The following is a 72,089-nucleotide window of genomic DNA, read 5'->3' as shown; positions in this document are numbered from 1 at the left end:
GAGATTAAATCAGCTAATTAAGCAAAAGCAAGACAGAAACAATCGAGTAGTGTACAAGTTCAATTGCAATTTCGACAAAACGGAACCGAAACAAGTATCTATATCTAACCAAATTAAATAGGTAAGATAGGATGCAAGAGGTTCAGATTCACCAAACGCTTAACCGACGGAAACGAACCTTGAAAAGCACATCACGATCACCCAAGCCAGAAGCTGAAAACGACAACTGCAGCACAGCAAGAGATAATTGTAATGTAAAAGCTCTTCAAAGCTGAAAGCGAGTGAGAAGAGAACGTGAACAAAACACGCTGACAAACTCGATAAGAAGCAAAAGAAAGAACCTCGATCTGAGAAAAGAGACCGTGGTGGCCGCGAGACCTGAGGAAGTTCTCGACGGCGTCGTGTGGAGCGCCAGCAAGACTACGGAAATCGCCGGCGGTGCCGCCGATGGCGGCGCGGCCTGCGGTGACTTCGGAGAAGCAGTTTCCCATCGAAAAGTGCGCGTGCAGTGTAGTATTTGTGGCTTGACCTCAGTCTTTCCGTCAAACTCAGCAGTGACTGGGAATGAAATAAACAGAAAATTGAAAAGAACAAAACCATACGCACGCACAAACAGAAGAATATACAATTATATAATCTAATTTGCAATTTCCGAAATTTTCATCTTAATTTTCCTAGTTCATACAGTATGTGCTCATTTCATTGCTTTTTCTTTCTTTCTTCCAAAGAAACGCGTTTTGTCTCTCCCTTTGTTTAATTTTATATTTTCTTTCAAATCACTGAAATTTCAAACTTATGCATGCCTCTTATCAGTTGTATGTGTGACTCTGAAGGAGAAACAATATAAAAAAGTTTAAGATTACAAGTGATATTTTTTATATAAATTTAATTTAAAAAATTACATGTATTTTCATACAATTATGTATACGCGTGTATATATTTAAACTTATGAATTATAAATAATGTTGCATGCACATTATAATAGAATATGGGTGGAGCAAGAAGTTAGGATGATTTTACTAGAATTTGTTGAGTTGATTAGAAAAACTTGGTTGGACAATTCCTTTGGTGTTCGTGGTGTGGGAAGTGGCAGGTCTTAATCAGATAAGTTTCGAATGAAGCATCTTTAAAGAAAACCGTCAATATAAATGATTGCTGAGGTGGAAAACCATTAAGAAAACATTTTTTTATCAGCCACGTTAAGAAAACACATAGTTTTAGTAAGGTATCACGAAATATTTCATAAAGTTTGTGGAAAGAAAAATTATGTTGATTTGATAATCTTGGTTGGAAATGGTGGCATTACCGCAAAAAGTGGCTAACCAGAGATGAGTTGTATTGTCTGATCAACTTTCAGGAACAAAAGGGACGTCCTTCCATGCATGAGTCCTCTTTGGACCATGCTTTACGCTCAAATAATGCTCCCTTCACCTTCTTTTAACTATAAGTACAACACCACCTCCTTTATAGCTTCTTTTCTTTTTCATCTTCATCAACCTTTTACCGTACTCCAATTTGTTTAAATTAAAGGAAGTTATTATTTTTATTAAAAAAATTCATTTTCAAAAATCATCAAGCAAACCCTAAACTATGCTAACTAATTCTCATAAAATGAAGAATAAAAAATATTATTTTATTTTATTTTTACTCTATATGAAATAGGGAGAAGAAAAATAATAGATAATCTAGAGGTGAAGAAATTGAACACAAAGTAAACTTTTAGAAAAATGAAAATAATGTATGATTAAGGCATTCATGTATGTATGAATGATAGATAGATGAATCAAGAAATTAAACAAGTTATTAGAAATATCACATCCAATAGAGATAAAATAATTTTATGATATATAAGTGGGTACAATCATAACTTACAAATCGATTTTGTAATGTTGAACTAAACCTAAAAGTTTACTTCTTAAAATAATATCAGAGTCATCCAAATCATATCGAGATTTGTTGTTTTTTTATCTATTGTACCACCGGTTATCAAGATATTTGTTAGTTATTTACCTTATCATGTCACTCGTCATTGGAGTGCTATAGGACCATCTATTAATGTCTAGTTCTATTGTCAATATATACATCCCTCAACATGAGAGACATCTGTTGGAAATCCTCGTTGACTATAAATAAGACATAAAACAGTTTCAGAGTAATAAGTTAGTATAAACTTCATTTTACAAATCAATTTTGTAAAATTAAGTAAACTTAAAAGTTCACTTTCTAAAACAATGAAGGAAAAATGGCTAAATTAATTTATTAAATTATTTGTCAAATAATTTTTTAAGAAATATTTAACTTTGAAGTTATATAAATATATATATATATATATATATATATATATATATATATATATATATATATATATATATATTATAGGGAGTTAAATTCATATTTCTTAATAAAAGTTAAATTTTAGCTAGAGAAGTTGAAATTTTTTGCTGGAATTCTCAATTATCTAATATTCTTATCCCTATTTCATATAGAGTACAAATAAAATAAAATAATAATATATTGGTCCATTTTATTATATTATTAATCAATTTTTTTAAGTTGAATTAGATTTAAATTTATTTTGTAATAATTATAATTAGCTATACAAAATTATTCCTTTTATTGGTGATGCAACCAAAACTTGAGCCACTTGCATGCCAATCAGAAATCATGAGGACTTGTCATGCTTCCGTGTCTACCGGATGAAAGACCAATATTAATACCAAAAACTCAAGTTACATGCCCTTTTGATATCCTCTCTTTATGTCCTGCTCAAAAAATGATGTTTCACCAAAAAAATGTATCTCTCTTTTACTTGTTAATTTTACTGATTAATTATCCTTTACAGTAGTTATACGCAAGTACAGAAAGTGAAACAGCATGTAAAAGGAGATAATTAGAACTTGTTAGTTATTAATATAAGGAAACATTTCATGTAGATGATTCTGCACAAACTTACTTGCTTTGTATGTTTTAAGTATAAGCTCTTTTCTTTCCCTTGATATAGACTCTTGCCACCAAATGCAAATTGCACAAGCTAGAAACCTTCAACTTGGATTTGTCAAATGAGAGCACCTTTAGTACTTATGCAGAAAATATGATTTCATGCATGCAGCTGGTTGCATGTGTTTTTGTAGAGGGGTTCACACATTGATTATGGGAAAATATATATCTTATTATCGCATTAATATATTTTAAGATGTAACATCTCATTTAATAGATAAATATAATTAAATAAAACATCGCATACTTTATAATATCCAAAGAGTATGAGGCTTAAAGTATAAAGGATTTTACAGTCATCCAAATATATCAAAAGAAAGACAAAGGGCACTACATAATGTTAGGAACAAATTTAAAGTTCATAGTTATCCAAAAGAACTTGCTCATAAGCAAGGGATTACAAAACTACAAAAGTCCTCCAAATATGAGCTCAAGAGTGAGCTCAACGTCCACACACGACCACTACGCTGCAGCATTTCCATCATCACTACGATCATCAAGGGTTCCCATATCTGCTCACACCAAGGAATTGGTGATCATTGCAAAAAGGAAAAACCACACAAGAAGGCAGGCACAAACAAAAGGGTAAGCTAGAGTAAAAAAATATTTATCATACAATTTAGCATGCAATTTAAAAGCAAGTACACATCAATCATCCAAGCATGTGATAACAAACAAGCAAGACTCTAAGACTCAATTTATCCGGATACATATAATCGGTCAGATTCATCGGATACTTGTACTTATGGTGGTCTCTACTGCTCTACAGAGCCATTGTCAATGGGTTTCACCCTACCACTCACAAGGTTAGCCTTCAAACATCTAAGGTCATTATCCTACCAAAGGCTAGGGCCTCTTGCTACTCTCACCACTTGAGTCAGCCCGCTTTACGTGAGACTAACTGACTTTTTAGAGTTTCATGATGCAATCCTTACTTGAATCCTTACCTAATTATATATATTACGGCACCACCATAAATTATCACCAATAGATCATGGAATTACGTCCATCACATCCAACACCACCATGAAATCTCACCAAGAATTTCATGGAATTACGTTAATCTCATACCACAACCATGTCTCTCCAACCAACCATAGATTTATCAAGCATAACAATCTCATGCCAATATCCAACCAACCAACCAATCATGATTCATACACTTATTCATACCAAGCTCGTCAATTCCAGTCCCATTATATCATATAGAACATACAAGACATCATACTTAACTTTTTAAAGAAACAAACCATCCAATCATTAAAAACATACACGTATCCAACCAACTTTGTCAATCTCGCTTAGGAAAAGGAGCTCTCGCTCAAGCGAGAGGAACCCCTCGCTCAAGCTGCCAGCTCTCGCCTAGGCGAGACTGCAAATAGAGGGCACATCGAGGTCTCGCTCAAGCTAGCCCATCTCGCTCAAGCGAGATTTCTCTCGCTTAGGCGAGAGGCCTTCGCTAAGGTGAGCCCTCGAAATAGAGAGGGGTGAGTTGTTGTTATTCTCGCTTAGGCGAGAGCTTATCGTTTGGGCCGAAAACAACTCGCTTAGACAAGCATAGCAGATCGCACCTGCTCTCATGCATGCAAAATCAGATTCAACCAACTCCAGCAGTACAATCAACATATTAACACACAACCAACAACATATATCAAGCACTCATAACGTAAGACAGACCAAACATGCAAAATAACTTAAAAATAGTGAAACCCTAGCTTCCTTTACCTTGACAAAGGCTAGAAAAATACATAGGCACCCAACAGATGAGCACTACAGCTCCAAGAGCAAATTCGTGAGCTAGAAATACTGACACCAGACCGAAAACGAGGTTACCAAGATGAACCCTAGTTGGAATCACGAAAATAAAGCTAGAGAAGAGAAGGTATGGGCTGAGGACCAACTTACGTGGAATAAAAATGGAGTTTAACTAGCTTGACGAAGAACGAGACCAAACTCTAGCAGAGCTCTATTGAAAAAAAGAGAGAGTGAGAAAAGGAGTTGTCTTTGCAAAGTGAACAGAATGAAAGGAACAAGTGGTTGTAAGGGGGGGTCTTGGGGTACCTTATGGGCTGGCCTTTAGGCCCAACAGATAAGGCCAAGCCCTTAAACATTAAGAGCAAGAGGGATCTTCAAGAAATAGGTTCTTAGGATGAATACTACAATTTATGCAAGAGGAATGGAGTTCACAAGTTAGATTAAGTAGAAGTATCATCGTAGGCTTGTACAACAAAGATAAGAAATCAACTTGGTATTGCATCTTAACATAGGTTTGAGGTGGTGGAACATTTGAGACTAAGGCAAAAAGGGTAGAGACCATGTTGGATATAAGGAAGGGAAATCTCCTATGGAAGGTTAGTCTGATAGGGTGGTATGTCCTAAGAAAAAGGAGAAAGATAATTACGTGATGAAAATGAAGTGTACCGAGGGTGTAAGAAGTAGATGGAGGAGTTGTTAGAGATGTAGTGGTGTAGACTTAGTAAAATCGTCAGAATAATAACAAGATTGATAGATCTTGCAGGAGAGGTAATGATATATTAAACCATCCCAGGGTATGTGTTGGGTAAGGTAGGATTGCGAGGTTGAACAAGACGAAATGGACGGGAGAAGAAAGAGATTATGTGGGCTATGGGATCAAGGTGGTGAGTTGGTTACTAATGGACTCGAGTTATTACAGCAAACAACGGAGAAGGTCAGATTAATCCAGGATCAGATGAGTGCAACTCATAGCAGACAGAAGTCGTATACAGATAAGAGAAGGAAGCCATTTGATTTATGACTAAAGACCATGTGTTTCTCAGGATTACTCCAACTACTGGCATGAGAAGAGTAGTCAATCTAGAAAGTTGACTGAAAAGTTCATCGGGTGGTATTAGACTGATCGAAGGATTGGTTCTGTAGCATAGGAGATTGTTGTACCATCACACTAGGCGAACTTGCCAAAGTATTTCATGTTTCAAAAATAAGGAAATACATTGCAAGTCCCACTCATGTACTAGAGGGGGATGATGTTAAGGTCAGGATGACGTTCAAATCAGGGAAGATTTGACTTTAAATGTGAGGCCAGTGAAAATACTGTAATCTCAGATCATGAAAGTGAAGGGGAAGGGGATCTAGACAATGAAGATCCTTGGGATAGAGCTACGCATGAGAGGACGTGGGAAATGGAGGACCTCGCGAGGCAATCATAGTCACAGTTGTTTCTGGGTAAGTGCAATTTTCGTTTCGAGGACGAAAATCTTATAAGTTGGAGGGAATGTAAGACCCGAGGAATTTAAATAATTAAATAAATAATTATTTAATAAATGCAGGTAGTGGGAGCCTTTATGGCATTTAATGTTGGCTATTATGACGTGAAATAGTACTAGCTCAAATGGTTGAGAGTACAAAGTTATGTTGAAAGGACTTGGGTTCGAGTTTTGTGTATGACAAATTGTGTGTTATTTTAATTGTGAATTATTTTGATATTATGATTGATCATGATGAGTGATAATATAATCCTAGAATTTTAGGAATTATCACAAAATATGAATTTGTTGAATTGTTATGCATTGACTTAACATTTGTATGGTTGTGTGTTTGAACCTTAACTTAAGCAAAATAAGGTTTCTTTTTGCTAAAGTTGTTTTCTGCATGGATGGGAAGGGTTAGAGGAGTAGATGGAAGGGTTGGTGATGAAGGTGTGACCACCTCCTTAGAAGCTCCCTCAAGAAGGATCACTAGAAGCATGTCTAGAGGTGAGTCTTCTATTCCATCACCTTTATCTTTGTTTTGCATTACTTTAGTTTGAATTCCCTAAGTTGGTTTCTAGTTGACTTATTTTGGTTGACTTGCTGACTTTGATCCAAAGTTGACCTTTGACCAAGATTAGATTAACTTAAACCAACATGTTAATCCTTGTTTGTCTTGTTTTGTAGGTAATTAAGAGAAAGTAGAGCATGGCTAGGTGGCACTTGGTGATTGGAGCACTTGGATGAAGTGGAAGAAAGAGGAAAGCAAAAAGCATAAAGCAAAAGCAAAAGTAGACATGTACCTTGTCTCCTTTTGCCTTTGTGGTTTATGCCTTAGAAGGTCACTTGGTCTCCTTCCTCTTTTGGCCTAGAATCCTCATGGGAATGCCTCCACCAATCATCTCCCTTCACTTGGCCAAGACTCACTCTCACATTAGGTTTAGGGTTTGCTAGTTAATCATTTTTCATGTTTTTGTATTTGCTAAAGGACTCCTATGAACTCCTATTTAAAGGGTGCTCCTTGTCTTGTAAAAGGGTTGAACATTTTGAAGTAAAAACACTCTTGTGTCTCAACCATTTGTGAGAGTTTCCTCCCTTGGGAGTGAATACTTTTAAGCCTTATCTTGCATAGCAAGTGGCGGCACACATCCACTCATCTTCAAGGTTGTTATGGCTTCTAGCCTACCCTTGTAGTGGCGTGCTTCTCACATTTTTACCATTTCTTTCCTTTCCATTTTATGTTTTCTTCTTCCTTTAATTGTTCTTGGTTTTCTATGGTTTATGTTCTTTCCATTTCCTTTTTGTTTGAATCAATTCATCATCTTCTTCTCTTGAGCTTTGTGAAAGGAACCTTCACATCTAGATAGCATGCTATCTTAATGTCCAGTGGGGATTTCACTTAGCTTTCTTAATCAACTCACACCATATTCAATCATCTTAAAAAGGAACAAGATAATCCTTCATCATTTGGTATCTAGAGCCTAGGTTATCTTGAATATGGTGTTTTTCATATGCTAACCTTGTCTCGTTGTAGCTATCTTTGTATGGTTCAAATCCACTTCCATTGCACACAAAAATAATGCTGGCAAAAACTGTTCACAATTTTAAAAGATTAAACTGCACCTGCTCAGTGATCCAAAAATTACGTTCTTGATGTCAAAAGAAATCTCTGTTAGTCTAGTTTCTAACAAAAAAAGAACCAATGCATTTGAAGTTTTGTGGAGAGAGTTATGATTGAAATAGTGAGTAAAGGTCAGAGCTGCCGAGATCACCGCGAATCAACGTTTTTCAGGTTATGTTGGGCAGTTTTGGCTACTGTTTTTGTTACTCTTACTCCTTAATGTGGTTGGATAACATGTCTTTGGATGCTTAGTCTTTGAGCCTCAAATCTATGAGTTTAAATGCATGATAGCTACATGTTTGTGTCTTTGTGTATGTCATGTTGAGTCTTTAAACGTGTCTAACTTTTGGTTGAGTCATATGTCATACACTTCTTTGAGTTTTCTTATTCTTGTTTCTAAGTATTTGAGCTATTGCATGAGATCTATGCCTTTTGTTGTAGCATGCTCCTTGAAATTGATTTTGACCTAATTTTTAAGGAACTAAGTGTTCAAGACACCCTAAAATATCCTTCTCATCATCTTAAGTACCTAGTTTTGAAAAGAAAAATTATTTTCATGACCAAAAATAGTTTGGCCGAGAGATAATGTGTTGCTTGGTGAATCCATTTGACCATTTTTGCTAGGTGTTATGCTACCAAATTTTATACTTGGATTTTGGGTGATATTGACAAATTAGTTCCATGCTTTAACTTGAATATGATCTTTCTTGGTGTATGCATAATTTGAGGTATAATCTTGGCTTGTTCAAATGCTTTCCATAGAGTCTTTAAAAGTTTTTTTCATTGCTTTAGTCTTGTTCAAGTTTTGTCTTTAAAACAAAATTTCCTTAGAAGTTAAACTTTCTTGTTTTTGTGCTTTTCTTGCTTGTCACTAGGTGTTCTTTGTTGTGTCTTAGTAGTTTTCTTTTCTTGAAACTCTTGGGATGTTGTGGCCGAATCACTTGTCTTGCATTTGAAAGGTTTTGAACAAGTTTTTAAAAGTGTTTGCTTCACTCCTTTGGTGGATTTTGAGTGCTAGCCTTGCCTTGTTACTTTGGGAGTGTGATCAAAAACACTTGGGTGCTTGAGAAGACCACACTTGGTCTCGGGTTTGGAATTTTTTGTTAGCTAACCTCTTCCTTGTCTCGGTTTTTGGTGAGTTTTTGGTGTAGGAACATGAATATGGATCCAATCTTGGAGGTAGAAGAAGAGGAGGAGTCGGCCTCACCTTATTCCCCTCCCATGGTGACTCCTATGGCCCAAGAAAGTGGACAAATGACCCTTGCCAACATCTTACGTGAGATGGAAGTGAGTAAGAGAGAAACTTTTGACCAATTGAGGGAGGATAGGAGGCAAAGTGAGATCTTTCTACAAGAGCACATCCAAAGACTTGAGCTTAGGGAAGATGAGAGGAGAAGGAGGAGGTCCTCTTCCGAAGACTCTAGCCATGGTGGAAGAAGAAGAGACACGACTATGATGGTGATGGATGGAGCAATCAACTCCCACAAAGACAACCTCCACCAATCAAGATTCCAAAGTTCAAGGGGGAGAATGATCCAAACCTCTACATAGAGTGGGAGGAAAAAGTGGACCAAATCTTCAATATTCATTTAGTTAGTGATCAAGAACAAGTAGATTTAGTAGTTTTAGAATTTGAAGATTATGCCATGACATGGTGGCATCAATTGTGTATGGACAATATTAACCAAGAGCCACCCGCGGCCTCTTGGATGGACATTAAAACTTTGATGCGCGCTAGATTTGTTCCTTCCTACTATAGGAGGGAGACTCTTTTGAAGCTCCAAAGGCTTCAACAAGGGTCTATGTGTGTGAATGAATATTTTAAAATGATGGAGTCAATGCTTCTCAAAGTAGGACTCCAATTTGAAAGTGAAGAAGAAAAGGTAGCTAGATTTGTGAGTGGTCTTAGAAGAGAAGTTCAAGATGTAGTTGAGTTGTATGAGTATTCCACTCTTGACAAAATTTTACACTTGGCCTTAAAAGTTGAAAGTCAATTGAAAAAGAAACAAGAGGCCAAGAGGAATCCTTCATACAATGAATACTACTCTAGAACTTGGAAAGGAAAAGAAAGAAAGGATGAGAAACCTCCTTCCAAAGACCACCCACCTAAGACCAATTCGTCTAGAACCTCCTATGAAAATGCAAACTCTTCTCAAAGTTCAAGAACTAGTTCCATCAAATGTTTTAAGTGTTTGGGCTATGGTCACATTGCTTCAAATTGCCCAACAAAAAGGAACATGATCTTGAACCTTAAAGGAGAGGTTGAAAGTGAACATTCTTCTCCCCCCTCCCCTAAAGGTTATTCCTCCCACACTTCTTCCCAATCTTCAAGTGAAGATGAAATCAAACCTAATGAAGGAGGTTTGTTGGTGGTTAGGCGCATGCTAGGCCAAGTGCCTAAAGAATTTGAAAACCAAAGAGAAAATATTTTTCACTCAAGGTGCCAAATCAACAACAAAACTTGCTCCCTCATAATTGATAGTGGAAGTTGTGTTAATGTGGCTAGCACAAGGGTTGTGGACAAGCTTGGCTTGAAAACCATCACTCATGCCAAGCCCTATAAGCTTTCTTGGCTTAGTGAGGAAGGTGAGATTAAAGTGGACAAACAAGTCCTTATTAACTTCTCCATTGGAAACTACAAAGATGAGGTATTATGTGACTTAGTGCCCATGGAAGCAACCCACATTTTATTAGGAAGGCCATGGCAATTTGATAGGAAAGCTTTTCATGATGGCCATGCCAACAAATTTACATTTAGCTTCCAAGGCAAAAAGATCACATTACTACCTCTTTCACCAAGAGAAGTCAATGAGGACCAATTGCAAATGATAAAGAAAAGAAAAGAAGAGAAGATGCAAAAGAAGGCGCAAGGGCATGGCAATGAGTCCAAGAAGAGCATGATCACCCTCAAAGGGGTGAAGAAGGTAATGCTTGCCCAAAAATCCATCATCCTAGCTTATCCTAGTGAATCTTCCCCCTCCTTCCAAAACCCTCACTCTAGATGTCCCTTAGACTTGTCATTAGTCTTAAATGAGTTCAAAGATGTTTTTCAAAATCCTCCAAAGGGCCTCCCACCCCTAAGAGGTATAGAACACCAAATTGATTTCATACAAGGCTCATCTTTGCCTAATAGGCCAGCCTATAGGACTAGTCCCGAGGAGGCTAAGGAAATTCAAAAACAAGTGAATGAGTTGTTAGAAAAGGGGTGGGTGCAACATAGCATGAGTCCTTGTGCAATACCCGTGATTCTTGTCCCCAAAAAGGATGGAACATGGAGAATGTGTATAGATTGTAGAGCTATCAACAACATAACCATCAAGTATAGGCATCCTATTCCTAGATTAGATGATTTGATTGATGAGTTACATGGTGCAACCATATTTTCCAAAATAGACTTGAAGAGTGGGTACAATCAAATTAGAATCAAAGAAGGTGATGAATGGAACACCTCTTTCAAGACTAAGTTTGGATTATATGAGTGGTTAGTCATGCCTTTTGGCTTGACCAATGCACCTAGTACATTCATGAGACTCATGCACCATGTTCTTAGAGAGTTCTTAGGGAAGTTTGTTGTGGTGTACTTTGATGACATTCTCATTTATAGTATGTCTCAAGATGACCACTTGCATCATTTAAGGAGTGTGTTAGAGACCTTAAGGAAAGCATCTTTGTATGCTAACATGGAGAAATGTGTGTTTGGGATGGATCATGTGATCTTCCTAGGTTTCAAAATAAATCAACATGGGGTCCATGTGGACCAAGAAAAAGTGATGGCCATCAAGGGTTGGCCTCCCCCAAAGAATGGTTTAAGAATTCGTGGTCGAATTCTCTCCAAGAAGGGGAGGATGATGAAGGCGTGACCACCTCCTTAGAAGCTCCCTCAAGAAGGATCACTAGAAGCATGTCTAGAGGGGAGTCTTCTATTCCATCACCTTTATCTTTGTTTTGCATTACTTTAGTTTGAATTCCCTAAGTTAGTTTCTAGTTGATTTATTTTGGTTGACTTGTTGACTTTGATCCAAAGTTGACCTTTGACCAAGATTAGATTAACTTAAACCAACATGCTAATCCTTGTTTGTCTTGTTTTGTAGGTAATTAAGAGAAAGTAGAGCATGGCTAGGTGGCACTTGGTGATTGGAGCACTTGGATGAAGTGGAAGAGAGAGGAAAGCAAAAAGCATAAAGCAAAAGCAAAAGTAGGCATGTACCTTGTCTCCTTTTGCCTTTGTGGTTTATGCCTTAGAAGGTCACTTGGTCTCCTTCCTCTTTTGGCCTAGAATCCTCATGGGAATGCCTCCACCAATCATCTCCCTTCACTTGGCCAAGACTCACTCTCACATTAGGTTTAGGGTTTTCTAGTTAATCCTTTTTCATGTTTTTGTATTTGCTAAAGGACCCCTATGAACTCCTATTTAAAGGGTGCTCCTTGTCTTGTAAAAGGGTTGATCATTTTGTTTCTAAACTATTGTTTTTCAACCATTAAATTTTCGTGAGCTCTCCTTCCTAGAAGTGAACTCACATTTGCCTTATCTTGCTTGCAAGTGGCGGCACCATCACTCATCTCTAGGGCTTGGTTGGCTTAGATCCCCCCCATGAGTGGCGTGCTTCTTCCATGCTTCATCTTCTATGCTTTCCATTTTTAATGTTTCTTCTTTCATTTTGGTTCTTTAGGTGTTGTTAATGCCGTGTGAGTTTAAGCTTGAATCCAACTCTCTTCTTCCTTTCATAAGCTTGAGAAATGAACCTTCACATCTAGATAGCTTGCTATCTTAATGTCCAGTGGGAATTTTCAAAAAGCTTTCTTAAACAACTTTCCCATATTCATAACTCTAAAAGAAAACAAGATAATCCTTCATCAGTTAGGAAACTACCTATTAATGGCCCTTCAATGTCCATCAATCAAACTTTTATTAATTTGATAGGTGAGTTTTTGAGACTTTAAACTTGTAGGGGCTAGAGGAGAGTATTCTGCATACAAAGAGGCTGAAACAAGGACACATGGGGTCGTTTCTGCAAGGGTGAGGGAAGGAATACGAGTTTGATCAATTATGGTGCAAGAGGACTCTAGCATTTTTCATTTGAGTAAGGAGAACCGGGTAAGGGGAGCTGACTAGTTTAATCTCTTCCTATGAAAGAAGATTTTAAGTTTTGTTTGATTGAATTATTGTTTACAAGAAAAAAATATGTGATGCATTTGTTTTATATTTTAGAAATTTTGATTATAATGGTGATATAGTATCATCAAATTTTTGTTTGAATGTTAAGTATGTGATTGATGAATTTTAGTGATACGAAATCTAATATAGAATGAATGCATTGAGGTTTTCTTGATTTGTGGGTGAATGATACAAAGGAAAGGTTAGGGTTTATGTTTTTCTTTTACAGTAACGTGACTTGGGGTTGCATTCTAGAGCTTTCATTTTTTTAGTTATATGAAAAAGTAGATAAATGTGGTGTTATGGTATGTTATAATATTTTAGGAGGATATTTTATGACATTCATCATATAGTAATTTATATAATATTAAAGAAAAAAAAAGGAAACAAATTATTTGTTTTGGTGCAGAGCATCGATTACACTAAATAGTTTTTTGTAATATATTTAAAGAAGGTTAGAAGTGGGACTGACTTTCTTTCTTTTTTGTTGTATTTGATATTATATATGACTTGTAGCTTTCGGGCATTAAGCTTTGGTAGTGACTAAACTTTTCATATGTTGTAGTTAAGGTTTTAGAATAATTAGTAATTTTCTATGGTAGTGTTTTCTTATAGAAATTATGATGTGGTATAATTAGTAATTTTTAATATTAGTAACTTTTAAGAAGGGAAGGGAATAGTTATAGAAAGTGGTTTATAAATGGAGATTGTAGAGGTGATTTTATTAATTTGGGTTGGTATTTAATTAATTGGCTTTAGTTGTATTCGACTTCTAGGGTGTCTGTTTAGAGTTCTTCTTCTAAACACAACAAATTTATTCTTATTATTATTATTATTATTATTATTATTATTATTATTATTTTACTACTATTATTGTTATTATTATTCTTATCATTATTATTATTACTATTATTATTATCCTTAATATTATTATTATTGTTAATTTATTTTATTATTATTATTATTATTATTATTACTATTATCATTATAATTATAATTAGTAATCTTATTATTATTAATTTTATTTTATTATTATTATTATTATTATAATCTTATTTTATTATTATTAGTATTATAATAATAATTATTGTTATTTATATTATACTTATAATTACTTTTATATTTATTTTTATTTTTATTACTATTTTTATTTTTATTATTTTATTTTACTATTATTATTATTATTATTGTTGTTGTTGTTGTTGTTGTTGTTGTTGTTGTTGTTGTTGTTGTTGTTGTTGTTGTTGTTGTTGTTGTTGTTGTTGTTGTTGTTGTTGTTGTTGTTGTTGTTGTTGTTGTTGTTGGTGTTGGTGTTGTTGTTGTTGTTATTTTAATATCATTATTATTTTTATCATTGTTTTATTTTATTTATGCTTTTATTATCATTATTATTGTTTCATTATTAGTGCTTTATTTAATTATTATTATTATTTTATTTTATTAGTATTATTATTTTATTATTATTTTCATTAATTTTATTATTATTTTTATTGTTTCATTTTATTATTATGATTATTATTATCATTATTGTTGTTGTTGTTGTTATTTTTATTATTATAATTTAGGGCAATGATTATGTGTTCTTCCTGATTTGTTTGGTTGTCTATGATTGTGTGTTGGGTATAACACTTTTATTTTGATGGTTTTATATGAATTTAGAAAGGGATAGATGTGTGCTTATAATTGAATGATGCATATGAGCTATGATGTTGTAAATTTGAGTATATGAAGTATATGAATGCATATTTTAGTTCCTGGATGTTTGAGAATTGATTTGTTGGATGCTAGGAATTGAGTTAGAATACCTAAAACAAGTAGTGTCACATTACTGGTGTAGCTCCTAACGATGTAGAGTGAACCGCTAGACAATAACCAGAAATATGGAAGCTTTGTGTGTCGTGATACACAATAGTGTTGTGGAACTGCCAAGCAGTCTGCACTTCCATTTCGCCTAGTGGCGCTTAAGTTGTGCCAAGCGATGGTGCAATGGCAGGGTTCGTTTGTGATATGTTTTGCATGGCTTATTGTGTTAGTTCTAATCTGGATATGTTTGATATTGTCATGAGCGGGTAGGTTCATGACTAGTGATGAACACGTGATAATATGAGCGGGGAGGTTCATATTATGATGCTCTCGTGTGAGGATACGAGCGGGGAAGTTCATATGTTCTGTGCTCACAATTGAAGGCTGCTGCAAACGGGAAGGTTTGTAATTGTTGGATCACGTGTGTTGGACTACGAGCGGGGAGGTTCGACTACGAGCGGGGAGGTTCATAGAGTTGGACCACGAACGGACAGGTTTGTGGAAGCATTTAAATCCCTAAGACCAGCTTGAGTGTGTATCTTGTATAGGGCAATGTGTTTTTCTTACTTTCATTTTAGTGTGTTGCGATGTGAACTTGGACCAAGAGATGTTTAACTGTGTCATGAGCGGGTAGGTTCATGGCTGGTGGTGAACACGTGATAATATGAGCGGGGAGGTTCATATTATGATGCTCTCGTGTGAGGATACGAGCGGGGAGATTCGTATGTTTCGTGCTCACACTTGAGGGTTGCTGGAGTGGGGAGGTTCGTAGCTGTTGGATCACGTGTGTTGGACTACGGGTGGGGAGGTCCGTAGAGTTGGACTACGAGCGGGGAGGTTCGTAGAGAAAGGGCCATGAGCGGGCAGGTTCGTGGAAGCATATATATCTTGGGTCCATGGTCAAGAAATTTTGGGTGGGAAACCTTAGGGCAATAAGGTTTCTTGTTTAAGCATTGGCTGAAATAAAGTAGTTTGGGATGAACTTATATGTATTAAGTTATACGTTTATAGTGTTACATGAGCTCACCTTTTCTGTGTGTGTTTGGCGATGATCGTGTAATTCGTTACACGGGAGCAGACGTTGTTTTAGGTGGAGCTGGTGACACTTAGAGCTGGAGAGGGGATAACTTAGGAAGTTTTATAGACTATGTTTGACTATTTTGTAAACATTTAGTTGATCAGTTTTGAATTATGTAAACCTGAAGTTTAATTTATGGTTTTGAATTTTGGGACATTTTATTAGGGTTTTAATTATCCCGCATTTTGAAAAAGAACTTAGAAAAATAATGGCATATTTAATATTATTTTTACTTTATTTTATTTAAATTAGTAATATCCGATCGAAATGTTACACAAGCTCTTGAACATTAAGAGCAGAAAAGATGGGTCTTACACAAAACATCTATTTTACAACTGTTTCTCTTAATAAAATATTGTAACAGAATAAAATAATTATTTATATAATTGTAACGGGAATCTATCCATTGATTATTTTAGTGGTGCGTGGATCCTCAACAGTGATTGTGTGTTTATTAATTGCTGGAACCGTATGTGGCATGTTAACTTTTGGCTTTATTTTTTTTGAATTTTTTTATTTTTATTTTTTTTGAATTTTTAAAAATAAAAATAAAAAATTTGCCACATCTCAGATCCTTGGTGTGACATGTGGCATTGTCAATGCCACGTGGCAAGGTACTGCCACATATCAATGTCCCTGCCAGGTGTCTGTCTTGATTTCAATTTAGTCCCCACATATGTTTATTTGTTTCAATTTAGTCCACACATATGTTTATTTGTTTCAATTTAATCCCCACTCTATTTGTTTCAATTTTGTCCGAATGTTTTTTTACAAAATAGAAAAATATTCTCTCTCCCTTAAGACCAAATTTATTATTTATATAAATGTTATATTGATATTTGTTATTAAAAATGAATTACTCATATTTATATTAAAATTTAGTAGTAAAAGTCATAAATAACAAAACAAAAGTATAATAATTTCAATAGCGTTAAATATGTTTTTGGTCCCTCAAGTTTCAGCGAAATTTGGAATTAGTCCCTCATCAAAACTTTTGATCAATTTAGTCTTTCATCTTTCAAAATGCGTGAATTTAGTCCTTTTAACCAAATTTTGTTAAGTTTATCTGATGTTTCAAGCGCATTTCATGATAGTATTTAAATTATTTACATTGTTTGACACATTTTTGCTTCAATGTTAACTTAAATACTATCATGAAATGTGCTTGAAACGTTAGATAAACTTAACAAAATGTGGTTAAAAGGACTAAATTCACACATTTTGAAAGATGAATGACTAAATTGGTATAAAGTTTTGATGAGGGACTAATTCCAAAATTCACTGAAACTTGAGAGACCAAAAAGATATTTAACCCATTTCAATAATACTCATTTTTTTATTAAACTCACGTCATAACATATTACATTTTTCTTGATTGTTAATCCATGTTTTGTTATTTATGACTTTTACCACTAAACTTTATATAAATATCAATATTTAATTTTGTAAGTCATTTTTTAATAACAAATATCAATATAAAATTTATATAAATAATAAATTTTGTCTTAAAAGAGATAGAATATTTCTCTATTTTGAAAAAAAATATATCCGGACTAAATTGAAACAAATAGTGTGGGACTAAATTGAAAAAAATAAACATATGTGGGGATTAAATTGAAACAAATAGAAATATGTGGGAACTAAATTGAAATCAAGACAATGCACTTAGCAGGGACACTGACACGTGACAGTACCTTGTCACATGGCACTAATAATGCCATGTGTCACATCAAAGATCTGACACGTGATAAAAAAATTAAAAAAAATTAAAAAATAGAAATTAAAAAATTAAAAAAAAATTAAAAATCAGAGGATAACACCTGACATGTCGTTAACCGCATTAATAATTTTTTTTTCTGAAAAGGACGAAATTGAAACTTTTTTAAATGTAGGTACCAAACTCAAATTCTCAAACGAAAGTAGGTACCAATCGACTAATTAAACCTTTATTATTATTATAATAATTTTAAATATATTGATTTCTTGATGATTTTAACCTAAAAGTAAGTTTAACATATTAAATGATGGACTTGATTTTATCTATCAAGACCATCAAGATCTCATTTAATCTTTATTTAGATTTTTAATTAATTTTTGTGCTTAAAAGATTGTTATAATTAGGATTTGTTATAATTAGATTTATTAAACTCATGATACAAAAAATATGTTGAATATAACTTTTTAATTATATAAATAAACTTTTGATATTTTGAAGTGTGTAGCTAAAAATACGTTGATGGAGTATAAAATTAAATTGATCAAAGTTTTATGAAACCTTCTTGGTGAAGTTAAGAATAACAAATAATCAAAACCACAAGAAATCAAATGAATCATTGCATGAAGGGACAAAAGAAAGCATGAAGAAGTGGCCTGGTAAGATTGGGCTAGCTTATTCATTTTGAGACAATGATACCAAATTTGATAACATTATCGTTGAAGCATTCAAATTAATGATACTTTCTTAACAATACTAAATTTGTTATCACTACAAAAAAAATTATTGGCCATTATTTTGTCATAGTTAAATAAATGGCTTAAAATATTTTTATTTTAGTTACATATCTTTAACTATCATAGTCTTTTCTTATTCAAGGATTCATTTGCTTCACTTCTTTAATCTCTGTCTATTTTGTATTTCGTTAATGTTTCACAGTTAGATTCAATGTTCCCAAACTCAATAATGGTATTCCTACCTTCAGCTTGATTCTTATGGTAACTAACCATTCCTCTCTGCTATACTCTTCTTCTAGTTTAGGTTAGGGTTTTATAAACTTTGATTTCGATGCAAAGTTTATGTACTTGTCGTTCATCTACTATAGGCGGTTGTAGTAGAGGTTTGTGGATCAAACAAAGGCTGGCTCCAAGGAGTTTAAGAAGTTTGGTCAAAGGTTTAGGCAAGGGCAGTACAGGAATGAGGCCTCCAAGGAAGATTATAATTCTAGGAATAAGGTTGTTAAAGAAGGTTATAATTATAAGAATGAGGATGCAAGAAAGGTTATAGTTCTAACATAAAGTCTTTTGGTCGCTAAATGAATGTTGTGGTTGTTATTGGAGGTCTAGAAGAAGGGACTCATGTGATTGATAAGAATGGTGAACTTCGCTTTGGTGGTAAGATGAGACCTTGGATATCAATAGTATAACATCTCCTATACTTGTTATTTCTTTCTTTCTGTCTAATAGCTCATAAATTTTCTTTCGATCCTTCTTTTAACATGTTAGGTGAATGTGGTTGATGGACTAAAGTTATATGAAGATTTAATTGATAGCACTGGAGTTATATGCACCAAGTATTTTTCCTATATAATGTGGATCAAATAATAGTCAGTTTATTTTTGCTCATGCTCTTATGCTTCTTTGTTGTAATCTTTAATTTCATTTGATAGTTATTTAACACTTATCTATGTCCTTGTTAAAAGTGATCCAGTTGAGACTGGATCTTAAAGCTTTGGTGGAACAAAATATGGTCATACCCATTGAAAATTTGAACAGGTCAATGATGAGCCCCTAACTCCTACCAAAGATGACCTATGACATATGCTTAGGAGAACCAATATTTTTATAAAGGATGGCCTCTAGTCCTTCATCCATTGCATTGTTTTCCATTTCCCTTGCTTGAGTTTTCCTAAGTTGACTTTGGTTGGCTTGACCTTGGTTTCCTTGTTGACCATTGATTTAGGTTGACTTATTTACCATAGTTGACATGTTAATCCTTATTTATTTGTTTTGTAGGTTTACTTATGGTAATTAGGAGTGGATTAACACTAATGGAGTGGATGAGAGCTCATCCTACATGGTATGGCTAGGTTGCGCATTTGGTGATGTGGAAGAGAGAAGAAAACATAAGGCATAAAGTATAAATCATAAAACAACTTGCACCATGGTGGTCCTCCCTTGGCTTGGAAAATTTTGAAGAGGGAATTTCACCTCTTCTACTCTTATTTTGTCATCTTATGCATTAGGTTTAACCTAGTTTCAAAAACTAGGGTTTTATATTTGTAGAGACACCCTTTGTCACTTTTCTTTTGCTTAGAGGCCCTCATGCTAACCTATATAAGGGGTGCTCCTTGTCTTGTAAAAAGGTTGATCAAATTGAGGAAACTATACATTTGTTGTTCAACCTTTCATGTGTGTGTTTCCTCCTTTGGAGCAGGCCTCCTCCTTGCCTTATCTTGAGTAAGCTTATGTGGCGGCCTCACCACTCATCTTAAAGGTTGGATAGCCTTTTGGCCCCCCTTCAAGTGGTGTGCTCCCTTTCTCCCATTATCATTTCATGCCTTTCCATTTTCTACTTGTTTCTCTTTCACTTCAATTTGTCATATATGTTCCACTTGTTATCTTGATTTGTTTTATTGGTTAAATCAATCATTTCCTTCTCTAGAACCTCTTGAAGTGAACCTTGGCATCTAGATAGTTTGCTATCTTAATGTCCTATGGGAATCTTCACTAGGTTTTCTTAACAACAAGACATCATATTTCCAAAAACATAAAATGAATCTACATCAGCCAACAAAATCTCTAAGGGTGAGTTCTTGTTGTTCAACCTTTAGTGTGTTTTTCCTCCTTTGGAGTGGACCTTCTCCTTTCCTTATCTTGAGCAAGCTCAAGTGGCGGCCTCACCACTTATCTTAAGGGTTGGATAGCCTTTTGGCCCCCCTTCAAGTGGTGTGCTCCCTTTCTTCTATTATCATTTCATGCCTTTTCCCTTTTCTACTTGTTTCCCTTTCATTTCAATTTGTCATTTTTGTCCCTCTTGCTACCTTGTTTTGTTTTATTGGTTAAATTAATCACTTCCTTTTGTAGAACCTCTTGAAGTGAATCTTGACATCTAGATAGTTTGCTATCTTAAAGTCTGGTGGGAATCGTCACTAGGTTTTCTTAATGAATAAGTATTGAAATGGGTGAAGTGCCAAGAAGCGGGATTTTAATTGGCTGATTAAAAAATAAGGTAACATTTGAGAGCATAAACCAGTTTTAATTTCAATCAAATCAACCACAAAATGAGGATGCAAAAGCTACTGGATAGTACATTTTTAACCAGTCAAAAACAGAGACAATCGATTGATTTCATTAAAAATATATCATACTATGTAAATCAACAGATTAAATCTCAAAAATAGCCAACTAAACAACTGGGAATACTGTAGAAATACAAATTTATGATTTAAAACAAAAAACAACATGAAAAATCAAACAAGATTGATTCAATTGAGTAATACAAATATGAGCAGAGCTTCAGATCATGTTAGAACATGCAAGAATGACAAAAAGATGGTTCAAACTAGATTTCTTTAAACTTTACAGTGCAAAACAAGTGAGAAGAGTTAGAGACAAGAACAAGGCACAAATTTTTATATTGGTTCAGTCATATTTGAGTTACATCCAGTTTGTCAACGCAACCCGAGCCTAACTTTGCACTATTTCAAAAGATTTACAAAGTTTAGAAGATTACACTTTCAAAATATGCAAAACTACAACCTATTACTCTTGAATCATACAAGAATCAACACAAGCACAACAAGACTATCCTTGTAGACCTGGAAAACCACCAAGAACAACCCAGAAGCTTGAGAAAGATCAAACATGAGTGGTGGAAAAACATAGCCTACCAAACCTCTTCCTCCAAGCTTCATGTATCTTCCAACATGTTCTAATGCAATGACTTCATGTATCTTCATCAAATCTTCAAGCATCAAATCATTCAAGCCATTTGTGTTAACAATTTCCCCCTAATTTGATAAAGCTAACCTCCATTGAATTGATGAAGTGTCATCTAAGCATTATCTTACATTCTTTGCTTAAGCTTGTGATCACTACAAGAAAAAACGATATATCCGTCGGTAATTCAAATTTACCGACAAAAATATATCCGTCGGTAATATTCCGTTGGTAATTTCAGTTTTTTTTTATTCATGAATCTGAAAAATGTTTCCAAAAGCAGTACACACAAGATAACAAACACACACAGATCCAACTGCTCCTCCTATCAATAGTATAAGTATCATCCATTTGTGCTAACAATTTCCCTCTAATTTGATAAAGCTAACCTCCATTGAATCAACCTCTATTGAATTGATGAAGTGTCATCTAAGCATCATCTTCCATCTAAGCTTGTGAATCTGAAAAATGTTTCGAAAAACAGTACACACAAGATAACAAACACACACATATCCAAATGCTCCCCCTATCAATAGTATAGGTATCATCCAATTTTAATGATTCCAATTCCCTCCCCCTTTGGATTCATCAAACAAAAGTAAAGCAATTAAGAACACACACAAAGGATAATGTTTCATTGATAGTAGCACACGATACAGTGAACAAAAACTGAAACAAGGAAAAAAACTTAAAAGCTTATACATTCAACAAACTAAAATTAGAATCAACCAATTAAAAAATTGGCAGAAATCATAACACGACAACACAAATGCAATGCATGATCCTAAAGGCCAACACAATCAGTCATCCTGAGGATTGTTTTTGGTCAGGAATGATGTCAACAAATCATGAATATCATGGATTTGGCCTTCCAAATCATTGAACCTGTCATTGTAAAAGGTGTGATGTGCATCTTGAGACACATTGAGTTCATGCAATTGGTGAAGCACCATCCTCTTAGATTGTGAGTACACAGGGCCTTTGTCCTCTTGAGGGTTGTAGGGGACAATGTCCATTGGTCCAATAGTGGGCTCTTCCTCTTCATTTGCTCCACTTGGGCAAACTTCATGGTCATTGGCACCAGTAGCTGCACCACCACCAATTCTTTCAGCAGTCTAAACATTTCCAACCCAGGTCAAGCCCATCTTGTGTAGATTGAGATAGGAGGTTTGGTTCAACATCCAAGTTGACTCTTAAAGTTAATTTTCAATATCAACACCAAAGTACTTAATGAACTTGGACACCAGCACCACATATGATAGCCTAAAATTTGTGAGTCTCTTGGCCTTGAGCATGGATCACAAAGCACAAAGATCCAATCCACTTGCACATTGTTTGGATGCAATACATGAGGATCAAGTCTCCCTCATTCAAGGTAGAATGGTTGCTTCCACATGGAACTATGATTTTTGTGATGATCATAACAAGAAGCCTTGCATCCACCTTGAGACCACCAACATGGAAGTTCTTGATCTCAACACCAGGGTTCCTCAAGCATTGCCCATAGGATTTCACTTTGTTGAACACTTGCACAACACCAATTTCACCTTTCCTCATTTGAACTCCTTGTTGCCTAAGTGCAACAACATCCTTCCAAGTATCTTCATTTGCACTCCTTTAACACTAGATAATAGCACATCATTCTTGAATTGCAAGTTGGTGAAAAACACCTTCACTAAGTTAGGATAGATTTTTGAAATTTCAAGAAAGGTCTTCAACTTTTGATGCTTGAGTTGTTGGAGGAGAGCCTCAAACCCTTCAGTTCGTAGCCATGAATACGTTAGCACCTTAGGAATGTTGATTTGCTTCCTAGTCATCTCTATGAGGAACACTTGAATGTTGTCACTCATTTCCTTCAAACCAAGCTTCAATTCTCCCATGGTGTTCGTGATTTGGAGAACTTAGAGTGGGAGAAGTGGGTTGTTCTTCATTAGATTGAGCAATGTGTTGTTGACAATGAGGCATGATGACTGTGGGTGTGGCTATTTCTAAGAGATAAGGATGCAAATGCAAGTTTCTGATTAATCATCCTAGAGCCACACAAATTACAATTGCTTAGGCATGCTCTCATAAAATTAAATAAAACAAAGTGTGTGTGTGTGTCACCACCATGAGGTCTCACCCAGAGACTCATGGAATTACGCCCTAATCAATGAGGTATCACTACGAAACTATCGTGGAATTACGTCCTAACCATACCAATATCATGTTCCACCAACCAAGTATGTATTATCACGCATACCGAACTCATGCCAAACTTATCATTTCCAGTCCATAAATCACTTAACAGATGCATACTTAACCAATTCATGCCTTAACAGGGTAATACAATCATACAAGAAATCACCATTCAAAGACATGAGAAAGAACAAGCACCGAGAAAACACTTGCATCAATCTCGCTCAAGCCATAGACCCTCGCTCAGGCGAAAGGGGTCTTTTGCTCAAGCGACAGGCCCTCGCTTAGGCAAGACTGACAACAGTGAGGGTTGCTGATTTCGCGAGTTCTCGCTTAGGCGAGCCCTCCTTGCCTGAGCGAGGCCACCCCTCGCCCAAAGGTGAGGTTCCTTGCCTAGGCTAAAACTAAAAGATGTCAAGGCTCCCACACGTTCTCGATTAAGCGAGCCCCTCTCGCTTGAGCAAGATGTCACCTCGCTCAAACGAGAGCTCCTCGCTTGAGCGAGAGCTCGAGTACTAACCTGGCCTGTTTCTACAAGTCTTGCTTGGGCGAGAGCATCAGTTTCTCGTTACTGTTTTCCATGCAACAACCACACATACGAATCCAAACCAACATACCAAGGCATTCCATGCATTCACAATGTCATACCAACCATACAATTGTGAAATAACAGCAAGACAAACAGAAAATCAAAACACAAAAGCAAGCCCTAGCTTCCTTCCCTGGACAAAGGATAACAAATAACACGAGCACACCACGGAGGAGCACCACAGCTCCAGGAACAGCTTGGTGAGCTGGAAATACTAACACCAGAAGCAAAATGAGGTCACTACGATGAACCTAGTTAGGAACACGAAAGTAAAGCTAGAGAAGAGAAGTTATGGATTGAAGATCAACTTACGTGGAACCGAAGTGGAGTTCAACTAGCTTGGTGAAGGACAAGGCCAAACCCTAGCAAAGCTCATGAAGCAGCCAAGGGAGAGGGAATGGGAAATTGTTTCTGAAAAAATGCAAGAATGGAGGGTTAGGGCTGGTTTAGAGATTTTGGACACCCTATGGGCCAGCCCTTAGGCCCAACAGATGGGGCCAGACCCTTTTAAATTTTTATGGTAGAAAAATAGGGTTTTACAAAATATATATATATATATATATATTAACCAAAAATTAAAGAACATTGATTAGAGATCTCTTAAAGTTTAATTCTTTTTTTTATAATTGTTTTCTTGATTGAAAGAAAATAATGTCTTTATTTATGAAAATCTTTAAAATTTCAGTATTCTTAAATTCAACAACATATTTCTAAAAATATATTTTAGTGCCTTTGCTAACAGTTTATTTCATGTGTTAGTATCTATTAACTAATTTTGTTAGTTTCGCAAACAATTTTTTTTATGTTTGGATGATTTTTTTCTGTAAGAATTTTTAGAAAAAGAAAAGTAGATAAATTTTTCCATTAATTAAAATTAACTTATGTATAAGATAAAAAAAATAGAGAAATTATACATTAGAGCTTTTACAAATATGTAAGAGAGCTTCTACAAATTAGCTATGGAAAGATATTAGCAAAATTATAAGCTATGGAAAGATATTAACAAAATTAAAACTGACAGTAATGTTGTAAAAGAAAATTACAATAATATTTAGTGTTTTACAAAATACAGTTATATTAGAATAAAATTAATTATGTGTTTGTTCATTTACTACCTTAATAATTATTTTATGAACAATAAAATATCATTCTATCACAAGATAAACAATGGAAAGAAAGTTTCACTCTATTATGCTTTATCCTATTCTATTCTACTTTAGTCCTCCCCTTCACTCTCATTTTTTTTTTTCTTCAATCTAAACATAGTCCAAGTAAAACAAAAACAGAACTACTCAATGTGTGAAATTTTTTATTTGGACTGTTGATGTATTCCAAATATAAAGCCTGGCTGTCACCATGTTATCATTTATGGAAAACGTATATTTGGATTTTTTTAGCATCTAAAGGTTTGATTTTAAAACTGTTTTCTGAAGTCTGGTTAAATATTCATATTCCTTACCCACTACTTTCCAATAATTTAGAGTAGGCCTGGAGCTATTTACTAGATAGCAGATATCTGTGAGAGGAAAGCAATGATAGGCATATTGTTAATAGTTTTTCTTTTATGCTATCAGCCCACCATCAAAGACATATTTGTGAAATGTAACATTATCTAATTTTGTTCCTTCTTTTATCGCCTACCTAATTTATTTCAAGGGATTTGTGTGATTGAGTTGCAATCCTTCTTGATATATCATTCCTTTCGTACAAAAGGCAGCAAGTAAACATCAGTGTTTTAACATTATATACGCGCCTTTACATACAAAAAATCAGCATAATGGAATATTTAAGCAGAAATGTAATTAAGCACTTAGAAATTGAATATGTTGAGTACAGTATTTTGGCAACATTCTCTAGAGTAGAAGTATTCCTGAGTCTGCATAGATGACTCGTGCTACTCACTTCCCATTCCAGTTTGTTGACCACTTGATATCACCCCTTGCATGGCTCCTGGCCTGGTCCATAATAACATAATTAGATATTGACAAAATTCATTTCAAATATACATTAAGCCCATGGCTTAGAATGTGCAGCAAACAGTTATAAATCTTGAAACTTATAATGGGGCAATGCTTTCTCCTCTAGAATCTGCACATAGCTTCAGTCAATGGATCTCCCCTTGTTGTACTTACTAAAAAATAATAAAAATCCCTTTGCCGGACAACGTTTGTTGAATTAAATTAAAGGTTTAGAATGAAGTTGAAAAAAAAAAAATACCCTTGAGATGAATATGTGGAAGATGGAAATTCTTGAGGAAAGTATGGATGATTAATCTGTTGAGGAATTTGGGCATTTTTCTGATGTGTATATTGATAATCTGGCAATGATTGATCATAACTGTGGCCCACATTTAGCGTGGCGGAATAAGTGTTAGGTTGTAAGTTTGAGATATGCTGGTGGGTATAGTGAGGAAGCCATGACAACTGGGGATGACTGCTGCCTGCATTTGTGACGGAAGGATGAAAATCATGCGATGGTTTTGGTATACTCTGATATTCATGATCTTGCAGCAATTGAGAGTTTAAGATACTCTGATATTGATATTGAGGATCTTGCAGCAATTGAGGGTTTGGGATACTCTGATATGGATGCTGAGGATCTTGCAGTGATTGAGGGTTTGAGATACTCTGATATGGATGCTGAGGATCTTGCAGTGATTGAGGGTTTGAGATACTCTGATATGGATGTTGAGGATCTTGCAGCGATTGAGGGTTTGAGATACTCTGATATGGATGTTGAGGATCTTGCAGTGATTGAGGGTTTGAGATACTCTGATATGGATATTGAGGATTTCGCAGAGATTGAGTATGACAGCTACCCACAGGCATCAATGAAGAATGAAAGTCAGGTTGTGGATGTATAATGTTATGATGTGCATGCTGAGAGTACTGCAATGTCTGAGTATGGGCACAGCCCCTGAGGATAGTCTGATTATGACTGCTGCAGATCCCAGTTGCATAAGTACCCTCTAGAGTAAGTGTACTAGCAGGAGAGTAAAACTGATTCCTTGAAGCTTGGGATGGCACAGACTGTGCTGCAGCTAAATGAGGCATAGTATTATGAACATGATAGTTCAACAGCAATGGAGCTTGATTGGGTGACATTCTAGAAAGTGGTGGTGGCCTTGATATATGATGATAAACATTATTCATTGGTTTCTTCAGAAAAGGAAGTATAGGTGAAGTTGGCAATTCATGTAATGGGCGAAACAATTCTATTAGACTTCTTACCTGCAACATAGCAATATATTCCACATAACAAACGTAGTTTTCACTTCTTTCTCACAAAAAGATGCAGAGAAGAAAAGAAAAGTAGAATGAAATAATTGCACTTAAAATCAATTTGCGGGAGATCAAAATGAAACATACTTGTCTAATATTGAGCTCAGGATTAAATTTGTTGGAGCCTTTCTGGTAATTATCTCGAATGACAAATTTAAAGCTACTCTCTGGCAAGGGTAAACAGTCTTTGTAAATTTTGAATTTCACCTGGATAAAATAAAAATATGAAAGCAGGATAACGGGAAATGAAAAATAAAGCGATAAATATTGTGCATTTGACATCACCACAAAGTTTCGAGTACAGTTAGCAATCAGAAGCACTTACTTGTCTCATACCAAAAACTTAAAGCCTCAACTAGCTATATGATTTGAAGTTAATACGAGCACTTTGACTATGAAAAGGAAAAATTAGGAAGTCAACATAGAAACAACCAGCCAACAAAACATACAATGTTGCGATGAAAACGATGCTTGTCAACTTCAAAAAATTAGAGACTAAGGTCCATGAGTCTGTTCCAAAAGCTACAAAAATGTCAAAGGTTACAAATTAATTATCCAAATACAGCTGAAGAAACACCAAGAACCAATTATATTCCTAAACATGTATGCAACTCCAAAGGCAAATTAAGAAACTTACACCAAAATGTCAATTTATGATGCTGAGGCAACAAAATTGATGCTACAAACTGCTACCAATATTTCCACAAACTGCAAATCATGACACAGGATGCTATTTTCACAAAGTGGTAAGTCTTTGTGTGTGGGAGCAAGAGAAGTCTACTTAGATTGTAAAGACTCACCTGAGCAGGGAATTTGTGCCCAAAAGCTAATGGCTCTATTTCTAGTTTCCCAGTTGAGGTTGCCATATAAATACCGTAGAGAAGCTTCACATCAGTGTCAAACAGAAAAAGATATGTACCAGGATTGATCTTCTCTACATCAGCCTTTCTCCTAGCAGGAAGTCCAAAAACTCGGTATCGGTAGCACTCTGGTTTTGTAATTCCATTACACATGAAAATAAAGCCAGAAAGCTTTTCCTGAACGTCAACACCCTCCTCTTGGGCTTCCATTGCGTCACTGCATCATAAGTCATCAAAATGTTATTTCAAGTGATCTAAGCACTCCCTGAATACACCAAAACTAATAATTGTGAAAGTACATCAAGCCTCAAAAAATGTCTTCCTTGCATCAACATTTTTCTTTAATATTTTTTGTCTTTTCTTTTCCTCCATCACACAATTAAAGGTAGCACAACTATCTTGAACAAAAACCCAAACAGGTAATGTGTCCTCTAATGATCATAGACATAAAAGTTAACCGCAGTCTGACTGTAGGTTCTATTAAGTGTTTATTTATATGAGCAGTTGTAAGATTTATTTGACTAGAAAACTGTAAGAAGAAGTATTAATAAATTGCATCTAGATACTCATTAGGTTTGCATATGTTGATTCTTAGAATTGTTTTCCTAGCAAACCAATATAAAAGTCTAAATCAAATCAAAGCTATCCAAAGTTGTTTCAGCCAAACAATGACTAATTCTGGTTTTATGCGTCTTAAAGCAGGAAGGTGAAAAAAAAAAAAAAAGAGAGAAAAGATTAGGTATATGACAAACCCTGATGTGAATGTCTGAAACTATAATCGTTTAAAATAAATAAAATGCAGGAAAGGTTAGGGTATGATTAAGAATAAGTACAGTGAATATCAAACAAATAAAGAGAAAACAGAAAACTTGGAAGAGAAAACGAGAAGGCATTTTTTTCAGAGAAACTATAGAAGATAGCATCTTTCACAGGAACTATAGAAGGAAGCATTTGTTCACGGTGTTTACTCACCTAAAACGTCAATGAGGAACTAGGAACTGGGAGTGAATTTCTTAAGCATTACCTCACTGGTCAGTGGTCACCCATGTTTCTAAAACTCTGCTTTTCACTCCTGATGGTAGTAAACACTTCCCGGTACTGAATCTGAATTTTCATTTTTTAAAATTTAAAATAACAATACGATTTACTATTAAATGTTATAATTAAAAATTATATAACATTTTACAGGAATATTAACTTTGTGTGAGTGTGTGTGGAAATATTTATATTTAAAGGTAAATTTATATTACACTCTATGTTGACATTTTCATTATGCTCTTTAATATATATATATATATATATATATATATATATATATATATATATATAATTTTTATTTTATATATGATTTTATATATTATTCATTGTATATTAAGTTGAAGTTATATTGTAACAAAAATTAATTATGTCAAAAGAAACATTTTAAACACTTATAATTTAATTATACTTATGTAATAGTTTTGTTTTTTTTTACTATAACTAAATATATTTACTCTTTTAAAAGGTGAATTTCTAAAATTTATTATAATTTTAAAATATTTTTAAGATAGATATTTGGTATAGTACAACCGATATATAAATTTATATTTATAATATATATATATATATATATATATTAATTTAGATTATAATAAAAAGACTTTATTATATGATGTGATACTTATCATGCATTCTCAAACTGTTTAAATATTGTCACATTGTAAATAAATTTTTTGTAAATAAATTATTATAATGACAAAAATATTTTTCAAAGATTTATTGTTGCATTTAAAGTATTTTTAAACTTAATAAAAATTATAAATTTATAAAATATAAAATTAAATAAATATATAATATTACAAAAAAAATTAAATTATAAATTTATAAAATTGTCAAATTATCAAATATAAAATAAAAATATATAATTTTTATGATTTTAAAAAGTACAATTTAATAATTTTATAAATTTACAATTTAATGATTTTATAATTTTATAGTTTTTAATTTTACAATTTCGTATGATTTATAATTATATCGTTTTATAATTTTATATTTATATAATTTATGATTTATAATTTTGATATAATTTTGATTGAGTGAAGTTTATTTGAGTTGTCTTCTTTAGGATTTTATTTATGAATCCCCTATTTGTTTTGAAATGCTTTTATTGTGTTGTAGTTGTTGATGAAAATATAATTGGATGGGTTATCCTTACACATTTTTGCAATTGTCAAATATGTTAAATGTATGTGGATGTACACACACTTGTTGGATAAATGTAGTTGAATGAATTGTACTAGTAGGAAGCTTTATATTATTTTAATGATAAAAGTTGCACTGCGTTTGCCACATAAACAGTTACACTTTGGTGTTTAATACTTTGGTCCTTGTTTTATCAGTTGGTCCATCTCCTAGTTTGATTAATTTATTTGATAATGTGGTGTTGTGTGTTTTATATGTTTTGATGATGTGCCTTTTTGGTTTTTTTGATCGATTTTTTGTGTGGTCATTTTTAGTTTTTAGGTCCTTGGTGATTGTTTCTTGATATCTCTACTAAGTATGGATAGGGAAGAAGGTAATAGCTCCATTGAAAATAAGGTATGAATAGCGTTATCATACATTTGATTTGTGTATGACATTTTAATAAGTCCCATTAGTGTAGTTGTTTCATTTCCTTTGCAGATACATTTGAGGCATTCTTGTGGGACAGAATATGTTGGATCTATTAATAACTAGTTAACAGCAGAGGATAAGTTATTTATTCAAGGGACCAGTTTCAGATGGTTTGCACTGTTGAAGGAGTCTTCGAAATTGTCTAGAAACATTCTTAGTAAATTATGTTCTAAGTGGGATGAAAAGAGTGAATGTTTTCAAATAATATCCCAATCAGTTGGATTTACTTTATTGGATGTTTTTCTAGGTCTTGGGCTTAGGGTGGTTGGTCCAAAATTCAATCTAAACGAAATTGAAGTCGAGAGTAATTGTAGGAAAATGTTTAAAACTAACGTCGACTTAAGCATGTTGTATAACTTCTTATTGCGCAATAGGAAGAAAATTTCTATACCTGACTTTTGTAGGCATTGGCGGATCTTCACCAAAATTTTTGGGGAAGCCAAAATAATATACTCAAAATTTATATATTTAATATTATTGTGACTAATTCAATAAAAATGAATACATAATCTAGTATATTTATAATTATCAAAGAAATTACACATATCTAAAGGAATGTCTATTGTTTTTTCATATTTTTGAATTCATGGTAATTGAATTATAATTAAATTTTTCAGTTAACTTTTTTTGATGTAAATAACCATATTATCTGCAAAATATTCATATTCCATTTTATTAACATGCATTTGATTCAAAAAACATTCACAAGCTTTCATTTCATTGTTATGCGATAAATAACCATATTATCATGTTTTCATCTTCACCGGTAGTTTATCTATCAATTTTAAAAAATAAATTTATTCTTTTGTTTTTCATTAATATACCTATTTAAAAAAATAAGTTTAAGACTAAAAAATAATTTATCATAATCTAATAAAAAGTTGAGAGAATAATTACTAAAAAAAATTATGATAATCAAGTTATAATTAAAAATTGACTATGAAAAATCACATTATATTGTTTCTTCTTCTATATTAATAAAAAATGAATTTATAAAAAGGTTATGAGATAAAAAATAATGCTAAATGTTAAACAAATAGTTCACTATCAAGTGAGACAAGAGAAAATTACCTTATTTAATTATTTAATAATGGAAGAAAAAATATGAAAAAATAAGGATAAAAATACTAAGTTTATGTCTAACTTTTTTTTTAGTAACAAAAGAATAAATAAGCATGAAAGAAGAATAAAACATATAAAAAACTCAAAAGACAACGAGAGAGAAAATAAAAAAAATATCTTAATAGTTTTGTTATTTTATATATTTAGTTTTATATTTTATTATTTATTATTGTACTTTATAAAATAAATAAATAAAATACTTAATTCAATTTTTATTAATTTTGAATATAATATTATTTAATTTTAAAAAAATAAAAAATAATTTTAAAATTTTAAAAGTTTATATAATTTTAAAAAATTAAATACAAAATAATGAAAAAAAATTAAAAAATTTGGGGGAGGGGGGGGCCGTGGCCCTCGCCTGCCCCTTGCATCCTCCGCCATTGTTTGTAGGGTTTATATATTGTTGGACATTTGTGAATTTTTATTGCCAAATCGAGTGGTAGGGTTTTCCCAATTATGTTTAAGCTTGTAGATGATATTGAAGGTCTTGGAAATTTGAATTCGGGTGTTGTTGCGTATGAATACTTGGTTGGGAGCATATCTCGTGCTTCTTTCTTGTTTAAGAAAGGTGGAACTAAAAGACACTTCCATGTAGAGATGGATGTGTGTATTTGTTGTAGGTATGAATTTTGTATTTATTGTTTACTTTACTTGAATGATGTTGTAATATCTATTGATGATTATTCATATGTTTTGTAGTTATGGGCTTATGACCATCTGCTTATGTGGTCCCAAAAGGGTCAATGTTTGTCAACCAAATTCTCACGTGTTTTATATTAGATGGATGTGAAAGTGGGTGATTTTGTCATAAGTCAAAGTTTCAATAAGAATTTGGTAATTTTGAATTCAGTTCCTTTGTTTTTGTTGTTGTTACATGGTTCTTTCATTACATGCACTGCATTTTGGGTTGATTTTGAAATTGTATATAGGTTTTTTTGATGTAGTTGCCTCACCAGAAGAGTTTGGTTATGTAATTGTCAGAGAAGCTTTTGAACCCTTTGGTTGTGGTTTTGTTGAGAAGGCATACGTGACAGACAAGGATGACTTAAAACTTGCGGTTGATCAACAAGAACAGGTCATTAATGAACTTGAAGCTCAATTGAAGGAACTGAAAAGACATATTTGTGACACCCCGACTACTATACTAAATAATTATTTCTTGATAAAAAGATATGGAATTAATAATTTTTTTTTCCCATAAGATTATCCTTGAGAGAACATTAATAATAACATAACTTCATATTCATATATATAGTTTATATCTCTATAATTGTTCATGAAATATTACAAAAATATATTTTTGTATAATATTAAGAGTCTTACATCAAAATAGAAGATTTATCTATATTTTTAATATCTCCTAAAGATATTAATAGAAATTATCCATGAGTTAATCTTCAGAAGATCCACCAACAATATCCTGAATAATTCTCACTGAGCAGGTTCATCTTCTGTTCATGCAACAGGTACATATGAAAGAAAAATATGAAAGGAGTGAGGTCTTTATAAGCCTTAAATATCAATCTTAATAAACTCAACAAACAATGCAGACACCGGGGGCCTAGATTTGGACCTACAACCACAAAACTTGATCTTGTTTTACCAGACATATGGATCCATATTCCACTTCTGATGATCCAATCTGAACATCAAAAGTTGCTTTGGGAAGTGATTAGGTAGTTGAGTATTTCTCATAAAACATTGGTACAATCATAATTATTTCTTTCTCGAGAATATTAGCCATTCATCGGCTCACAAAAGAGATATATACTCACTACCTAACCTTGGCGATGCCGAGCAGGTATCGGATAGTCCCAAGTTTGGCCTATGAATATTCTAGTCCAGGGCGCTATTCTGAACTATCCAGATATTCACCTACTTGGTAAAACTTCCTTAGACCCCACCATGGTCCCTGCCTTTCATCCCGCAGTGTACCAAACTGTGACTTCCCAAATACAAACACTTTGACACTGGTTTAATCTCAACTTATTGAAACCAGACTTAACTCTTACTTAACCGACATACTCTTGGATATTTTCAAAGGTCATTAAATGTGATGACTATCAATTCATGTCATCGTATAAACTATACAAAGAATATAAAATAACGATGAAATGTACATACAATTTTCTTATATCCAATCTCACTAAATAAATAATATATACTTTCACTTCACATTTATTTATTTTTAATTGTAAAAATAATGATAAAATAAGAATCAAAGCAAGAACTTTAAATAAATAATTAGATAAGGGTAAGAACGTTATAAATAAACAAAAATATAAATTAAACAGGAGCAGTACGTAATTGGAGATTAAATAAAATAAATAAACAGGACCAGTGCATAACTGGAGATAAATTAAATAAAAAATAAAATAAATAAATAGGACCAGTGCGTAACTGGAGATAAATAAAATAAACTAATTAAACAGGACCAGTGCGTAACTGGAGATAAATAAAATAAAATAAAATAAATAAACAGGACCAGTGCGTAACTGGAGATAAATAAAATAAAATAAATAAATAGGACCAGTGCGTAACTGGAGATAAATTAAATAAAATAAATAAATAGGACCAGTGCGTAACTGGAGATAAAAATAAAATAAAATAAATAAATAGGATCAGTGCGTAACTAAAGATTAAATAAAATAAATAAACAGGATCAATACATATTTGGAGATTAAATAAAATAAATAAATAAACAGGATCAGTATATAATTGGAGATTAAATAAAATAAATATAAGAGGATAATAAATGAAAATAAGTTAAATGAAAGTAAAAAGAATAATATATGAGTCAAAATAAATAAAAGATTAATATAAAACCCATGAGCTTATCAAGATTAATATATAAGAACTTAACCTCACTCCCCCCTTACCTTATTGATTGAAGAGCACACTAATAATAGTTGTAGAAGACTAGGATCTCTTTGAATCTTTGCTCTAAATTTTCTTTCCTATTTTTCTCTTTCCCTCTCTTCTTTCTCTTTCTCTTTCTCTCTCTTCTTTCTCTCTCTCTCCTTTCTTTCTCTTTCTTCCTTCCTTTCTTTCTTTCTTTCCTTACCTTCACGTAACCTCATCCCATATATATATATAAGCAAGCCATGTGCTTATCTTTTCTTTCAAAATCATGATTACATGCATTAATGAAGAGATAATCCTTATCTCTTCATCTTATCTTCTTCTCTCTTTTTTTCTTTTCTTCTTATCTTTTCTTCTTTTCTTCTTATGTTCTTATCATTTCTTCTTCTTCTTTTTTTTTCTTTTTCTTTTCTATATTATTTTTTTTTATCTCTTTTAGAAAATTCTTCATATATATATATTTTTTTACACACACCTATTTAATAATATTTTTAATGTTTAAACTACATCATAATAAAATACAAAACATTAGTAAACATAGAAGATTTTCTAAGTGTTTTATTTAAAATAAATAATACAGTTTATTTAAAAAAAAGGATGTTACATTTCTCCCCTCCTTTTAGGAATTTCGTCCCCGAAATTCATGTGGTTGTAAAAAGATGGGGATACATCTCTCTCATATTACTTTCTAATTCCCAAGTTGCATCACCTTCATCTTGTTGATTCCACAATACCTTTACCAAAGGTATGTCCTTTCCTCGAAGTTGTTTAATCCTTCGGTCTCCAATCCTCACAGGAAGCACATCATAAGTAAGGTTTTTCTCGTATTTGTACTATATCAGGTTCTATCACATGAAAAGGGTCATGAATATATTTACGAAGTTGAGACACATGAAAAACATTATGAAGTTTTGAAAGGTTTGGAGGTAAAGCAATTTGGTATGCGACAGAACCAATTCTTTTAAGAATTTGATAAGGACCTATGAATTTGGGTGTAAGTTTTCTAGATTTGAGAGCTCTACCAACCCCAGTTACAGGTGTAACTTTCAAGAAAACATGATCTCCTTCTTCAAACTCGAGAGGTTTCCTTCGTTTGTCATAGTAACTTTTATGCCTATCTCTAGAAGTTTTCATCTTTTCCCTGATCATTTTGATCTTCTCAGTTGCTTGTTGAATTACCTCTGGACCCAAAACTAAGGAATTTCCATTCTCATACCAACACAACGGGGTTCTACATCTTCTCCCATATAGAGCCTCATATGGAGCCATTCCTATGCTTGAGTGGAAACTGTTTTTATAAGTGAACTCTATCAGTGGTAGAAATTGCTCCCAACTTTCAGTTTCTTCTAAAACACAAGCTCTCAACAAGTCTTCTAAAGATTGGATAGTCCTTTCCGATTGTCCATCAGTTTGAGGATGATAAGCTGAACTAAGCCTAACTTTTGTTCCCAAGGCTTTTTGTAAGCTATCCCAAAATCTAGATGTGAAACGAGGGTCTCTATCAGAAATTATACTAGAAGGTACTCCATGCAGCTTGATAATTTCTTTTATGTACAAATGAGCTAACTTTTCTAAAGAAAATCTAATATTAATAGGTAGAAAGTGAGCAGATTTTGTTAATCTATCTACAATGACCCAAATTGCATCATGACCAAATATAGTCTTTGGTAAACCTGTCACAAAATCCATGGATATGCTTTCCCATTTCCATTCTGGTACATCTAAGGATTGTAGTTCCCCATAAGGCTTTCTATGTTCAACTTTTGTTTTCTGACACACTAGACAACGTGCAACAAACTCCACCACTTCTTTCTTCATCCCAGACCACCAAAACATTTTCTTCAAGTCTTGATACATCTTTGTAGTACCCGGATGAATACTTAAGCTACTCTTATGAGCTTCCTCCATTATCAACTTTCTCAACTCTTCTTTTGCAGGTATGCAAATTCTATCTCTAAACTTGATGATTCCATTTGAATCCTTGTGGAATTCAGATTCCTTTCCTTCAACTTTTGCTATCAACTTTTCTTGCAAAAATTGATCTCTTTCTTGAGCTCTCTTTATTTCTTCTAAGAATTCACTTGATATTTTTAACATTCCTAAGCATATGCTATTGGGTTTAAGCTTTACAACTAAGTTCACGTCTCTGAATGATTCTATCAAATCCAATTCTTTCACCATCATCATAGATGCATGTATAGACTTTCGACTCAAAGCATCCGCAACAACATTTGCTTTCCCAGGGTGATATTGCAACTCAAAGTCGTAATCCTTCAAAAATTCCATCCATCTACGTTGTCTCATGTTTAACTCTTTTTGATCAAAAAGGTATTTCAAACTTTTATGGTCACTAAAAACTTCAAACCTTGCTCCATACAAGTAATGTCTCCATATTTTCAACGCAAACACCACTGCAGCTAATTCTAAATCATGTGTAGGATAATTAAGCTCATGTTGCTTGAGTTGTCGTGAAGCATAAGCTGCAACTTTTCTTTCTTGCATCAACACACATCCTAATCCTTGTCCACATGCATCACAATATACCTCAAAATTTTTTGTAGGGTCAGGAAGGATTAAAACAGGTGCAGATGTTAATTTTTTCTTCAACTCTTGAAAACTAAACTCACATGCTTCATTCCATTCGAAAGGTTGTCCCTTACGTGTTAACTTAGTCAAAGGCAATGCTAATTTAGAAAATCCTTCAATGAATTTTCTATAGTAGCCTGCCAATCCTAAGAAACTACGTATTTCTGTGATATTCTTTGGTTGTTCCCAAAGCAATATCGCTTGAACCTTTGAGGGGTCAACTGCAATGCCATTTTGTGATATCACATGACCCAAAAATTGAACTTCTCTCAACCAGAATTCACACTTTGACCATTTTCCATATAATTGTCTCTCTCTCAGAATTTGTAACACAATCCTCAAATGTCTCTCATGTTCTTCATGATTTTTGGAATAAATTAAAATGTCGTCAATGAAAACAACCACAAATTTATCCAAAAATTCATGAAAAATACGATTCATATAATCCATAAAAATGGCAGGAGCATTGGTCACACCAAAAGGCATTACCAAGTACTCATAATGACCGTATCTTGTCCTAAAAGCTGTCTTTTGAATATCTTCCGCCTTGACTCGAATCTGATGATAACCAGATTTTAAGTCAATTTTGGAATATACCACAGTACCTCTCAATTGATCCATCAAATCATCAATCTTTGGTAGAGGGTATTTGTTCTTAATGGTGATTTTGTTAAGCTGACGATAATCCACACACAACCTCATAGTGCCATCCTTTTTCTTAACTAACAATACTGGTGCACCCCAGGGAGAAACACTAGGTCTGATGAATTGTTTATCCAACAATTCTTCTATTTGTTTTTTCAACTCTGCTAACTCTAGAGGTGACATCCTATAAGGGGCTATAGACACAGGTCTTGATCCTGGTACCAAGTCTATAGTGAATTCTATTTCTCTTTGTGGAGGTAACCCAGGAACATCCTCAGGGAAAACATCAAGATACTCACAAACAACAGGAAACTTATTAATGTCTGGAATTTCCTTGACTTTTAAAGAAGTTAAGATCATGTATACTTGAGATCCTTTTGGGATTTCATTGTGGTTGGTAGTACTCTGTTTTAATTCTTTTGAGTCAAAAACTTCACCTATGTGTGATTCAAAAATTAAATTCTTTCCATGACAGTTTAGGAGAACATGGTTGGAAGATAACCAGTCCATTCCAAGAACAATATCCAAATGAGACAAGGGTAGACATATAAGATTTACAGAAAAAATTCTATTGCCTATACAAATATGACAATTTGTGCATGCAAGTGAAGTTGTGACTGGAACATTGGTAGGAGTAGACACAGTTAAATCATATGGTAATAAAGAGACAGGTAACTTTAAATGTTTGACACATTCATGTGATATGAAAGAATGAGTAGCACCTGAATCATATAGTACATTAACGAGGTGACCATTTATGATGCATTTACCTTGGATTAGATCTTCAGATTGAACAGCTTCAGTACCATTCATTGTGAAGACTCTCCCGGTTGTCTTTGGTCTTCCAAGTTGATTCTTTCCTCTGTTGTTGCTTCCCCCACTTCCTTGCTCCTTAATTAACTCTTTGCATTCATTACGATAATGACCCAACTTCCCACAATTGAAGCAAGTTATAGTCCTTGTGGCGCAGTTTCTTGACAGATGAGGTCCTCCACAGTGAAAACATTTGATAGAGTGGGTTGCGCCTGAATTATTGGCAAGAGAGGAATGCTTTTGTCCTGAAGAATTCCAGGAAGCATGAGATGGACGTTGGTAGGGTTTCTTATTATTAAAATCATTTCTTTTATGCCTCAAAGGCCCTCCTTGCCTCCATTGAGTTTGTCTTGCCTTAGTATCATCCTCATAAATCCTACAACGGTTTACAAGAGTGGGAAAGGAAGAAATCTCTAAATAACCAACTGCTTGTTTAATATCAGGTCTCAGTCCACTTTCAAACTTAGAACAACGGGAACGTTCATCAACTCTATCATGAAAGTAAGGACAAAACTTTGACAGCTCGTCAAACTTTGCTGCATATTCTCTTATAGACATGATTCCTTGACGAAGATTAAGGAATTCAACTTCTTTCCTCCTCCGAAGATCCTCTGGAAAATATTTTTCCAAAAACTTTTGTTTGAAGGTTTCCCAAGTAATTTGTCTCCCTTCATCCTCCAATTGTTGTTTTGTAAATCTCCACCAGTTTTCAGCTTCTTCAACGAGCATAAATGTAGCAAATGTGACTCTATTTGCATCTGCACACGTCATTGCGATGAAAATTTTCTCAATTTCTGCTATCCATGAATGAGCACCTTCAGGATTAAATCCCCCTTTAAATTTTTGTGGATTATTCCTGCGAAAGGTTTCTAATCCTTGATTTTCCATGGGTTCAACATTTTGTTTTTGGCTCATATTTTCCAGGACAATTGTCATTCTTTTCAATAATTCATTGGTAATGTTTGGTCCGTTATCCATCTTTTCCTGAAAGAATGAACAATTTCCTTAGTTTTCTTTAGAATTTTTTTTTTTAACTATTGTTAAAACTTATCCTTACTACAAGTATTAATTTTTTTGTTATTACTTACTTTTATTAGTTTACTTATCTTGCATTTCTCTTTTACAAGAAAAATGTAAGAACAAACAACTTGCACCTCTACTTACTAGTAGAGACTACAAACATGGAAGACACCATACCCAAGGTCTTGAGTGAAAGAACTGCTCTGATACCACTCAATGTGACACCCCGACTACTATACTAAATAATTATTTCTTGATAAAAAGATATGGAATTAATAATTTTTTTTTTCCATAAGATTATCCTTGAGAGAACATTAATAATAACATAACTTCATATTCATATATATAGTTTATATCTCTATAATTGTTCATGAAATATTACAAAAATATATTTTTGTATAATATTAAGAGTCTTACATCAAAATAGAAGATTTATCTATATTTTTAATATCTCCTAAAGATATTAATAGAAATTATCCATGAGTTAATCTTCAGAAGATCCACCAACAATATCCCGAATAACTCTCACTGAGCAGGTTCATCTTCTGTTCATGCAACAGGTACATATGAAAGAAAAATATGAAAGGAGTGAGGTCTTTATAAGTCTTAAATATCAATCTTAATAAACTCAACAAACAATGCAGACACCGGGGGCCTAGATTTGGACCTACAACCACAAAACTTGATCTTGTTTTACCAGACATATGGATCCATATTCCACTTCTGATGATCCAATCTGAACATCAAAAGTTGCTTTGGGAAGTGATTAGGTAGTTGAGTATTTCTCATAAAACATTGGTACAATCATAATTATTTCTTTCTCGAGAATATTAGCCATTCATCGGCTCACAAAAGAGATATATACTCACTACCTAACCTTGGCGATGCCGAGCAGGTATCGGATAGACCCAAGTTTGGCCTATGAATATCCTAGTCCAGGGCGCTATTCTGAACTATCCAGATATTCACCTACTTGGTAAAACTTCCTTAGACCCCACCATGGTCCTTGCCTTTCATCCCGCAGTGTACCAAACTGTGACTTCCCAAATACAAACACTTTGACACTGGTTTAATCTCAACTTATTGAAACCAGACTTAACTCTTACTTAACCGACATACTCTTGGATATTTTCAAAGGTCATTAAATGTGATGACTATCAATTCATGTCATCGTATAAACTATACAAAGAATATAAAATAACGATGAAATGTACATACAATTTTCTTATATCCAAGCTCACTAAATAAATAATATATACTTTCACTTCACATTTATTTATTTTTAATTGTAAAAGTAATGATAAAATAAGAATCAAAGCAAGAACTTTAAATAAATAATTAGATAAGGGTAAGAACGTTATAAATAAACAAAAATATAAATTAAACAGGAGCAGTACGTAATTGGAGATTAAATAAAATAAATAAACAGGACCAGTGCATAACTGGAGATAAATTAAATAAAAAATAAAATAAATAAATAGGACCAGTGCGTAACTGGAGATAAATAAAATAAACTAAATAAACAGGACCAGTGCGTAACTGGAGATAAATAAAATAAAATAAAATAAATAAACAGGACCAGTGCGTAACTGGAGATAAATAAAATAAAATAAATAAATAGGACCAGTGCGTAACTGGAGATAAATTAAATAAAATAAATAAATAGGACCAGTGCGTAACTGGAGATAAAAATAAAATAAAATAAATAAATAGGATCAGTGCGTAACTAAAGATTAAATAAAATAAATAAACAGGATCAATACATATTTGGAGATTAAATAAAATAAATAAATAAACAGGATCAGTATATAATTGGAGATTAAATAAAATAAATATAAGAGGATAATAAATGAAAATAAGTTAAATGAAAGTAAAAAGAATAATATATGAGTCAAAATAAATAAAAGATTAATATAAAACCCATGAGCTTATCAAGATTAATATATAAGAGCTTAACCTCACTCCCCCCTTACCTTATTGATTGAAGAGCACACTAATAATAATTGTAGAAGACGGATCTCTTTGAATCTTTGCTCTAAATTTTCTTTCCTATTTTTCTCTTTCCCTCTCTTCTTTCTCTTTCTCTTTCTCTCTCTTCTTTCTCTCTCTCCTTTCTTTCTCTTTCTTCCTTCCTTCCTTTCTTTCTTTCTTTCCTTACCTTCACGTAACCTCATCCCATATATATATATAAGCAAGCCATGTGCTTATCTTTTCTTTCAAAATCATGATTACATGCATTAATGAAGAGATAATCCTTATCTCTTCATCTTATCTTCTTCTCTCTTTTTTTCTTTTCTTCTTATCTTTTCTTCTTTTCTTCTTATGTTCTTATCCTTTCTTCTTCTTCTTTTTTTTTTCTTTTTCTTTTCTATATTATTTTTTTTATCTCTTTTAGAAAATTCTTCATATATATATATATTTTTTTACACACACCTATTTAATAATATTTTTAATGTTTAAACTACATCATAATAAAATACAAAACATTAGTAAACATAGAAGATTTTCTAAGTGTTTTATTTAAAATAAATAATACAGTTTATTTAAAAAAAAGGATGTTACAATATTCATGAAAGGAAGAGTGAATTTAATGAGGGATCTGGAAGGCCTTCCCATGAAATTTGTGACTATGTTGATGACATAATTGTCAATGATGTTGCGAATGACAATGGTTATTGCAATGCTTAACCCGGTTTTTTCTATTTTTGGTAAACATGTAGATGATGATGAGGAAGTTGAAAAAGCAGCAGAGCTTGATAATGAAAACACAAATGATTGTGAAGAAAGCAATATGTATGCTCGAATGAAGCATCAATCATGCTTATGTTTGAAGAGTGCAGCAATTCAAAATCCATTTGCCATATATCAAAGACGAAAGTTTCATAAATAGATGTGTGTACTTGTTTTTTTGAAATTTCTAGAGAGAAAATAATTTATCTTTTTATGTTATTAAGACATCGCAAAACCTTGTTATGAGACACCAATTATTTAAGTAGTTACTGATTGCCATTTAATCCTGCAGTCTTAGTTTCAACAATTTATTTTGGAACTTTATGTACTTGCCAAATCCTGGTGACACCTAACAAATTGTAATGATTTTTTAATAAGAAAGGTTGCTCAAATGGAGTCCTAAATCATGTGCCCACTTCTCCATGGAAACATGTTGTGCAAAACCACTGATAGTGTTTGCCATTTAGGTAGTCACTATTTGTTATATAATCATGTAGCCTTAGTTTTAGTAATTTATTTTGGAACTTTAAGTGCTTGCTAGATCCTGGTGACACCTAACAACTTGTAGTGATTTTTTTAATAAGGTTGCTCAAATGGAGTCCCAAATCATGTGGCCACTTATCCATGGAAACATGTTGTGCAAAACCAGTAACTGTGCTTGCCATTTAGGTCGTCATTGTTTGCCATTTAATCCTGCAGTCTTAGTTTCAACAATTTATTTTGGAACTTTATGTGCTTGCCAGATGCTAGTGACACCTAACAAATTGCAGTGATTTTTTAATAAGAAAGGTTGTCCAAATGGAGTCCCAAATCATGTGCCCACATCTCCATGGAAACATGTTATGCAAAACCATATACAACATTTTCCATTTAAGTAGTCATTGATTGCCATTTAAACTTGCAGCCTTAGTTTCAACAATTTATTTTGGAACTTTATGTGCTTGCCAGATCCTGGTGACACCTAACAAATTGCAGTGATTTTTTAATAAGAAAGGTTGCTTAAATGGAGTCCCAAATCATGTGGCCACCTCTCCATGGAAACATATTGTGCAAAACCAGTTACTAAGTTTGCCACTTAGGTCATCATTGTTTGCCATTTAGTCCTGCAGCCTTAGTTTCAACAATTTATTTTGGAACTTTATGTGCTTACCAAATCTTGGTGTAAACAATTTTGAATTCTTCATATAAATCAATTACTCTTCTAAATTACCTCATCCAAACACAACATAAAGAAAATCAGAACAAATTTCTTCAAAATCAAATTTAGTACCTTGTTCATGAGAGATTGAAAAGTGGAAAGAGCTTATACAATCTTATCTAGGAAAGGTGGCAATTGTTTCTAAATTTAGATCCCTTCTGTAAATTAGATAAAATAAATCAAAAGATATATAAGAACACGAAATAAAGCAAAGATGGATAATGTCACAATCTAGTAGATTGATAAGTCAAGGAAGATTTGCCACAAAGAATTGAATCTTTGAGAAGAACCGGTGTTTTATAACAAGAACCAAGAGAATCCTCTCTTAAATCACAAATTTTAAATAAATCAATATTTTAAGTACAAAACTCCAATTAAATAACCAAATTTAAACATTAAATGAGGGGAAAAATTTTGAAAGGCGTGAATTTATTGGTGCAAGACGACTTTAGAATGTGTGGGAGGGAAGTGGGGTGAGTAGAGTTTGTAGACATTTTAAAATCGTTTTGCACATATATAAGCGAATAAAGTGTATAAGGAAAAGATGAATGAACACAAGGATTTATATTGGTTCACCCCAAAAATTGAGGCTCTGTCTTGTCTCTTAAACAACTTGTTTATGAAGTTCCACTAATCAAATTCCTTGACTAACATGAGTATCAACCTCTCCAGGTTACAACGAGAATCAACCTCTCAAGGTTACTATGAGTTTCAACCTCTCTAGGTACCCTTCTCAATCTCCACATGAGATCGAGAACACTCAATTACAATGAACAATAATAATCTCTCACGTAAGAGAGTGCAATCAAACTCACAAGGTAAACTTCACAATGTGAAGAATATTACAATGGTTATCACTCAACTCAATATCACTCTACAAAATTTGATATGACTCTATGCACTCAGAGTATCCTCACTTTGATTTCTTTTAAAAATTTGGCAATTTTGCTCGTTCTCTATTTCTTAATCATTTCATTATTCTCTTGCATTCTTCTTCTGTTTTTCATCTTGGTCTTCGTATTTATAATTGTCAACACTCAATTATGTCCGATTAATAAAAATAATTAACTAAGAATTTTTATTTTTTATTTTTATTTTTTTAAAAAAAAAGAAAAGAAAAAAAACATTACAAAAAATCAACATTAATTTGAATGTACATATATACTCCTTTTCTTTTATTTATTTATTTGTTTTTATTTTTTAATTTTAATTTTAATTTTGTCTTTTTTTTTATTTATCTATTTTATTTATTTTATCTTGTTTTATTTTATTTTGTGTTATTTTATTTTATTTTTTACTTCACTTTATCTTATTTTATTTTATCTTTTTTTAATTTCAATTTCCATTTTATTTTTATTTTCACACCATTTTGTTTTTCTGCTCTTAAAAAAAATATGAAAAATATATATGAAATAAAAATAATAATAATGAGAGTCATTTGACTTGACTCTGCCATGCAAAATATGGCCAGATTCATACGTTATCTGGTATTGTGGGGGGTTTTTGGACAGAAGAGGAAGAAAAGTTGGGTATTGGTGGTCACTGTGGCAGCAACCAGGGAAGGCAGTCTGAGCATAACAGTGCAGCCATGACTAAAGGGCAACTCCACACATAAGCAAAGAAAAAAAAAGACGAATTTGGGGGGAGAGGGTTTCACAAGTTTACACAGAACAAGAAAAGCCACAGTGAAAAGGAGAAAGGGGTTGCACGAGTGAAAGAGCATCAAAGAGGTAAGTATGTTGCCGTGAAATAAACTACAAATATATGTGACCTGTGTGCATGGTTAAACGGTGATGTTCTGTTGTGCCCTCCTGTTGCGCTCTTTTGCTTGATTGATTCATACGCCTGTGTTGTGATGTTTTGGTCTCCATTTACACTGTTTTTATGCCATCTAATAAAAAAGCAAAGAAAATCAGAGTCCGACACCTTCACCATTCTATCACCTAGCTCCCACATTCACTTCCCAACCGAACCCCACAGCCACGGTTTCCCTCCATTCATCCAACACCAAACTTTTCTTCCACATTTTTCCATCACCATCGTTCATAATCCACCAACACTTCCACCCTCGAATCAGTCGCTTATACTCGGACACAGACCCATTCCATATTCATTCTCATCAACACCGCGGGCATCACTGTAACTCCTCACCATTATCATACGACCATAATCACCTTCGTACTCTACCTGCACCAAAATAAAAAAAAAAACAGAGAATCTTCGTGCACACATGAACTCATTCCAAGGCCCAGGCAGATCCAATCTCTGTCAATATCATCATCCCTTCGTATCCACTGCTACACGATCAACCAATCTCGCACAATACACCAAACACTCGCGTCTCAAAATCCAGTAACCCAACATCCAATCGAAGTATCGAAACAGGGAAGAGAGAAGAGTGGGCCTCTGTTCGACCTCGCAGATTAGAGGAGTGGACGCACCCCCTGTTCGCGCCAGCGGCGCCGGCGTTTCCCACGACGGTGGCGGCGAGGTGGTGCGACGCGAAACGATCGCGACGGGCTGGCAGCGGATGAACGCGCGGAGCTCAACCGGGAAGGAATCCTCGCGCAGAAGGGGGAGTTGGCACCGTGGGTGAAGCGCTTCAGTCGCGGCAGCGGCGGCGCTCATGGTGGTGGCCGCAGGCGTTGCGTCAGTGGCGCCGGGAAGGAGGAGTGACCCTGTCTCGCGCACGTTGGAGAAGAAAGGAAGAAGTGAGGTCGAGACGATGACGAGTGCCGGCAGCTCCGTCGACGGTGGCCGCTGTCGTCGTCGGCATTCAAGGACGGCGGGACGCGCGTCCCAGGGCCGGAGTCGTGTTGTTGGTGGCTCGAGAGAAGGGCGTCGTCGGTGGTGGAGTGAAGAGAAGGGGGATTGAAACAGAATTAGGGTTCTCGTTCCTTTTCTCTCAAAAATTAGATCAGCCCCACTTTTGCTCCGTGCACCTCCCACCTTAATATCTGCACCCCCTCTTTGTGTTGCTTTACCGTTTGTACCCTTTCAGCATCTTTACTCCATTTCAGTTTTTACTCTCCACACCTCCATCCGTATTCTTCGCACCCCCTCCATTACCATATGCACTCCCTTTTTTATCTCATACACCTACACGTTCTTTTTTATTTTCTTCGTACACCTCCATTTATGATAACCCCGCACGCCCGCCTTGTTTTGCTTGCCGGCTTTTGTTGCATTTTTACTTCCTCGCGCACCCCCACAATTACTAATCCCGCACCCCTTCACACACTTTGTACTCCTATTTTGGATTTGTTTTATACTTTACTCGCCGCACCACCACCTTTAATAAACACACCCCATTTACTTCATATACCTCCCACTAATCACTCACACACCCCCATATTTTGTTTCCCACTCTCATCCTTCTTAATTAAATTATTCCTTTTTATTTATTTTTTTTTCTTTTATTTTGTTTTTTTTATTATTATTATTTGTTTATTTTCGTTCATTTATTTATTTATTTTTTTTATTATTATTATTTATTTATTTTTTTTACTTATTTTTTATTTATTTATTTTTTATTTATTTATTTATTTTTTTTATTTATTTATTTATTTTTTATTATTCCTAGGAAAACAAATATATTTGAAAATTATTAAAAATTACAAAAAATAGAAAAATCTAAAAAACCAAAAATAGTTTTCTTTTTAAATAATTTCGTCCTTTTATTTATTTATTATTTTATTTTTATTATTTTTTTGAGAAAAAAAACAAAAAAAAAACAAAATATATTTGAAAATTATTAAAAATTACAAAAAAGAAAAATAGAAAATCTAAAAAATGAAAAATTTTCTCTTTCACTTTATTGTGTCTGTCCGGTCGCTCGCACCGTGTGACACTTATTTTCTAAAAATACCAAAAATAGTTTCTTTTCTCTTTTAGTGTTTGTCCGACCATTCGCGTCGTGAGACACATATTTTCAAGTAATTTAAAAATACCAAAAATACAAAATTTTCAAAATACAAAAAATCTCAACATTTTCAAACAAACAAGCTTTTCTAAAGAACTACGTAACCCTGATTTCTCATCCTGAATGAGAATACGTAGGACCAAGGTCAATCCTTGTCGGGCCCAAAAACTTAAAAAATATTTTTGTTTCTTTTTAGCATTTTTGTCTTATTATTTTTGGGGAAATTAATATTTTGAAAACCACATCAACTTTGCATTTTTAGTTAAAAGTACCGCCCTCGGGCGGGCGCGGTAGGGTGCTAACACCTTCCCTACGCGTAACCGACTCCCGGATCCAAAATCTGGTTTTTCGCAGACTCGTTTTATTTTTATGGTTTTCCATAGTTTCCCAGAATAACTATGGTGGCGACTCCAAATCTCTTTTAAAACCCGTTTTCTTTTTCGGTTCGCCTTCCCGTCGCGATTCCGGTTGCGACAATAATGACATTGTGCCATTCTCTTTTTAATATTCTTCTTGCTTCATTCGAAAGTTCTTCATATTACATTTAGAGTATAGTAGCGTAACACAGGCGTTATCGCGCCTGTGTGTATATATTTTTTAAATATATGTGATATTATATTAGTAGGTGATAATATTATAATGTTATTAAGTTAATATATATATATATATATATATTAAAATTATATTTATTAATAATCATTGATAAATAAAGAAGAAGAGAAGAAGCAGAAACATCTTATTTTATAAAAAATTTATATAAGTATCGGTCAATTTTTAAAAATTTAATAAATTATTATATTTAAAGGGTAAAATCGGTATTTTGAAAAGTGGACACAAAAAGGAGAATCCCCTTTATATATTGTTATAGATTACTTCTTGTGAATTATCAGTTTCATCCTTTTCAGTCCTTCACAAATTTGAATTTCAAACTTCACATAGTTGTGGCTTTAATCATCTGAATGTTCTTTTACAGTCTTTGATTTGCAAAGTCTTTTCCTTGCTTGTGAGTGGTTAATAATCATATGACAATATTTGTAATATTCAATTAGAGAGGATTTATATATATACATATTTCCGCAACCGAAATCGTAACGGGACGACGAACCAAAAAAAAAAATTTGTAAAAACAGAGTTTGGAGTCGCCACCATAGTTATTATAGGAAACTATGGAAAACCATAAAAAAGAGCAAGGTCTGCCAAAAACCAAAATTTGTGTCCGGGAGTCGGTTACGCGTGGGGAAGGTATTAGCACCCCCACAACGCCCGTCCTAAGACGGTACCTTTAATTAAATGTGCAAAAGTTCTGTGATTTTTCGAAATATTTAATTTTCGCCAAAATTAGTAATAAAAGAATGTACAAAAAAAACTAAAATATTTTTTTGAATTTTTGGGCCCGACGAGGATTAATCCTCGCTTCTACATATCTCCATGTGAATTGGAGAATCAGGGTTACGTAGTTCTTTATGAAAAACTATTTGGAAAATTATTTGAAAAATGGTTCAATTTGTTTTATAATTTTGAAAACTTTTTATTCAACATTTTACTATTATTTTATTATTGGTGTCACGCAACGCGAGCGGCCGAACAGACACTGAAAATAAATTCTTTTTTTCTAATATTTTATTTTTTATTTTTTTAATCATTTATAAATTTTTAATATTTTTTTAAAGTTATTTTAAAGTAGTTGTGGATGTCATTCCGACGAAAGCAACCAAATAGATATAAAAGAGTAAACAAAGAAAGTTATATTTTATTTTTAGATCATCTGTATATATTTTTTAGAAAAAAAGGAACGAAAGTCTAAAATAGGTGTCATGCAACGCGAGCGGTCGAACAGACACCAAAAAAATGGGAAAAAAAATTAATGATTTAAAAAGAATAATAACAAAAAAATTGATAAAAATAAATCAAAAGAAAAAAATACCTTAAAAAATGTTCAATATCTCCTCACCTTTTCTCTTTTTCTTATTCTTTGCCTCCTTTTCTAATATTTTTGTTCTTTTCTAGAGAGATAAAGATGAGAGGTGTCTATCTATGTGGGTGGTAATGAGAGAAAGAGAGAGTGTAGAAAATGTTTTTTTTTTCTTTTTTCTACCTCCTTCAATATGTTTTTTTTTTAAAAAGAGATTAAAAAGAGGTGTGTATGTGGGATTGGTGATGGGAAAGAAGTAGAGTAGTGTCGAGAATTTTTTTCTTTTTTGACAGAGTGCGTATTTATATTCACAACTTGCAATGTCAATGCAATCTCAGCCTTAATTGTAACAAACAATATAAGGAAGGAATTGATCATGATAGTAGCAAATTATGAGTATCAAATCGCAGCAAAACAGAGCACAAAATCAATCATCATCAATAACAAATCAGAGCACAAAATTAATCCCAATTAATAATATTGATTCTTACCATTTGAAGAGATATTGCTTCTAATTATTATTATATAATTAATTTCTCTGTCAGGAACAAAGGTAGAAAATATTTGAGTTATTGAGCTCATGAAAATTAATAACAAATTGGGCTCTTCCTCCTTTTTCTTTTCTTCTTTTTTTTCTCTTTTTTTTCTTTTTTTTTTTCTAAAGTTGATGTTTGAAAATCTTTTTTGAAGAAAATTTTGTTTCACATTTTTTTTATTTTCCATTAACTAAAAAACCCTTTTTTTATTATTTTTTATTATTTTTTTGAAAATAAATTTATTCACCCGGACGAAATTGGGTGTAACACACACACACACACACACACACACACACACACATATATATATATATATATATATATATATATATATATATATATATATATATATATATATATATATATATATATATATATATATATATATATATCAAATATTCAATTAGTCTTTATATTCTTAAGATAAATATTGGTTTAATTAATCGTATAGTACCCAGTTTGGGGCAAGTGTGTCAAATAGGTACCCAGTTTTAAAAAAGTGTCAATTGCATCTCAACTTTTGAAAATTGCTTCAATTAGGTCCCTTTTAGACATAGTTGACTAACGCCGTTAGTTAACGTGCCACGTGTCAATCTGTGATTTTTTAATTTTTTTTAATTTTTAATTTTTTTTTTTAATTTTTAAATCTTTTTTTAAAAAATTTAAAAAAAAATTAAAATGCCACGTGTCAAGTCCCTGTGTGTGACACGTGGCATTATCAGTGCCATGTGGCATTGTAATGCCACGTGTCAGTGTCACTATTAGATGTCATTGTGTTGATTTCGATTTAGTCTCCACATGTGTCTTTTTGTTTCAATTTAGTACCTAAGTACTTGTATCTGATTCAATTTTGTCCCAATTTTTTTTTTAATAATTAAAATATTTTTGTAATCCATTTTTTATAAGATTAAAAATAATTAAGTATAAATATTTTTACAAAATTAAGTACTAATATTTATAATGTTTCTCTCAATTTCAGACCAAATTTATTATTTGTATAAATGTTATACTAATATTTTTTTATTAAATACTTAATTTTTTAATTATTTTAATTATTAAAAAAAAAATTGGGACAAAATTGAATCAGATACAGATACTTAGGTACTAAATTGAAACAAAAAGACACATGTGGAGACTAAATCGAAATCATCACAATGGCATCTGATAGTGACACTGACACGTGGCATTACAATGCCACGTTGCATTGATAATGCCACGTGTCACACACAGGGACTTGACACGTGGCATTTTTAATTTTTTTTAAAAAAAATTTTAAAAAAAATTTAAAATTAAAAAACATTTTAAAATTTAAAAAAAAAATAAAAAAAACCACAGATTGACACGTGGCACGTTGACTAACGGCGTTAGTCAACTCTGTCTGAAAGGAACCTAATTGAAGCAATTTTCAAAAGTTGGGATGCAATTGACACTTTTTTAAAATCGGGTACCTATTTGACACACTAGCCCCAAATTGGGTACTATACGATTAATTAAACCATAAATATTTAATCATATTTTCAAAATATCTTCAATTAGAGTTGAGCTTTGAATATTTGCATTGCAATCTACAAATATGATATTCTCTTAATTGATTGATCATCAACTACAATGTTCATATCTTTGTCGGTCAAATTAGACTTGATCTTTGTATCACCTTATGATTTGTTAGCTTTTTCGTACAACCTGATGATCTCATTTTGACTCATTTAATTGTTTCATGATACTCGTCTAATATATGTCTTGACTTTACTCATCTAGTCAACTTTCCATTTGAGTCATCTAATGGAAGTACTCATCTAGTAAGGATATTCAACATTTAGCTTCAAGAGTTGACTTTGACTCACCTAGCACTGATACTCATCTAGTGCTTTGAAGTGCTTGTGCTGAGTCATCTAATGTTTTAGTTTGACTCGTCTATTGCTTGCAAAAGTCTAATGCATTATCATATTATGTTGACTTGTATGGTATTGAGTTTAAGTAAGTCTACATTGTTTGAGTCGTCCGGTAGCTTGGTCGTCTAGTGAGTTAGTCGTCTAATGATGTAAGACCCGAGAAATTTAAATAACTAAATAAATAATTAATTAATAAATGCGGACAGTGGGAGCCTTTATGGTATTAAATATTGATTGATATGATGTGGAAAAGTATTAGCTCAAATTGAGAGTACTTTGATTGTGTGAGAAGACTTGGGTTCAAGTCCTATGTATGCCAATTATGTGTTATTTTATTTATTATTAATTTTTAATAATAATATGCATGATCATGTTTAGTGATAGCATGATTATAGAATTAGGTGAATTATGACAAAATATAAATTGCTTGAGTGGTTAGGCATTGATTTAATGATAAGCATGGTTTGGGTTTGAACCTTGGTGAACTCATATTTAACTTTCTTTTTGTTAAAAAAATAGTTGTGGCCTGAATATGAAAGGGTAGAGAAAACCCTAACAGAAGGGGCAGCCAAGAGGGGCTGAAAATAATGGGCTTTGAATAGCAACTAACCTTACCATAAAGCCAATTTCGTTTTTTTTTTTTTGCATTTACGAACATTAAGGCAACCTTTAAAAGGCAAATTCAGGTGAGAAGAGGGGTTTTTGGCATCTGTTATTGTGGCATAGGCAGAGGGATACGAAAATTTAGAGTGAATTGCGAGGATTGAGAGCTGATTTGGGAAAGAATCAAAGAGAGGGCATTGGTGCTCAAGGGAAGACGCGTAATTCAAATTCTAAGCAAAGGAAAGTCCCAGGTAAAGGGAGCTGACTAGTTTAATCTCTTCCTTTGAAAGAAGATTTTAAGTTTTGTTTGATTGAATTATTGTTTACAATAAAAAAATGTGATGCATTTGTTTTATATTTTAGAAATTTTGATTGTAATGGTGATATAGTATCATCAAATTTTTGTTTGAATGTTAAGTATGTGATTGGTGAATTTTAGTGATACGAAATCTAATACAGCATGAATGAATTGAGGTTTTCTTGATTTGTGGGTGAATGATGCAAAGGAAAGGTTAGGGTTTATGTTTTTCTTTTATAGTGGCGTGACTTGGGGTTGCACTCTAAAGCTTTCATTTTTTTTAGTTATATGAAAAAGTAGATAAATGTGGTGTTATGTTATGCTATAATATTTTGGGAGGATATTTTACGACATTCATCATATAGTAATTTATATAATATTAAAGAAAAAAAAGGAAACAAATTATCTAATTCTGGTGTAGAGCATCGATTACACTAAATAGTTTTTTTAAATATAAATATATATTTAAAGAAGGTTAGAAGTGAGACTGGCTTTCTTTCTTTTCTTTTTTTTTTGTTGTATTTGATATTATATATGACTTCTAACTTTTGGGTATTAAGTTTTGGTAATGACTAAACTTTTGGTATGCTGCAGTTAAGGTTTTAGAATAATTAGTAATTTTCTTTGGTAGTGTTTTCTTATAGAAATTATGATATGGTATAATTAGTAATTTTTAATATATTATATAAGAGGGGAATGGAATAGTTATAGAAAGTGGTTTATAAATGGGGATTCCAGAGGTGATTTTATTAATTTAGGTTGGTATTTAAGTAATTGGATTTAGTTGCATTCGACTTCTAGGGTGCATGTTTAGAGTTCTTCTTCTAACACAACACATTTATTATTATTATTATTATTATTATTTATTTTTATTTTTATTTGTATTATTATTATTATTATTCTATTTTACTACTATTATTGTTATTATTATTCTTATTATTATTATTATTTCTATTATTATTATTATTATTATTATCCTTAATATTATTATTATTAATTTATTTTACTATTATTATTATTATTATTATTTATATTATTATTATTACTATTATCATTATAATTACTATTATTCTTATTATTATTATTATTATTTATTTTATTTTATTTTAATATTAGTATTATTTTATTATTAATATTATTTTTATCATTATTATTATTATTGTTTTATTATCTTCTTTTATTATTATTATTATAATTATTGTTATTTATATTATAATTATTTTTATTTTTATTTTTAGTTTTATTATTATTATTATTATTTTACTAGTATTATTTTTATTTTTATTATTACTATTATTGTTATTCTTCTTCTTCTTATTATTATTTTATTATGATTCTTATTATATTATTTTATTATCATTATTAACTTTATCATTGTTTTATTTTATTTATGGTTTTATTATCATTGTTTCATTATTAATGCTTTATTTAATTATTATTATTATTATTATTTTATTTTTATTTTATTTTATTAGTATTGTTGTTTAATTATTATTATTTATTTTATTTTATTATTATTTTCATTATTTTTATTTTTATTGTTTCATTTTATTATTATTATCATTATCGTTATTATTGTTGTTGTTGTTAATGTTATTTTTATACTTATTACTATCTTATTGCCCGTGCAATATTTTGGGACAATGATTATGTGTTCTTCTTGGTTTATATATTGTTTGGTTGTCCATGATTGTGTGTTGGGTATAACACTTTTGTTTTGATGGTTTTATATGAATTTAGAAAGGGATAGATGTGTGTTTATAATTGAATGATGCATATAAGTTGTGATGTTGTAAATTTAAGTTTATGAATGCGTATTTTAGGTTCTGGATGTTTGAGAATTGAATTGTTTGAAACTAGGAACTTAATTAGAGTACCTAAAACCAGTAGTGTCACATTACTGGTGTAACCCCTGACGGTGAAGAGTGAAGTGCTAAGCAATAACCAGAAATAGGGAAGCTTTGTGTGTCGTGATGCCTGACGGTGTTGGGGAACCGTCAAGCGGTCTGCACTTCCATTTTGCCTGGTGGCGCTTTGGCAGCGCCAGGCGATAGTGCAGGAGCAAGGGTCCATTGTAGATGAATTTGCATGGATGGGTTTGTGGGCTTGGTTAGGGATATGCTGGATTAGTTACGAGCGGGGAGGTTCGTAACGGAGATTTGAAATGTGTGATTGATGCGGGCGGGGAGGTCTATATCTGTTGTACTCTTATGTGGGGATACGAGCGGGGAGGTTTGTATGTTCCGTGCTCACACTTGAGGCTACTATGAGCGGGGAGGTTCATAGTAGGTGTTCACGCATGTTGGACTACGAGCGGGGAGGTTTGTAGAGTTGGACCACGAGCGGGCAGGTTCATGGAAGCATTGGAATCCCTAAGACCAGTTTGAGCATGTATCTAGTATAGGACAATGTGTTTTTCTTAATTTTGTTTTAATGTGTTGCGATATGGACTTGGACCAGGAGGTGCTTGACTGTGTCATGAGCGGGTAGGTTCATGGCTAGTAGTGAACACGTGATAATATGAGCGGGGAGGTTCATATTATGATGCTCTCGTGTGAGGATACGAGCGGGAAGGTTCGTATGTTCCGTGCTCACACTTGAGGGCTGCTACGAGCGGGGAGGTTCGTAACTGTTGGATCACGTGTGTTGGACTACGGGCGGGGAGGTCCGTAAAGTTGGACTACGAGCGGGGAGGTTCGTAGAGGTAGGACCACGAGCGGGCAGGTTCGTGGAAGCATATATATCCTGGGTCCATGGTCATGAAATTGTGGATTGGAAACCTTAGGGCACTAAGGTTTCTTGGTTAAGCATTGGTTGAAATAAATTAATTTGGGGGTGAAATTCTATGTATTAAATTATATGTTTATATTGTTATGCGAGCTCACCCTTTCTGTGTGTGTTTGGCGATGATCGTGTAATTCGTTATACGGGAGCAGACATTGTTTCAGGTGGAGCTGGTGACACTTAAAGCCGGAGAGGGGTTAGCTTGGGAAGTTTTATAGACTACATTTGACTATTTTGTAAACATTTAGTTGATCATTTTTGAACTATGTAAACATGGAGTTTACTTTATGGTTTTAAATTTTGATACATTTTAGTAAGGTTTTAATTTTCCCGCATTTTGGGAAAGAACTTTGAATAATAATGACATATTTGATATTATTTTACTTTATTTTATTTAAATTAGTAATATCCGGTCGGGATGTTACAAATGACATTAGTCATCTGGTCCTACCATCAACTCATCTAATCAACACTTCTGACTGAACTTAGTCTTCAAGTATAATTTATTCTTTACTAATTATGTTGTTGTTATACTTTGCTTAAACTCATTGAACACACATTAGTTGTACAACAATATATATATATATATATATATATATATATATATATATATATATATATATATATATATATATAATCACAATGAAGAGAATTTCATTTTATGAGTCGTCTAATGGGTATATATTAGAGTCTAATGAAATATTTGATCTAGCTTACTTATTCTTTATCCAGTCCTTGTTTAATCATTCTTAGTTTAACTAAACCATTGTCTTATTGACTTAACTCTCTTGTTTTATTATAGGTTTTGATATAGGTTTTGTTATCATCAAAACCTATGTACTATAAAGCTTGTCTAATGGGTTATTTTAGTGTATAATACTAACAAACGAAAAACTCATAATGTGCTTCATGAGCTATGAAAGTCATTTTATGAATGTCTTCTTCCTGCATCCTAATAAGATGATAATAAGTCCAACTCAGAGAAATCACAACTTCGCCCAATTCATCAAGTAACTCGTTAATGATACGAATAGGAAATTTATCTCGTAAAGTGATCTTCCTAAGAGCATAATGATCAACATAAAATTGTCATCCCTCATCTTTCTTCTTAACGAATATACTATGTAAAATTTTACCTTATTTAAGCATGCAATCCACCAACTTTTCAATTTCATTCTTTTGGTAGTGATAGTACCTGTGTGGTTGGATATTTCGAATTCAGAACCTATCTTCAATAAAATCGCATGGTCGTGCTTGCTATGTTAAGGTAAATTTTGTGGCTATCTAAATATTGAATTATATTCATTTGAAACTAATTAAGTACAAGTAGGATAAAGTGATGTCCTACTCTTGGCTTGCATCAAGACTAGTCAACCCTAACGAGACTAAGTTAATCCAGGTCAAATCGACTTGGAGCTACGGATATTCTAATCCAATTGTTAGTGATTTGATATATATCTCACTGAATAAAGATTATATATATATATATATATATATATATATATATATATATATATATATATATATATATATATATATATATATATATATATATATGCACGTTGTAAGAAAACTATTTAAAGTCCTCCAAAGTTATCTAATTTTGCATACACTTCTGAAAAAGTGAATTACAACAAAGACCTAAGAATGACATGATGAAACAATGAGCAATGCGAATATCAGTTAAGATTTCTTCTCCACTAGTAATCTAGTTCCAACTTCTCGGGACAAACTATTACTTAAAGCAAAGTCCTAAGAATCAATTAAGCATAATTAAAGTTCATACAATTTCTCAATAATAAAGATAACATTTAAAGATCAATAGTAAGAATTAAAATGCAAAGTAGTTTTGAAAAAGGTAAAATTGAAAAATTAATTAGGATCAATTAAAAATTGAACTATTTCTATAAAATTTAAGGGAGCTAACTATTCTACTTCTATTGTGCAGGAATAACTTTTCTCATTCCAGACAAAATGGACTTTTAAAACACAAATAATACTTCTCTCGGAACTTTATCCTCGTAAAAATAATAAACTACAAAATTGTTCATAATTTCTTCTGCTTTGATAAACAAAGGAAAAAAGAAATGTATATTTCACCGTAGAAACAAAAAAGTAAAATACACCTCTGAGAAGGCCTTCTCCAGTCAAAATTTTCCTGATTTTGTGTTTTCAAGTTAAATTCCTCCCTTTGACCGTTGCTAGTTGCCACAAAATTCCACGTACAAAAAATAACTTTATCACCTAAAAATCCCAAATGAAATAGGACTACATACTCAAAGGAGGTTTCATGCGTAAACTTTGTGCAGTCCAATGTTAAGATCGGATGATATGGAAATGACAAGAGGAATGGACTGAAGCCACATGGCTCTGAAGACTCGTTTCTGATGTGCTCTTATAGATTGGGAAGGCTTGTGGGCAGTATACCTTATATCGAATATGTGAATCACAGGATCTGCAGAACCAGATGTTATATATAGTCCATCAGGAGACCAAGACTGATTTATCAGAGCTGATTGAGAATCACTGCTTTCTTGCTTCCATCCAAAAGCATGAAGTTCTGTATTCCTCAATCTAATATCAAACAACCGAAGTTGTCTCTCATGGGTCCTAATAGAAATAAAAAATAGTTAATTCAGAGAATGGAACAACAATAAATTAAAAAAAATTGGTCTAAAATGGAGTATTATCATGTTTCCATCTTGTCAGGCATATTCTTGCAATGAATTCAAAGTACAAATATAAAAACCTTGACTGGAGTTATCATTCCGAAGATAAAAAACCTGAGAGATGCATTACGAGCACATAAAATGGAACAGTAAAAGCAAAAGCAACGTGTGTATACTGTATTATTGTTACTGGTCCAAGAAAAACCAGAAGAAGAAACAGAGACTAGCCATGGACAAGTGCAGAGAGGATCTTTCAGAGAAGAGAATAATTCAATCCATCCCTATCCTCTCTCTCCTTAACATAAAAGATATATACGAGGACCTACTGATGACAAAATCTCTAAATCGTTAGTTAGTTAATTTTGATTTGCTCATTCCCTCTCCTTTTGGCAGCTGCTACCATCTGTTCAATGCCATCATCACGTTCCTTTGCTCCCTTGTGAATTCCCTCATATGCCCCCTTTACTTTTCCATTTATGATAACGCATCAGCTAAATTATGAGCTAATTCATCCTAATCTATTATACTTTTTCACAAAGCAGAAGGCAGGCCTATACGTTGGTGCAAAAAAGACTCCATCCTAATATTTCAAGCATATTTAATGAAAGAACCAAGTACACATGCGAAGGATGAGCATTACTAACGACAAAAACCTTCTTCATCATTATGATGTAACAATATATCTGTCTTTAATAAAGATTTCATTGACTAAAGATGTAAAAAGGCACAATATCATAGAATGGTGGTTGTGCACCACATTCTGTGGTGTGGGAGTTTCAGGTTGGGGGAACCAAACCTCGATTCTTCTGGATCTTATTTTTGTAAAGTGCGCATTCACAACATAATCAATGAGTGGTTTTCTTGAACTTAGCAAACAAAGTAATAATGCAAGTAAATTCATCCGATGTCCAGACTTTCAGAGCATATCCTTATATCACTGTTTTCAAATTAACATATTTTTCCCTAAAACCAAACTTAGGACTCAAGACAGACAAAAAAATTGAAATTTCAGGGATGTTATAAACTCTGCATAACACAGATAAGCTTCAGGTGGAAACCAAAGAAAAGAGTCAACAAATCGGACTTCAAAAAAGCAGTAATTTACCCTGTTTGAACCATGAATAAATTGTAGTCGCACGGATTGGGCAGCACACTCATGCATTTGCTATCAACCTGATGCTTGAAATCCGCTCTTCCTACATGAACATCATACCCAAATATCCTCCTATCTGCACCAACAGATAACACCATCTGCTTGTGCTGCATACCGGCAACTCCCATTACAGCAGATGAGTGAAGATTCCTGTGCAATGCCTTTGGTTTCCACTTTTCACCCTCCTGCTCACTCCAAAGTACAACAGCATGATCACTTCCACCAGTTACAAAACATATATTTTCCCATGGCATAAAAACAATGCCATTGATAATTCCCTTAACATGAGGCTTGTCCTCTAAGAACTTTACGCGTTCTCCCTGCCAGTTACAGAAGTTTGGCATGTATCAATAGCAATAGAAATAATACCCAAACACATTTTTACTTTTATGCCAGGATATTTGTGTTAAAAGCCTTACCCCTTGTTGTCCTTTATTCAGATTTGTAATCGATACTTGAGAGTCGCCACCATCAGCACTGTATACTGCAAATAGGCTGTTTCCTTCTGGGTGCCAAACTAAATCTTCTGGCCACCTCCTCTGCTTTTGGGATGCACAATCAGTGGTGCTAAGACGAGAGGCTCCTGCTCTACAAAATTAAAGATGGGGAGAAAGATAACTTAAATTAGATAACATGGTTATGTTATTAAAACATTTTGCTGTTACATAACAGACACTGAGGCAGAGACTGCAATGGTAGAAGAAAGAATCATCAAATGGTCAAGTTTAAAGTTAAATAGAAGAGAATGATGAAATTTAAGAAATATTTTGCAGTTCAAAGTCATAATTTTTCTACTACATACTTCATACAGTAATAGGCTGCAGTAAATGGAACGAGACACCATAGGGATCATAGATTTGGTTTAAAAAACATAAGTATTAGGAAAACTCCACCTTTAGAATATACGTTTGATTTAAGTCTGTAAATAATCAACATCATCACATCACAAAATAAAAGAATAAAAACTCCCAAAAGTACCAATAGAAAGATAAATAAGGGCATACCCCTTAGCCTGAATTTGCCAGAAGTTGACCATTCCATCCAGAGCACTGCATTAATTCCCAATAGGTAACATGTGTCAGGCTAGAAGGAATATATCAATGTACCAGGAACATATCTTACATAAAAGAGAAATTCAAGCTGAAGTCAACAAAAACTGAATCAAAGTTACACAGTCTGTTCTTGTCTTGAACCACTAAAGATCATGTCAGAAAAAGTACATAGCCCTTACCAGCAGCTTTAAATCTTGCTGGTTCCAAGACTGCTATAGTGGGATAACCAAAAAAACTGTGGAAGATAGAGAATTTGGTGATTTGCTACAGTTCGAAGCACTCAGCAGCTCTCTATTTATAACCATTCAGAATGACTTGCATTCAAGAACAGCAAATAGAAACCCTCGGATAAGTTATACATAAATCTGCCTCTCCAGTTATCCTAAATATTAATACCCTAGAAGTAGTAATAGAAACAGTTTCCAACAGCAGTAAATACAGAACTGATGAATCAGAACAGCCATGTAACCTCCTAGACTTTAAATACTAGTCAAGACCCATTTCCAACACTCCCCACAAGATAAAACTCACATTTTAGAATGTTACACAAAAAACATGCATTCATGAAAACAATGGTTGGGACTAAAAAATAGAAAAAGATTATTCAGTACCATAAGGCACGACATAGAGTACGACAGCACACAGAACCAGAAATTTTATTATAAGAGAAAACCAACATAGCAAGATTGAACCTACTTTGATATCACATGATAGATAAAGATAGAGATTTTGGTGAACTGCTACTGCACCACTACTGCGAACTATTTATACCTTGCATTTTACAAAATAATTTATTACGATCATTAATAAACTAATCTTTCCTGTAGGGGTGTCCGTTGCCCAATCCAATCTGATGGAAATGCCCTATCATTTTTTAATATAAATGTTAAAGGCCAGAGGGACACGAACTTGAATCTCATATTTTGGAAGACCATTAAAATCTCTCATCCTCACTTCAAGAGTAAATTTATACACATTTTAAGCTGACCCACTCCCTAACATTAAAAGCCTAGTTAGGGATCCATCATATTGCAATTTAAAAATTTAGGGTACAAGTTGATAAGGTTTGACCCCATGCCTACTGTGGCCAAAAACTGAGAAAAGAAAAATGATACTGATACGTGAAACAATGCAAAAAGAAAGTTTTTTTTTTTTCAATAAAATGGAATTATTCTAGTACCTGGTCACAAAAAGCTGATCATTCACAGGGCACAAAGCAATACTCCGCAATTTCCTCTTGTGTTGACTTGAGATGTGGTTGCTTGTTTGAGAGCGTACTAAGCTTGGTGAAGAACTCTTGCATATTAAAGGAATCAATTCCTTGTGTTCTTTTTGTTCTGAAAAAGCATAAAAATCTTATGAAGCTTAATTACGAGCAAAAGCAATCTAGAAATGAAAATCTACACGCTATCCTAGAAATGAATAACTTACCAAATTTCCTTTTTGTTCCTTTGTCCTTGATTTCAGTTTTTTGCTGCTCAGAAGAAAGTCTATGACTATGGGACTTGTCAGATTTTCCCCTAGAGCTATCACCTGTGATTGGAGAATTATGGATTCCAGGAGTGGCCTCAGAATTGGAACTTACTGAAGCTTTTGAAGAAGGCTTAGGCAACAATACAGGTTGTGAAATTTTTGGATTCACTGAAGGAATAAGAAGTTCTGGTTTAGATTGATGTCGGTTTCTGATAGAGCCTTCATTTCTATCAATGGGACTATTTGATCTGCGCTCTGTCTTCACAGTTTTAATTTCATCATCGACGGTATTTCGGGATGACACTGCTTTAGTGTGACCTCGAAGACGAGCCAATTTGGATTCAGTATCTTGCAACTTTTGCTCCGCATCGTGAAGCTTCACATGTTTCCGAAACATAAAATCAGCTTATAGTTATCCATGCGAAGATTAAGAAAAAGTTCGGTACAGGTTACATATTTGACAAATACAGCAAAAACAAAGTCATAAAAGAACACCAACAACTAGGGACCAGACACAACATTAAGCTTGGAGGAACCATTCTATGAATAATGAAATTCCCCAAGGTTCATAACTAGGGTTCCGGTCAGATTACACCGAAAAATAGAACCAAAATACAATCTCCAAAACAAATTGATAAAAAAAAACGCAATGCAATCACATTGAGAAACTTGAATAAGTAACAAAGATTGCACACACAACTGAACTTCTCCCAAAGCAAAAGCCAGTTGCTTCGATGATAAATGTGAATGAAAATTAGGAAATTAATTCACTACAGAACAACAACGACCGCACACCAAAGTAGTTACTAAAATCAAATTTAAAAGGTTCACCTCTCACGAGATAAACAATACTAGCACTGGGCACAAAGGTTTTAAATTGCAGTTACAGAAGGAACAAAAGTAGTCAAAGTGGAACGAAAGAACAGAGCGAAGACGCTGTTTTGTGATCAGAAGAGTTGGTAGTTAAAGTACACATAATAAACCTAAAAATGTGGAAGGATGCATAAGATTGAAAGAGAAGTAGGAGCATGCAGGAAGTGGCAAAACGACGAAAGCTAAGAGCAAAACGACAATGGAAATCGGAGGGTTAAGGGGGAAACCTGGGTTTTGTAATAAGCGAAACGGAGACGGAGGTTTTTGACTTCGCGGGTTCGGTGTTCGATCAAAGCCACCAATGCCTCTTCTTGCTCCTCTCTGCTGGTGCTGCCTGCGTTCTCGTCGTTTGGTTCCATTCCGACATCACCTAATACTTTCGGATGTGTTAAGAATCGGAGAAAACTACCACCGATTGTGTTTGTGTTTGGTGTTCTCTCTGTTTGTGTTTGGTGTTCTCTCTCTTCGCTACCTCTGCCACTCGGTTAGTTTCATTTTAGACTTTAGGAACGTTTGAGGTTTTCCCATCATAACAAAAGATTTATTATTCAACTATAAAATAATTTTCATAAAACGTAACTATATAGTAAGAATTTTGATAATTTTATTATGGAAGGAATATTTTTATTATGAGTTGTTATTTAAATTTAAAAACAAAATTATTTCAAGTATAAAATTGAATATATATATATATATATATATATATATATATAATTATTATATTTACAACTATATTATCTATAACAATGAGATAATATTTGTGTTCACATTTTGTTATTTTAGTTTTATTTTTAATTATTATATTAAAAATTATTTTTTTATAAATAGTTTATATTTAACTGTTATTCTAACAATTTTGTTTCACTTTAATAGATATGTTAATAACTTTTTTTTATGTATATATTTTATTTTTTTAATTGTATATTTAACAACTATTTTAAAAATTAACTAGTAGACTGATTTGTGTGTACGCACCGTACTTTTTATATTTTGTATATTAAAATAATAAAGTAGTGAAAATATTATATAATGAAATATCATGAAAATTAGGTTATATTGTTGTAGATGTTGTTATTAAAATAATGAAGTAGTAAATCTAACTGATGCAATAATAATTTTAGTTTTAAATATAATAAATAGAATTGATATCAAAATAGAGTGCATTTAATTGATTTTACAAAATAATTATAATAGCATGTGACCAGCGCGTGTATGCATTTTTTTATTTGATTTTTTTTAGAATAATAATATAATTGTTTTTATATTTATTTAACCATTAAAAATACTAATAATAATATTAATATAAATTATAAAAATTTTAAAAGATTAAAAATCTATTTAGAAAAAGTATTTAGTAACAACGTTTTTTATAGTAAAAAAAAAATACTTATAATAATAACACTCCTATGCAGTGGCGGATCTTCAGACCAAATTTAGGGGGTGCCAAGATAAAATGTTAAATATGTTTTTAGTCTATGAACTTTGACGCAAAATTAAAATTCGTTACTGTCTAAAATTTTGATACATTTTAGTCTTCAAACTTTAAAAATGAATGGATATAATCCTTTTACCCAATTACGTTAATTTTTTTTTATGTGTCAGACGTATTTTTCATCAAATATTGGAACCTATGAGACAGTATAAACAACTCAAATGTATAATTTAAAAGAAGTTTAACGTAATTGAGTTAAAAGAACTATATCCATTTATTTCTAACATTTAGAGACCAAACTATATTAAAGTTTCAGATAATAATATTAAAAATAACATTTAGCCCCCCTAAACCTATACTAAGATCCGCCCATGCCTCTATGAATAGTAATAATAATATTAAAAATATTTATGCTATAAATATTAATGTCAATGCTAATATTAAGGCTAATATTAATGATAATAATTTATAATTATATATAAAGATATACATCAACAACAAAACAGATAAAAGAGGGACAAGTAATTGAAATACGATCCCGTAGTAAATTAAATTAAGATGTATGTCTAACTATAATAATAATATCATTATAATAATATCCCATAGTGATAAAAATAATAATAATACAATAACTACATATATAAAGAGATACACATTTTCTATGTCCTCTTTTTTTTTACAATTTTATCCTCTTAATTATAATTTGTTAAATTTAAATAATTATTCATAATAAAAAATTATTTGTCAGTTTTATCATTCTATTAATTTTAGTAACTATTTTGTTAATTCAAATAATTACACAGATATAGAGATAAAATAATTAACAAAACAAGTAAGAAGGACAAGTAATTGAGATATGATCTCGTAGCAAAATAAATATAAGGTATGTGTCTAAATATAATAATAATAATAATAATAATAACAATAATAATAATAATTAATAATAATAATAATAATAATAATAACAATAACATAATATCGCATAGTGATAATAATAATAATAACACATATATAAAGAGATAAACATCTTTGGTGTTCTTTTTTATTTTTTCAATTTTATCTTCTTAATTATTATATTTTAATTTTGAATAATTATTTATAATTAAAAATATTTTTTTAGTTTTATTATTTTACTAATTTTAGTAACTATTTTTTTTGAATTGAAATAATTGTTCAAATGTAAAGATAAATGAACAACAAAACAAATAAAAAGAACAAGTAATTGAAACATAATTCCTATATAGTAAGTAAAAGTAAAATGTGTATTTAACCATAATAATAAAAACAATAATAATTATTATTATAATAATTAAAGTTCTTAATAATAATAATAATAATAATAATATAAAAATAGAAATAATTATAGTTAATAATAATGATACTACTACATATAGTGAATAGTAATAATGATCATAATAATTATATTATAGTTGATAATAATAATTATAGTTATAATAATAATAATTATTATAATTATAGTTAGAGATGATGATGATGATAATAATAATAATAATAATAATAATAATAATAATAATAATAATAATAATAATAATAATAATAATAATAATAATAATAATATAAAAATAAAATAAAAAATATCATGAAAATTATGTTATATTATTGTAAATGTTATTATTAAAATAATGAACTTGTAAATTCTATTTTAAATATAATAAAAAAATTGATATTACAATATGGTACAATTAATTGATTTTATGAAATAATTATATTAGTCTATGACCCGTATGTGTATCCACAGTGTTTTTTTATTTTTTTTATTTCTATTTCAAATCTCTTTAGAATAATAAAATAATTGTTATTATATTTATTTAACCATTAAAAATACTACTATTAATATTAATATAAACTATAAATTGTAAAACTTTTAAAGATTAAAAATGTATTTAGCAAAAATATTTAGTATAATAATATTGGTTATAATTAAAACCACTATTAATAGTAATAATAATAAAAAAAATAATAATGATATCAATAATAATATACTAATGATAATAATAATAATCATGTTTATGCTATAAATATTAATGTCAATGTTAATATTATGGCTAATGTTAATGATAATAATAATTTATAATTATATATAAAGATATACATCAACAACAAATGATCTCGTAATAAATAAAATTAATATGTGTGTCTAACTACCTTAATAATAATCTATAACAATATATAAAGAGGATTCCTCTTTTTGTATCCACATTTTGAAATACCAATTTTACCCTTTAAATATAATAACTTTTTAATTTTTTAAAAATTAACCGTTATTTTTACAAACTTTTTATAAAATAGGCTATCTTTGTTTCTTCTTTTCTTTTTTATTTATCAAATGGTTATTCTTTCTTCTGTTCTGATATATTTCACTTTATTTTTAATCGGTTATCTTTGTTTCTTCTTTTCTTCTTTATTTATCAAATTGTTGTTCTTTTTCCTGTTTTGATATATTTCACTTTACTTTTATCTATAACAATATATAAAGGGATTCCCCTTTTTGTGTCCACATTTTGAAATACCAATTTTACCCTTTAAATATAATAATTTATTAAATTTTTAAAAATTAACCGTTATTTTTACAAACCTTTTATAAAATCGGCTATCTTTGTTTCTTCTTTTCTTTTTTATTTATCAAATGGTTATTCTTTCTTCTGTTCTGATATATTTCACTTTATTTTTAATCAGTTATCTTTGTTTCTTCTTTTCTTCTTTATCTATCAAATGGTTATTTTTTCTTCTGTTCTGATATAGATTAACTTAATAACGTTACAATATTATCACCTACTAATATAATATCATGCATATTTAAACAATCATACATATAGACGCGATAACGCCTGTATTTATGCTAGTAATAATAATAATACTAATAATACCATTATAATAATATTTGTAACGTCTCATTTAATTAATAAACGTAATTAAAAGAAATGCCACATACAGATAGTACGACAGCGCAGTCCTGGGGTCCTTAACCCAACCCCTACGAAGCTAGGCACACCACGATGCCAAAAGAAAAACAATTGAAAGGTCTAACAAATAAGAGTAGAGTAGAGTAGTAAAGCATAAAAAGATACATGGGCCATAACCCTAAATAAAGCCCATTAAGAAATTAAAGTCCAGTCCACGAGAACTATGCAGAGGAACCATCACCTCCCTGTTGTCCACGGATGTTCCTTGCATCTGCTCACATCAACAAGCATCGCAAAAGAGAGTACCACACAGCAGAACATACAACAATAAAAGTAGGGTAAGCTAGAGCACAAAAGATTTCATCCACACAATCAGATATATTTTCACAATCTCATATATACATCTCAACCAAGCATGTTATGACCTTTCAGACAATACACTACGACACGACTCAACTCATTCGGATACGTATAACCTGGTCGGATTCAGCGGATGCTTGCACTTGTGGTGGATACCTCTGCTCACTCCCGAGCTATGTGTTACAAGTGTTACAATGAATCAATTTCCCTCACCACAAGGTTAGCCTTTAATGAATTTCAGGCTTCCTACTACTCTCACCACAGGAGTCAGTCCGCTCTAGGTGAGACTATCTGACTCCTTCGAGTGTCAGGATACAACCTTACCTTGAATCCTTACCTAGTTATACAGATGGGGCACCACCATGGACACCCACTAATAGGGGCCATGGAATTACGTCCCGACCACTGAAGCGCGACCCTAAGACTCCACCTAGAGATCTCAAGGATTTACGCACTAACACGGACCAAGCATATCAATCAATAAATTAATCATTTTCATGCATAGGACTCTCATGCCAGTCTTCATAACCAAATTCCTCATTCACATTTCATGTCGAATACCATTCCAGCTCATCCATCCTTAATCATAAATATAGCATTTCACCTCATACCGATACCGTGCCATTTTGATACCAACCATCTCATGTTCATCACATTTCAAGCATTACTCAAAACTCATTGTTCATAACCCATACACCCCCCCCTCATGCATACTCATTTCCCCCATGCCATCATATAATAGTACAATAAAAATACAGATCAACCATCAAAGGACAAGAAGAACACCAAGCTGAAACGCATTCTCGCCCAGCTCCTCGCTCAGGCTGAAGAGCCTCACCCAGGTGAGAGACTCTCACTCAGGCGAGCTCCCTTCGCCTAGGCGAGGGTTCGAGAATCTGGGACAGTGGCCTCTGAACGTTCTTGCTTAGGCGAGACGCTCGCTTGCTCAAAACTGAGCGGGTCGCCTGGGCGACCATTTGCACGAGAAGTCCTGGGCGAGCCTCTGCTCACCTCGCCTAGGCGAGACAAGCTCGCTTGGGCGAGTTTATCAGTCGCCGCCACTGTCCGTACCTACAACAGTCGTATTTTTTTCACATACCAATGACAACACCAACTATTTCATGCATTCACAGCAACATACCAGTTCCAGGATCATAAAAATACAGCAAAACAACTCGCAATCACATTAAACAAAGAGGTTCTAGCTTCCCATACCTGGAATAAGCTAGAGCAAGACCTTGATGGTAGACACGGACGCAACAGAACGAGGAGTACACTTAGGAGTTGGAAAAACCACGGAACATAACATAAGGTAAGCTCATCACAGAGGCTTAGTTGGGTAAACACGAAAAGATACCAAGAAATGGGTGGCACGAGATGTAGGATGACTTACGTGGAGTAGGAACAGCTTGAGCAAACTTGAAAGCGGTAAGGAGGCAAACCCTAGCAGAGAGTGCAGCTGCTCAAGGAGGCACAAAGGTTTCTGTTTTACGAAAAAGAGCACAGGATTAGGGTTGGGACATATTAGGTCTGACCCTTCCTCTTTGGGCCTGCCCTTAGGCCCACAAGATGGGGCAGCCCTTAAAGAAAAAGGAGCATAATGAAAAGTGGGCTTTACAATATCCCGTAGTGATAATAACAACAACAACAACAACAACAACAACAATAATAATAATAATAATAATAATACAACTAAATATATGAAGAGATACACATTTTTTGTGTCCGGCTTGTTTTTACAATTTATCCTCTTAACTATTATTTGTGAAATTTATATAATTATTTATAATAAAAAATTATTTGTCAATTTTATCATTTTACTGATTTTATTAACTATTTTTTTAATTAAAATAATTATATAGATCTAGAGATAAAATGAACAACAAAATAAATAAAAAGTGCAAGTAATTGAAATATGATTCCGTAATAAATAAAAGTAAAATGTGTGTCTAACTATAATAATAATGATAATAACAATAATAATAATAATATCACTATAATAATATCGCGTAGTGACAATAATAATAATATAATTATTTTAGCTACAACATTTTATTTTATTTTGTTACAAATATAATTATTTAAAACTTTATACAAGTTAATAATAACAATAATAACAACAACACTATAGTAATATCACATAGTTATAAAAATAATAATGATAATAATACAACTATATATATATATATATATATATATATATATATATATATATATATATATATAAACAGATAAACATCTTTAGTGTTCTTTTATATTTTTTCAATTTTATCCTCTTAATTATTATATTTTAAATTTAAATAATTATTTATAATAAAAGAAATATTTTTTCAATTTTATTATTTTACTAATTTTGGTAACTATTTTTTGAATTTTGAAATAATTATTCAAACGTAAAAATAAATGAATAACAAAACAAATAAAAATGGCAAATAATTGAAACAAGATCGCTACATAGTAAGTAAAACTAAAATGTGTATCTAACATGATAATAAAAACAATAATAATAGTAATAACTATTATAATAATTATAATTTTTATTAAAAATAATAATAATAATAGATATAATTATAATTAATAATAATGATAATAATATTTATAGTTGGTAGTAATAATAATGATAATAATTATAGTTCATAATAATAATGATAATAATAATTATAGTTAATAATTATAAAAGTTATTATTATTATAATTGTAGTTAAAGCTGATAATAATAATAATTATAAATATAATCGATAATAAAAATAAAATTATAAAAATAAAATTATAAATATCATAAAAATTAGGTTGTATTATTGTAAATGTTATTATTAAAGTAATGAAGTAGTAAATTTAATTTTAAATATAATGAATAAAATTGATATTACAATATGGTGCAGTTAATTGATTTTAGGAAATAATTATAATAGTTTATAACCCTGGCTGTACGCACAAGTTATTTTTATTTCAAATCTTTTTAGAATAATAATATAATTGTTATTATATTTATTTAACCATTCAAAATACTAATATTAATATTAATATAAATTGTAAATTGTAAAATTTTTAAAAGATAAACAGTCTATTTAGCAAAAGTATTTAGAATAATAACATTTTTTATAATTAAAAATAGTACTTGTACTAATAACACCACTATAAATAATAATAATAATAAAAATAATGATACCAATAATAACAGTTCTCTCAAGCAAATGATGAACCACTGTGCGAGGCTTGGGAAAGATTCAAATCTTTGCTAAGGAAATGTCCAAACCATGGTTTTGATAAATTAGCACCACTTAACATGTTTTGCAATGGACTTCGACCACAAGCAAAAATGCTACTAGATGCATTAATAGGAGGCCCAATGTTGACAAAAAATGTTGATGAAGCAATAGAAATCATAGAATCAACTACTGCTAGTAGTTATCAAGCACATCATGATAGAAGTCCATAAAAAATAGAGGAATCCTTGAGCTCAACACACAATCTGCTATACTGGCACACAATAAGCTCATATCTCAACAAATGGAAGAGTTAAAGAAACAAATGACAAAAATGCAGATTGGAACAACCACAATGTCCCTATCACAACAACTTCTAAATTGTTTAGACATCATTTTTGGGTTGTTTTAGATGTTGTTATGATTGATACACATGGTGTATAAGATGCTTATTTCTGGATCAATATTCTTGTGAGTATAAGTCTCTTTTCTTGAATTTCTAGCTTTGCTCGAGTCTATTGTCTATCACTTTTCTTTTTGAGTTTGATTTTCCTTGGATTCTTGTGTTGTGGGATAATATACCTTGAACTAAATTGTTGGAAGTATTGCTTGTGGGAGTTTGAATTAATCATCATAGTTTAGCTTGAGTATTTTGTTTCACATTTATAGTAGTAATTCTAAGGCTTAATTCATCTTTTGGTCCTCTAATTATGATGTGGGGTTCATTTGGTCCCTAATTTTTTTGAGGTTCAATTTAGTCCTCTAGTTTTTGAAAGAGGTTCAATTTAGTCCTCGACGTTAACAACGTTAAAAAAATTAACGACAGACTGTTTTAATGTGATAGTGTGGCATTTGTGCATTAGGTGGCAGTGTATTAAGATTGGGTGATGTGGACTTGAGTTAAAAAAATTAACTTTGTTTTGAA

At 32.3% G+C, this 72,089-nt stretch overlaps 3 protein-coding genes and 1 pseudogene across 6 annotated transcripts in view; all 4 read right to left on the bottom strand.

Moving 5' to 3' along the window:
* Positions 1-1,038, bottom strand: part of LOC114163094 (protein BONZAI 1-like) — an 8,712-nt gene extending 7,674 nt beyond the window's left edge. Inside the window, exons 1-3 of one of the 4 annotated variants that reach the window (XM_085666495.1) lie at positions 1,021-1,038; positions 342-558; positions 179-226 (exon numbers count right to left, since the gene is read on the bottom strand). In XM_085666495.1, the coding sequence (XP_085522621.1) occupies positions 179-226; positions 342-491 (198 nt within the window). In that variant the 5' untranslated portion in view covers positions 492-558; positions 1,021-1,038. Of the gene's footprint in view, positions 1-152; positions 227-341; positions 958-1,020 lie in introns of those variants that run through there. The other 3 variants (XM_085666494.1, XM_028047171.2, XM_085666496.1) reach the window with 3 other exon arrangements.
* A 24,933-nt stretch (positions 1,039-25,971) lies between these two features.
* Positions 25,972-29,543, bottom strand: LOC114163096 (uncharacterized). The gene is made up of 5 exons (XM_028047178.2): positions 29,417-29,543; positions 28,385-28,661; positions 27,672-27,791; positions 26,521-27,533; positions 25,972-26,258 (listed from the first exon to the last, which is right to left on the bottom strand). The coding sequence occupies exons 2-5, from the start codon at positions 28,652-28,654 to the stop codon at positions 26,198-26,200; spliced, it is 1,464 nt and encodes a 487-aa protein (XP_027902979.1). The 5' UTR covers positions 28,655-28,661; positions 29,417-29,543; the 3' UTR covers positions 25,972-26,197.
* A 2,170-nt stretch (positions 29,544-31,713) lies between these two features.
* LOC146883823 (uncharacterized) lies at positions 31,714-36,352 on the bottom strand (annotated as a pseudogene).
* A 21,670-nt stretch (positions 36,353-58,022) lies between these two features.
* On the bottom strand, positions 58,023-63,761 carry LOC114163095 (uncharacterized). Its single transcript, XM_028047177.2, has 7 exons — positions 63,470-63,761; positions 62,328-62,745; positions 62,077-62,233; positions 60,849-60,893; positions 60,264-60,432; positions 59,797-60,164; positions 58,023-58,632 (listed from the first exon to the last, which is right to left on the bottom strand). Exons 1-7 carry the CDS (start codon positions 63,599-63,601, stop codon positions 58,311-58,313), a joined length of 1,611 nt encoding a protein of 536 aa, XP_027902978.1. The 5' UTR covers positions 63,602-63,761; the 3' UTR covers positions 58,023-58,310.
* Between the last annotated feature and the right edge of the window lie 8,328 nt (positions 63,762-72,089).

The sequence above is a fragment of the Vigna unguiculata genome, chromosome 9 (assembly GCF_037176805.1).
Source record: "Vigna unguiculata cultivar grain cowpea cultivar isolate G323 ecotype 2 chromosome 9, ASM3717680v1, whole genome shotgun sequence".
In the NCBI taxonomy this organism is placed as follows: domain Eukaryota; kingdom Viridiplantae; phylum Streptophyta; class Magnoliopsida; order Fabales; family Fabaceae; genus Vigna; species Vigna unguiculata.
This window is presented reverse-complemented; position numbering and strand designations above follow the sequence as displayed.

Excerpts from the sequence above, each read along its gene's own strand:
- LOC114163095 (XM_028047177.2), bottom strand. The coding sequence starts at position 63,601 with ATGGAACCAAACGACGAGAACGCAGGCAGCACCAGCAGAGAGGAGCAA. Across the intron at positions 60,433-60,848 it reads TGGCAAATTCAGGCTAAGGG|AGCAGGAGCCTCTCGTCTTA; the intron begins GTATGCCCTTAT and ends TTAATTTTGTAG. Across the intron at positions 60,165-60,263 it reads TGAATAAAGGACAACAAGGG|GGAGAACGCGTAAAGTTCTT; the intron begins GTAAGGCTTTTA and ends TGTAACTGGCAG.
- LOC114163096 (XM_028047178.2), bottom strand. The coding sequence starts at position 28,654 with ATGGAAGCCCAAGAGGAGGGTGTTGACGTTCAGGAAAAGCTTTCTGGC. Across the intron at positions 27,792-28,384 it reads GGCACAAATTCCCTGCTCAG|GTGAAATTCAAAATTTACAA; the intron begins GTGAGTCTTTAC and ends TATTTTATCCAG. Across the intron at positions 26,259-26,520 it reads TCCACATATTCATCTCAAGG|GCCAGGAGCCATGCAAGGGG; the intron begins GTATTTTTTTTT and ends ATTATGGACCAG.